Here is a 70,303-nt window from a genome sequence, read left to right on the forward strand (position 1 = left end):
GCTTGTTTGGTGTGGCTCAGGGTGGTGGTAAGGGTGGAGATTTGGGGATACAAGAGGAGGTCCAGAGGTGGCTGGGAGCCAGCCCTTCTGCCCAATGCCCTGGCCTGGTGGGACCATTCCCTCATCTCTGCCTTCCTCAGACGTCTTTGCAAATGGAGGCTTTGACTAATTTTTTCCTCCTAAACTAGATGGACAGCTTATGCCTATTTTCCTAGGACAATTATCAATGGTATATCCCTTTCATTTTCAGAAGTGTCTAGGTTTGGATGATGTTATGGTAGTCTCCACTTATCTGGGGGTAATACATTCCAAGCTCCCCAGAGGATGCCTGAAACTGGAGATTAAGAGACAAATGACAATAACTACTAATAGAATAATTATAACAAAATGCTGTACTAAAAGCTAGGTGAGTGTGGTCTCTCTCCCCAAATGGCTTATTGTACTATACTCTTCTTGTGAGAATGTGAGATGATAAAATGCCTCCATGATGAGATGAGGTGAGGTGAATTGTATATGCATTGTCACATAGTTTTCATTTACTACTTACCTTGTGTCAATAGCTCAGAAGGAGGACCATCTGCTTCTGGACTGTAGGAGCCCGGGGGTAACTAAAACCATGGAAAGCAAAACCCTGTGAATAAGAGGGAACCACTATATATAATTATCTGTCAAACCTTCCTTTTGAAATGTCACCAGCTTATAGTGTCTTTTCTGATCCTCTTGACTTGTTGTGATCTATTCCTTTTCAAAACCCCATCATCTATCTTCTTTTCTTTCATGTTTTCTAGGTTGTAGTCACTTACTGTGGTCTTCACTTCTTCCTTCTAAAGTTTTTGAACATGAACACTGTACTTCAGTAGATGCTACCAGAGTACTTAGGACAGAGCCTTGCACAGAAGTGAATACCCAAACCTAGGTGTTGAATGATAAATGACTGACCGACCAACTAGAAGTTCAGTAGAAGGATCCATTATCAGCTTCAGGAGTTTGAGACCCATGAGTTTTGGATCTCATTTCTTTATAAAACTATGCAAAATGGTTAATTTTTCTCTCAAATCATGAAGTGGAGGAATTATTTAAGAGTTTACAAACTACAAGGAACAAAAGTCTCTGTTTAGCTAGTGAATTTAGAACAGTGTTTTCTAAGATATGTTCTTAGAACACGAGTTGGGCCTGATGTTAGTGTTTGTCATAAAAAGAACTATGTGGTCAATTAAGGAAATGCTATGTTAGAGCTTAATGAGGTTTTTAGTATATATTTTTTGGTTAATAAGGGATTCTCAGAATTTTTAATAAACAAACATGCATGGTAAATCTATAAAGAGGGACTATAGTATCTCACATTTTCCAAATTTAATTGATCATGAATGCCTCTTCTCAATCCTCCCACTCCCTATTCTTATGGAGCCTATCTAAGGGAAATAGTAATTTAAAAAGCAGTTTTACAATTACTTATAAGGATATCTCCACTACATTCATTTCCCAGGTTAATTCTAACCACGAGTTATTAATACACCTCAAAATCTTATGAGGCAATTTTCCCTGGAGTCAGTTTCTTAATTGAGATTTCTTGATGAGCATGACCAGTTGGGACTCCATTCATGCCTTTGAAGCACAAGGACTCTAATACTGTTGGACTGAGCTCAGGCCCCCAGTCTGGACAGTTCAACTTCCATCCTTTGCTTATTACCATTTTTGTTCAGAGCTTCATAAATTTATGCTGAATTCTTGTGCCTTCAACCTCTCTTGCTCCTCTCTGTACCTTCCCTGCATAAGCTCCTATATTCAGCCTCCCCAAACACTGTTTCATCAAACCACACCCTGGTCAGTAGCTCTAAGTGGTTCTCTTTTTCCTGTGCAGTCATTTCCAACTTATTTACCTGGAAGTCTGAGTGCTGTCTGAAGAGCACCACAGAGTAATGATATATTTAATTCCAATAAACAGATTAAGAAAAATATTTGTAGGAGGAAAATTTTCTATTGCATATAAAAGTTACAGACATAAGCACATCTCTCTTAAAAACATGCTGTCAATTTGCATTGCCCTGACAGTTAGTGCTGTTGAACATCTTTTCATGTAGGTGTTGGCCATTTGTATATTTAAAGAAAATGTAATGGGAGAAAAATTTTAATTGAGAAAACCCCACCTAATTCATTCACTTGTTTTTCTATGAATTAGCAAATCATCACTACTCCTTGATTTTTGCTAGATGATACCTATTCTAACTCATGATCTGAGACAGCAGTTTTAATACCACAGAGTCAACTCCAAACTCATAATCTGTATTGTCATATTCTTTTATTTTTAAAAATTTTAGAATTAGAATTCTTTTACTTTTTAAAAAAATTTAAAATTAAAATTCTTTTATTTAACTTTTTAGTTAACATACAGTGTAATATCAGTTTTAGGTGTACAATCACTATATTGTACAGGACAAGTGCCCTCCTTAATCCCCATCACCTATTTCACCCATCCCCCCACCCACCTCCCCTCTGGTAACCATCAGTTTGTTCTCTAGAGTGAAGAGTCTATTGGTTTGCTCTTCACTCTCTTATTTTTTCCTTTTGCTCATTTGTTTCATTTCTTAAATTCCACATATGAGTGAAATCATATGGTATTTGTCTTTCTCTGACTGACTTCTTTTGCTTAGCATTATACTCCTTAGCCCCATCTATGTCATTGCAAATGGCCAGATTTCATTCTTTTTCATGACTGAGTAGTATTCCATTGTGTGTGTGTGTGTGAGTGTGTGTGTGTGTGTGTCACCTCTTCTTTATCCATTCATCAGTTGATAGACACTTGGGCTGTTTCCGTAATTTGGCTATTTTAGATAATGCTGTTATAAACATCAGGGTGCTTGTATCCTTTTGAGTTAATATTTTTTATATTCTTTAGGTAAATATCTAGTGGTGCAATTGCTAGATCATAGGGTAGTTCTATTTTTAACTTTTTGAGGAACTTCCATACTGTTTTCCAGAGTGGCTGCATCAGTTTGCATTCTCACCAACAGGGCAAAAGAGTTCCTTTTTCTCCACATCCCAGCCGACCCCTGTTGTTTCTTGTGTTATTGATTTTAGCTATTCTGACAGGTGTGAGGTGATATCTCATTATAGTTTTGATTTGTATTTCTCTGTTGATCAGCATCTTTTCATGTGTCTGTTGGCCATCTGGATGTCATCTTTGGAAAAATGTTCACGTCTTCAGACTATTTTTTAATTGGGTTATTCATTTTTTTGGGTGTTGACTTTTATAAGTTCTTTATATATTTTGGATACTAACCCTTTATCAGATATGTCATTTGCAAATATCTTCTCCTATTCTGAGGTTGCCTTTTAGTTTTGTTGATTGTTTCTCATTTTGATGAAGTCACAATAGTTTATTTTTATTTTTTTTTCCTTGCCTCAGGAGACATATCTAGAAAGAAGTTGCTACAGCTGATGTCAAAGAAGTTACTGCCTGTATTCTCTTCTAGGATTTAATGGTTTTTTGTCTCACGCTTAGGTCTTTAATCCATTTTGAATTTATTTTTGCGTATGGTGTAAGAAAGTGGTACAGTTTCATTCTTTTGCATGTTGCTTTCCAGTTTTCCTAACACCATTTGCTGAAGAGTCTCTTTCCTGCTTTGTCAAAGATTAATTGACCATATAGTTGTGGTTCATTTCTGGGCTGTCCATTCTTTTCCATTGATCTATGTGTCTATTTTTGTGCCAGTACCATACTGTTTTGATTACTACAGCTTTGTAATATAACTTGAAATCTGTAATTGTGGTGCCTCCAGCTTTGCTTTTCTTTTTCAAGGTTGCTTTGGCTATTTGGGATCTTTTGTGGTTCCATATAAATTTTAGGATTGTGTTCTAGCTCTGTGAAAAATGCTGGTGATATTTTGGTAGGGATTGCTTTAAATGTGAAGATTGCTTTTGGTAGTATAGGCATTTTAACAACAATCCAAGCATAGAATGTCTTTCTATTTCTTTGTGTCATCTTTAATTTTTTTTATCAGTGTTTTATAGTTTTCAGAGTACAGGTCTTTTACCTCTTTGGTTAGGTTTATTCTTAGGTATCTTATTCTTTTCAGTGCAATCATAAATGAGATTGATTCCTTAATTTTTCTTTCTGCTGCTTCAGTATTGGTGTAAAAATGCAACAGATTTCTGTATGTTTATTTTGTATCCTGCCAAGGAAGGAAGGAAATAATAAAGATTAGAGCAGAAATAAAATGATGTTTAAACTACAAAAAACCACAATAGAACAGATCAATGAAACCAGGAGCTGGTTCATTGAAAAAATTAATAAAGTTAATAAACTTCTAGCCAGACTTATCAAAAAGAAAAGAGAAAGACCCAAACAAGTAAAATCACAAGTGAGAGAGGAGAAATAACAACCAACACCACAGAAATACAAACAATTATAAGAGAATATTATGAAAAACTATATGCCAACAAGTTGAACAGCCTGTAAGAAATGGATAAGTTCCTAGAAACGTATAAACTACCAAAACCGAAACAGGAAGAAATAGAAAACTTGAACAGACCGATAACCAGCAAAGAAATTAAATCAGTAACCAAAAAATTCCCAACAAACAAAATCCAGGACCAGATGCCTTCACAAGTGAATTCTACCAAACATGTAAAGACGAGTTAATGCTTATTCTTCTTCAGCTATTCCAAAAAATAGAAAGTGAGGAAAACTTCCAACTTCATTCTATGAGGCCACCATTACCCTGATTCCAAAACCAGATAAAGACTCCACTAAAAAAAGAGAACTACAGGCCTATATCTCTAATGAACACAGACATAAAAATTCTCAATAAAATATTAGCAAACCAAATCCAACAATACATTAAAAAAAGAATCATTCACAATCAAGTGGGATTTATTCCTGAGTTGGTTCAATATTGGCAAATCAATCAACATGATACCTACATTAATATAAAAAAGGCTAAGAACCATATGATCCTCTCAATAGATGCAGAAAAAGCATTTGATGATGTACAACATCCTTTCTTGATGAAAAACTCTCAACAAAATAGGTTTAGAAGCCACATACCTCAACATAATAAAGGCCATCAATGAAAAACCCACAGCTAGCATCATCCTCAAAGGAGAAAAACTGAGAGCTTTCCCCCTAAGGTCAGGAACATAACAGGAGTGTCCACTCTCACCACTGTTATTTAACATAGTACTGGAAGTCCTAGCCTCAGCAATCAGACAATGAAAAGAAATAAAGGCATCCAAATTGGCAAGGAAGAAGTAAAACTTTCACTATTTGCACATGACAGGATAATATATATGGAAAACCCAAAAGATTCCACCAAAAGCCTGTTAGAACTGATGAAAGAATTCCACCATATTCTTCTAAAACATAACCTTCCATGACTCTGTTTTCCCATCCCCTGCACTCTCGCCACTCCAAGGGTGGTAATAGACCAGCAGCCCCAAAATCACTTAAGAGCTTGTTAGAAATACTGATTCTTATTGAAGCTGATTCTCATCTCTCTCCAAACCTAATGAATAAGAATCTGCTCTTGAACGAGGTCCCTCAAGCACACCAAGTTTGAGGAGAGTGGTGAGAGGGCAGCCACTTAAATCTCAATTTTCTCATTTGTAAAGAATAATCTCTCTCAGGGCTGCTGTGGAAATTAAATAAAACAATGTATTTTGGTGACTGTGAAGCGTGCTGCTAATTTGAGTTGTATGATGCTGGTTGAGTTATATGATGTCTCTGCTCACCCATGCCCCTTTCTGCATCTCACCTGTCCCTCTACCTGGAATGCCTTCCCTTTAAGTACCTGAATTATCCCTGTTATGGGCTGAATTCTGTGCCACCAAAATTCATGTGTTAAAGTCCTAACCCCCAGTATCTTAGAATATGACTATTTGGAAATAGGGTCTGTAAAGAGATGACTAGTTAAAATGAAGTCATTGGGATGGGTCCCAACCCAAGACAGCTGGTGTCCTTATAAAAAGAGGAGGTCAGGACACAGACACACACAGAAGGAAGACCACGTGAGGACACAGGGAGAAGACAGCTACCTACGGGACAGAGAGAGAGGTGTCAGAAGAAACCAACCCCACCTGTCAACATTTTGATCTTGGACTCCCAGCCTCCAGAACTGGGAGGAAATAAATGTCCATTGTTTAAGCCTCTCAGTCTATGGTGTTTTTTAGAGCAGCCTTAGCCGACTAATACGCTGCCTTCCTGGTTTCAGGAAGTTTCAAGTGCACTCTCTTCCAGCCCCTTGATTCCACATCCCCCACAATCCCAATCTACACAGCTAGAGTGTAGTTTTAATTAACTTGATACACATACATGTCTTACGTCTGGGTGGAGTTTTAATTAACTTGATACACATACACGTCTTACGTCTTCAAATATGTATTATGATTCTGGAGACTGGGAAAACTCTATGCACTGTCCATTTTACTTGCCTGTGAATAACAATTAATCAATATATACCTTGTTGATTGATTGGTTGAAAGAAAAATCCCAGTCAAGTGTGCTAGCCGACCCAAGAGTAATTCTTCTGCCTCTAGATAAGCAGAGCAGGTTTTGCTTTAAGTCCCCATTAAACATACATCGGTGCTAGTCTCATGACTTAATAGAGGTGTTTGTAAATTCAGTTTGGGAGCAGCCCAAACTGTGGGAATATGTGGATCTTAATGGCTTGCCTTGGAATGAAAAATTCTAACTTCTTATTTTATTTGACCTCCCAGGCCTGCTCCACCCCACAAAATTGTGGGATAAGTGGAAGTGTTATCATTCCTATTCGAAGGGTAAAAAAGCTGAGGTTCAGAAAGGTCAAGAGGCTTAGCCAAGGCCCCTAACTAGTTAGTAGCCAGAATGGCAAGTGGGAGTTTCCTGGTGCTTTGACAACAAACAGGTCCTGTGATGAAGTTCCTAATGAGGGGTCTTCATAGCAGAAAAAAGAAAGGGCTCTCACCCCCCTCCACACCCCATTCTTCCCTCCAAAACAAAACAAAACAAAAAACAGAGTTTGCATGTAAACAAGCCATAAACCACATTTTTAAACTCTCCGCCACAATTTCTTAAATTTAAAACCAAAATTGACAGCAATCTCCATAGAATTTCTCTGGAGAAAAATGACCTACTTCAGCTTATATCCCTCTCTGTATTTGCTCTGAGCCTTGGGAATTACCTTGTCCATGTATTTCCATTCAGAATGAATGCTCTAATATATTTCTTTAATCATCTGTTGCATCAGAGAATATTGTTTCATGCATATTAAAGACTTGAGCATGTAATAGACCAGTGTTCTGACTAATAAAAGCACTCAAAGCATGTCACTAGTCTTATTGCTTTTCTTGGCTTCAGGATAGATGTGTTTTATTTGGCAAGTGATAATAATAATAATACAAATAATAATGATGATAATAGCACTTATATTAAAGGGAATTATTTTATTTTAAAAGGGTGTCATGCTGCTATGAACATTGGGGTGCATATGGCCCTTCTTTTCACTACATCTGTGTCTTTGGGGTAAATACCGAGTAGTGCAATTGCTGGCTCATAAGGTAGCTGTATTTTTAATTTTTTGAGGAACCTCCACACTGTTTTCCGAAGTGGCTGTACCAACTTGTATTCCCACCAGCTTATAACACCCAGTGCTCCATGCATTACGTGCCCTCCTTAATACCCATCACTGTGCTAACCCATCCCCCCCACTGCCTTCCCCTCTAAAACCCTCAGTTTGTTTCTCAGAGTCCATAGTCTCTCATGGTTCGTCTTCCCCTCCAATTTTCCCCCCTTCATTTTTCCCTTCCTTCTCCTAATGTCCTCCATGCTATCCCTTATGTTCCACAAATTAGTGAAACCATATGATAATTGACTTTCTCTGCTTGACTTACTTCACTTAGCATAATCTCCTCCAGTCCCATCCATGTTGATGTGAAAGTTGGGTATTCATCCTTTCTGATGGCTGAGTAATATTCCAAAACAATGAATCATGGAACACTACATCAAAAACTAATGATGTACTGTGTGGTGACTAACATAACATAATAAAAAAAAATAAAAGGGTGCCATAGCATTGTACAGATCATTATTCTTTTGAAGGGGTTGGCCCTCTACCCTCCTTCCACAGTGTTTTATTCCCCATTCAGACAAATTAATCAATGAATACCAGGAAACTCCTCTGTGCCCAGCATCAGGCTGTGCGGAAGTAATACAGACCCAACCGTTACTGAGAATGTCTTCTAGTCTGCTTGGGTCTGTAAGACTTTCACAAAATAACTAAAAGCACAAAACACATACTCTAAGAATAAACAGAGAAGGGAAGGTCTTCTTAGAGGAATGAGACTCACTTGACATGAGCTTCATGCACACGATAATATACAGTCAAAATAATCAAACCAGATTGTGTGAACAGGGGCAATCACAGTCATACTCTCTGATTTTGCTAACATTATTTAATGATGACAAGTGGAAAATTAATGTTATGTCCTTAACGATCTCAACTAATGCTGAGATTTTTCTCAAATAATCTTTCTCAAATAATATTTTGTCCCAATTTCTGATGCATTTAAATTCCTTATATAAAATAACAGGTGCTCAAGTGAATCTGAGCGTCATAACTGGTACCTTTTTTTTTAATATTTTAATCACAATCTATAGACTCAAAAATCTTTACAAGTAGATCTACTAGCACTAAATTAGAACTGTGAAAAGTCACTAGACATTGTCTTCCTTCCTTGATCTCAATCACTCAAGAATATTTGGATGATTTTTAATGATAAGGTAATGGCAAATGGAAATGTAATAAGAGGGACTAAGAGTAGAGTATTTCAATGTAATCCTTTAGCATGGGTCCAAAAATAAATTCACACAATCTTGCTATTCAGTTTACCAGCTTGTAAAATGCCCTTAAAGTTTTCCCACACAAATGCCGCAAGGATGAATGATGCAACTAATGGAAACTTTCTGTATGACTTCAGGATTTATTGCTGAAAATGGAATGTACTGTCATTTAGAGATTTTATATCTTCCAGGACATTATCTCCATGGATCCTCCTACAACTTAGGAGTGGGGTCTGGATATAATGAAAGATGAGACTGGTAACGTCTCTTTAATCTAACAGGCTTATACAACAGACAAAAAGCTCATTTTGGGGGAAACTTAAGGGATCAAGATAAAACGAAAATTAATCTAAGCTGCCTAAAATTTTTATATAATGGAAGAATAGAATTTTTTAAACATGTAATTTGATTTTATGAAAAGTAGATTATAGGTCGTGATATTTGATGACATCCCCAAAGAAACTATTGAAAAAATAATACAAGAGGTGATCCAATGGAAAAGTGTTAGTAAACAGTACATCTGAAATAAATATAAAATTTTAAAAATTCAAAACATGCTCAAATTGTTCTAGCTTATGTAAAAAAGTCTGGCAAAATATTTCATGGTAGAAAGAAGCACAAACAAATATATTACCTTCTAATAAGGTTTAAAAGTGCTGACATTGGAAAATGAAAATAAGCTTTTAAAAATATACATAAATTCTGGAGATATGCTTATGTTATTTTTTTGTTATGCTATCTTTTCTTGCATAGGAGTTCAGAAAATGTTTTACAATTCTCAACACAGCCCACAGCCTGCTCATTGTATCTGTCTGCTCAGGCTGCCATAACAAAATACAACAGACTGGGGGCTTAATCAACAGACATTTATTTTCTCACAGTTCTGGAGGCTGCCATGGTTGTTTCCTGGTGAGTCCTCTCTTCTTGGCTTGCATATGGTCACCTTCTTGCTTGTCCTCACGTGGTTCTTCCTCTGTGCATGTGTGGAAAGAGAGAGATCTCTGAAGTCTCTTCCTCTTTGGATAAGAACACCAGTCTTATTGGATAAGGGCCCCACCCTTATGACCTTATTTAACCTTAATTACTTCCTTACAGGTCTGTCTCCAAATAGTCACATTGGGGTTAAGGCTTCAACATAGGAGCTTTGTAAGGGGCACAATTCAGTCCATAACACTCATCAGTATGAAGTCTGAGAAGAGCTAAACCACAAATTAAATTATTAAAACTCTTACAACAATAGCTTCTTCTACTCTCTTATGTATTTATATATAAATATTTTTGGTTACATGCCAGGTGTCATGTGTAAACTCTAGATGAATTTATAAGAATATCAGCAATACTGACACCTGGGTGGCTCAGGTGGTTAAGCATCTGACTCTTGATCTCAGCTCAGGTCTTGATCCTGGGGTTGTGAGTTCAAGCCCCACATTGGGCTCCACCCTGGGTGTGGAGCCTACTTAAAAAAACAAAACAAAACAAAAAGAATATCAGCAACATTGACATAATTCTTTGAAGATTAAAGTAGCATTCTAATAAAAGCAGTGGATACGAAGTCTAGGCTGGGACACCCAGGTGGTGGAGGAGAGGCTTAATAAAGGAGAGGAATAGGGGCGCCTGGGTGGCTCAGTCGTTAAGCATCTGCCTTTGGCTCAGGTCATGATCCCAGGGTCCTGGGATCGAGCCCCACATCAGGCTCTCTGCTCAGCGGGAAGCCTGCTTCTCCCTCTCCCACTCCCCCTGCTTATGTTCCCTCTCTCGCTGTGTCTCTCTCTGTCAAATAAATAAATAAAATCTTTTAAAAAAATAAAAAAAAATAAAGGAGAGGAATATAGCTAGATAGATGTGGGAATCAACAATAGGGTGAGAGCAGAAGGAACCTTGTTCAGGCTCGTTTCTTCAGGGAGAATAACAGCCTTGGTTTTTAAAAGCTTGCTACTGTTACTTTTCTCTCGTCCAGAGCTTTTAAGTGGACAAACATGGCTTCACAGAAGGTAGCCTCTATTCTGCAGCCTTGCAGCCCTCAATTTCCTCTTCTCTAAAGCAAAGTGTACATCACGATAAAACCCTATTCTACTTCTAACAGTCTGGCTTGGATTTCCCCAAGACTTCTTTCTGGAGAATGTATATAATTTGGTTCCAATCTCTCTAGAATACTTTCTATGTAACATATAGAAATATTCCTTTCCTTTTAGGTGTAAGCAGCTCTGCAATGCCAAGCTTTATGGCCAACTTGATTAAATTCTGAGGTATAACCTGGAAACCACTGTAATCTGAGAAGTAAGGAGGAAGAAGAAAAAAAAATAGTATAAAATCCAAGTAAATGGCCTTATTTCCATGGCGCTGTTATGTAGTTAGCTCATTTATTTAGAAGTAATTTAGTTTTAATTATCCCAGTTCTGTTTCTCTAATGCTCATGTTTAAAAGGATAGATTAAATTTAAGCTTTATGTGTTGAGAATAGAATTTCTTCTTTTTTTGCAAACATTAGAGTTTTATTTGGTAAATGCTGTTCTTAGTTTATTAGACAACTCAAAATATCTACACTTACATGGAACATATCATGTCATCACCAGAGCATGACATGGTAGAAACACTTCATATCACTATAATACCATCATCCATACCTTTTATGATATTCCACATATGGCATCCATATTTGGCAGATGTTAATAAAATTATATACCTTACTCAATCTTTTTCTCAGAGTATCATTTATCATAGCCCCCATCAGTCAATATGAAGAGGTGGTCACATAAGAAATTTAGGTCAATCTCATAACCTGACCTGGGAGCTTTTTGATTAGTTGGATATTGATGTGACTTCTGGGTTATGTAGATATAGAGGGTGGGATCCTCTTTAGGGATATTCTTGATAAAGAGGAAGTAGAGGGCGTCTGGTTAGCTCAGTCGGTTGAATGACTGACTTGATTTTGTCTCAGGTCATGATCTCAGGGTTGCAGATTGAGCCTTCTGTCAGGCTAGGTGGGGATCTTGCTTAAGATTCTCTTTCCTTCTCCCTCTGACCCTCTCCCCTCCTTGTGTGTATGAGCTCTCTCTCTCTCTCTCTCTCTCTCTCAAAAAAAAAAAAAAGGAAGTAGAGAAAGCTGCCCTTCAGGAAAAAAGCAAGAGAGAAGCAAGAAATAGCTATGTGACGAGAAGGGACAGAGGAACTGCTGGGATCCTAATGGCTTTCTTTGTCCTTCTTCCAGTCCCTTCAGTGGAGTCCAGTTTGCAATTCCTGCTCTTGGATTCTTCTAAGAAATACAGCACTGTCCAGATGGTAAATCCACTCCCAACCTCTGGACAAAGCTAATTAAACAACTTTGTAGCATTTGCACTCAATAATTCCTTCATAACCATATTGATTTTGGCAAACCACTCTAGAATTTAACCAAATTTGCATTTTTTTCCAGCAAGCGTCCCCTTATTTGCTTTCTCCCCCAAAGAAATCATCCATAGTTTGCTCAAGTAGTGAGCAATATTGTGCTAATCTGGCCAAGCATGGCCATAGACTGAAACTTAATGAGTTGATGACTCATTAATGACTGAAATTTAATGTACCCATTAGTGATCTGGCACAATTTCCAACAGATACATGCCCTTGGTTAAAAAGGAGTAGTCAGGTTTCTGAAAAGAGTTATCACTGCAAATCCATCACCAGAAATCCAGCTAAAAATGCACAGTGAATGTATGTTAGTAGTGTCAGTGTGGGAAATGAACTGTTACTTGTCATATTTGCTTATTGATTAATTTATATCCACAAACACTTAAGAATAACTCCCAAGCCTCACTGAGATCAGAATTGCCGGGCAAACTTCTTCAACATAAATTCCTGAGACTGTCTCAGAACTATGGAATGACAACCTGTGGGAGATGAGGTTCCCGGAATCTGTATTTTTACAGTTTCATAGGTAATTTTATGTTTATCCAGCTTTGAGGACCACTTTTCTAGAATACATACAATGACCAGGGGAAATATTGTAATTGAAAATAAAATTCCAACAAATATAGAAAAACCAATTGTATTTCTATATATCAGCAATGAGCAACTGGAAAATAAAATTTAAAAAGCACAATTTATGATAGCACTTAAAATACAAAATATTTAGGTATAAATCTAGCAACATGTACAAGGTATACATGCTGAAAGCTGCAAAATACCAATAAAAGAAATCAAAAAAGACCTAAATAAATAGAGATATATACAATATTCATGGATTAGAAAATTTTATATTGCTAGAATGTCAATTCTCCCAAGTTGATCTATAGTTTCAACTCAATCCCAATCAAAATCCTAGCAGAGGATTTTTTTTAAAGATTTATTTATTTATTTGAGAAGGAGAGGGAGGTGCGCACATGAACACAAGTCGGGGGGCGGGGGCTGGGGGAGAGAATCCTCAAGCATAATCCCTGCTGAGTGTGGAGCCCAAGGTCAGGCTCCATCTCACAAGCTGAGTCAAAACCTAGAGTCAGAAGCTTAACTGACTAAGCCATCCAGGCACCCATTTTTTAAAAAAATTGACAAGCCTATATCAAAATTGAAGGACAGAGAAACTAGATTAGACTAGAGAGTTTTGAAAAAGCAGAACAAAGTTGTAGGACTCGTATTGCTTGATTTTAAGACTTATTTTAAAGTTACAATAATCAAGACAATTCAATATTGGAAAAAAAAACAGACACAGAAATTGATGGAATAGAATAGAGTCCAGAATTAGACTCATGCACGCAGATTTTGTACAAAAGTACAAGGACAGGTTAGGGGAGAAGAGAACATCTTTCCAATAAATGGTGCTGGAATAATTGAATATCCACATGCAAAACAGTGAACTCTGACCCCATACCTCATATTTTAAGCACGTACTAACTCAAAAAGAATAACTAGACCTACATGTAAAATCTGAAATTATAAAACTTCTAGAAGAAAGCATAGAAGAAAATTTTGTGATCTGAGGTAAGGCAAAAATTTAGTGGAAATGGTCAAAAGCATAATCTACAAAAGAAAACAATGGGGAAAAGAACATCATCAAAACTAAAAGCTTCTGCTCTTTGAAGAATATTGTTGAGAAAATGAAGACAAGCCACAAACTGGGAGAAAATATTTGCAAAATATGTATCTGATAAAGAATGTGTATCTAGAATATAAAAGGAGTCCTAAAAGTCAATAATAAAAAAGACAGCCAATAAAAAATAGGCAAAAGATTTGAACAGATACTTTACCAAAATAGATATATAAATGACGAGCACATGAAAGATACTCAACATCATAATCATTACGGAAATGCAGCTTGAAATCACAATGAGATACATTTATACACCTATTAGGATGGCTGAAATATAAAACCTTATAATACTCAGTGTTGGTGAGGATGCAGAGCATCTGTAACTGTCATACATTGCTGATAGGAACACCATTTTGGAAAATAGTTTGGAAGCTTAGAGTTAAACATACACTTACCAGATAGCATAAAGATCCTATTCCTAGGTATTCATTACTCTAATGAAATTTCTGTTTACATAAAAACCCATACATAAATGTTTGTAGTGGCTTTATTCACAATCACCAAAATTGGAAATAACCCAAATGACCATCAAAAACTCCAAGCCTTCCCCATCTCCCTCTGCAGCTTAACCCTAATTAAAATCCGAGTTTCAGCTGCACTGAATTACCTGCAGCTCTCTGAGCTCCCTTTGTTGTTAATCATCTTCAATTATTCGCATACACTGATTCTCCGCCCAACCTCTCAGTCCTGGGTTGGTGAGTCTTTCTTTGCCTTTACTCTTTTTGTCATTATGGATTCGTTCAGCAAATGTTGTATATATATATTTTTTCTTTTTAAAATTTTTTTATTGTTATGTTAATCACCATACATTACATCATTAGTTTTTGATGTAGTGTTCCACGATTCATTGTTTGTGCACAACACCCAGTGCTCCATGCAGAACGTGCCCTCCTTAATACCCATCACCAGGCTAACCCATCCTCCCACCCCCCTCCCCTCTAGAACCCTCAGTTTGTTTTTCAGAGTCTCTCATGGTTTGTCCCCCCTCCTCTCCCCCCCCTTCATTTTTCCCCTCCTGCTATGTTCTTCTTTTTTTTTTTTTAAAGATTTTATTTATTTATTTGACAGAGAGAGACAAGGCGAGAGACGGAACACAAGAAGGGGGAGTGGGAGAGGGAGAAGCAGGCTTCCCGCTGAGCAGAGAGCCCGATGTGGGGCTTGATCCCAGGACCCTGGGATTATGACCTGAGCCGAAGGCAGACGCTTAGCGACTGAACCAGCCAGGCGCCCCTTCTTTTTTTTTTTTTTTTAACATATATTGTATTATTTGTTTCACTGTGAATTGTGCAAGACTGTTGAATCACAGATCTGTACCTCTGAAATATATATATATTTTTAACATATAAAATTGTTTTTTTATTTCCACCTTCTCCTCCCTCAATTTTTCACAACGAGCAAGCAAATATTTTTTAATTAAAATGTCTGACCTTTACTAAAATACCTTAATGAAAAAAAAATACCATAATGAATAGGTAATGGTTTTCTTTTTATTTTTCTGATATGGTTCAGGTGAATATAGGCATTGTAAAAAATCAAACAAGTTGTTATTCTTTAAATCTATTCATATTTTCAACCTTTTAATTTTATGAGTAACTCACACCATCTCAAAGCAAAAAGATTGGGGGGGCTGTGGAATTACTCCCAGATCTCCAGTAAGAGATTAGGGCGTTCCTTGTCTACAATGGTTGGCTTCTTCAGTCCCTTCTTTCTTTTGTTCAAAAAAATAATTAATAGGCTTTATTTTTAGTATAGTTTTAGATTTACAGAATAATTGAGCAGGTAATATGCAGTGTCCCATATATGCACCTCATTCCTCCTCCCGTGCCCCCACCCCCACCAACCCACACATGGTTTTCCTATTATTAACAACTTTCCGTGGTGTTATATTTGTTAAAATTATGCTTCTTTTTTTTTTTATTTTACTTTTTTTTATTCTTATGTTAATCCCCATACATTACATCATTAGTTTTAGATGAAGTGTTCCATGATTCATTGTTTGTGCATAACACCCAGTGCTCCATGCAGAATGTGCCCTCCTCAATACCCACCACCAGGCTAACCCATCCTCCCACCCCCCTCCCCTCTAGAACCCTCAGTTTGTTTTTCAGAGTCCATCGTCTCTCATGGTTCGTCTACCCCTCCGATTTCCCCCGCTTCATTCTTCCCCTCCCGCTACCTTCTTCTTCTTTTTTTTTTTCTTAACATATATTGCATTATTTGTTTCAGAGGTACAGATCTGAGATTCAACAGTCTTGACAATTCACAGCACTTACCAGAGCACATACCCTCCCCAGTGTCTATCACCCAGTCACCCCCTCCCTTCCACCCCACCCCCCACTCCAGCAACCCTCAGTTTGTTTCCTGAGATTAAGAATTCCTATATTTGTTAAAATTAATGTATCAATATCTAATTGATACACTACTATTAACTATAGCCCATAGTTTACATTAAGGCTCGCTCTTTGTGACGTCTAGTTCTATGGGTTTTGACAAATTTGTAATGACATGTATTCTATGTAGAGTTTCACACAGAATAGCTTCATTTGTGCTTTATTCATCTTTCCCTTCCCTCCCCCTCTTCTCAACCAGTGATCTTTTTACTGCCACCGTAGCTGTCCTCCAATATTATGTTTTGAGCCAAAGATTGGGTCACCTTTTAAGCAGATCTGTTTTCTTAAAATGAGGAAAAAATGTTTTTATGAAATTTAAATTATTTTGTAAAAACAGTAAATAGTCACAGATTGAATTTTTTTAGTTGCTGGCAGAGACTTTTCAAGGACCAACCGGGTTGCATTTTCTATTCCCATGAATCTTCAGTCAATACATTGTTGGTCTACAAAAGCTGTAAGAAGAAGAAAGACACTTGGGGAGAAATGAGGGTCCGGATAGACCCAGAAATGACCGTGAAGGACACAGATTTATCTGTTACCAAATTGCAACCACAGTAGTGCCGACAGCTTGGTAAGAGTTTATCAATTTCTCACATATGATAAGAATCTAATATACAATCTAGGCACTTGCCACGGTCAGTATTATTATTTTCTGTATTTTTTCATCAGAAAAATCTCAGTTGGGAGAGTTCATTGCACTGCTCAATTTCAAATAGACACAACCTATTTCTAGATGCTGCCACTCCCATTTAAATTTGATAGCATAGATACTGAAGAATGGAGTGCATACTTACCACTCTTTGTTTTGGAGTAAATGATCTCAACACCAGTTTAATAGGAAGGCTAAAAGCTCGGTGCATGAATCTGAGTGTTACCACATGTAATTCATAGGCTAGGAGCCATGACCTTTGCTTAACCACGTTTTTTTTTGTTTTTTGTTTTTTGTTTTTTAGAGAGGGAGAGAGAGAGATGGGGGGAGTGACAAAGGGAGAGGGAGAGAGAGAATCTCAAGTAAACTCCCCACTGAGCACGGAGCCTGATGCCGGGCTCCATCCCATGACTCTGAGATCATGACCTGAGCCGAAAGCAAGAGTCAGACGCTTAACTGACTGAGGCACCTAGGTGCCCCTGCTGGACCACATTTTAATCATTTGATGGAAAATAACTTTAAGGGAACATAGAATGATCAAAAGTCTTCATGGGATATAGTCAAAGTTAAAAGAGAAATTCTTTTTTAACTGTGAAAGAAAGATAGTTTGGGAAGCCTTGCTTTTAGGGAAAGTGAAAAGGGGAAACTGTGTTAGAAACAGAGTGAATGGCATGACCAGTGGTGGAGAAGAACATGCTCTTACTAACAGCTTAACAGAAACTAATCCTTTTATAGTGCTTTATAGTTTTCTAAGTGCCTTTTCTCACATCTGTTTTGATACAAGTTATCCTTGCCAGATGTGTTATTAACACAGCAGTGTTTTAAGATATTGAAAATCCACTTCTGAGAGCAACAGATTAGAGTGATCAGAAATGATCCCATAGTGAGAATATAATGGCTTTCTTCTTCCTCTTGGCTTTAGTGAAATGCTTGAAAGCCTACTCTTTGAGCTGCAAGTATGATTTGCTATTCCAAAATGATTTTAGTCTCAGCAGAGATGGGAGTTTGCACATGCATTTTCTATAGCTGGGGCTTACTCACATTATGGGAGAAATAAAGTATATGATTCATAATAAGAAATTGCTGCCTTTGAAATCACTTCCTACCATAATACTGGCCACTTCATTACAGTGGTAATTAGAAAGAAAAAAACCCAGAAATGGCCATTTGAGGGGGAAATTAGTGCTTAATTTCCAAGACCGTTTTATTCTAATGAATGCAACCCTGGCAGGATTTTATACTTAAATTGCAAACTGAAGAATGATAAGACTGGTGTTTTAGATGTGTCTTCCAAATGGAAAACTCTTAATGCAGTGTGTGATGAAAAAGCATCTTAATGACTGAATACTTCCCTTCAAGTCCAATATACTGCCTTTGAAGGCTGGTTTAAAAAATAAATACGTATTTAAAGGTAGGCGTGTCTGTGTAAGTTACACCCATTTAATCAGCTGCTGTCCTTAAGCAAGGAACAGCTCTTTTCATGTCCACCATGCTAAAGCTACTCCGATAAAGAGAAGACACCATTAAAAGAAAATCTTATGTTTTATTTAAAAAGCCTGACACAGTCTCAAATGAAGGAATGGATTTTTCACTGAAAGAGGAAAATGAAACTTAAGCAAAGAAATAAGCATGGGTTGGTCTAGGATGCTCCATTTTTTAGAGAGCTGTTGAGTCATCTTCGAAAGAATATGTTTTTTGTTTTCCCCCCATTTCCTCTTTTAGAAAACTGTTTCATTGTGGAATGTAAGACTCATACAGAAAATCATACCAAATAAAAATATACAGCTCAATGCTTTATCTGAAATCACCACACAGGGCAACAGAACGTTGCCAAACACCATACGTGCCCCCTTCTGCCACCCCCTCCTCCTGTCCTTACCCCCCAAATGCAAGTCTTTTATTACTTCTTTGCTTTCCTAGATAATTTTACCACCAAAACATGCATCTCTAAACATTAGTTTTGTCTTGCCTTTTTTGGGGACCATTGTATAAATGGACTCATACAGTTTATATTCTTTTTTTTTTTTTTTAAAGATTTTATTTATTTGACAGAGAGAGACACAGCGAGAGAAGGAACCCAAGCAAGGGGAGTGGGAGAGGGAGAAGCAGGCTTCCTGCCGAGCAGGGAGCCCGATGAGGGACTCGATCCCAGGACCCTGGGATCATGACCTGAGCTGAAGGCAGACGCTTAACGGCTGAGCCACACAGGAGCCCCACAGTTTATATTCTCTTGTACTATGTTTTTTCATGCAACATTATGAATTTAAAATTTATTCTTATCCTTTATTTTCATTCCATTTATATGTATATACTACTTTTGTTTTTCTTCCCATTCTACTGTAGGTGGCTGCTCTATGTGGGTGGTTTTCAGTTTCTGATTTTACGAATGATATTGCTCTGAATATTCTTTTGTCTTTTGATACACGTGTGCACACGTTTCTGTTGTATGTGCATATGAGTGGAATTTCTGGGTCACTGGGTAGGCATATATTCAAATTTGGCAGATAATACCAAGTAACTTTTTGAACTGGCTGTATCAATTTACATTTCTACCAACAGTATATGAGAATTCCTCTTCCTCTGCATGGTTGTCAATATGAAGTAGTTGTGATTTCTTTAATTTTTGCCTTCCTGGTAAATTTGTAGATTTTCACTTCAGGTTAAATTTATATTTCCCTGGTGACAACTGAGGTTGAGCCCTTTTCCTATGTTGAATGGCCATTTGGCTATCCTCTTTATTTATTTATTTTTTTGAAGATTTTATTTATTAATTTGACAGAGAGAGACATAGCAAGAGAAGGAACACAAGCGGGGGAGTGGGATAGGGAAAAGCAGGCTTCCAGCTGAGCAGGGAGCCTGATGCGGGGCTCGATCCTGGGACTCCAGGATCATGACCTGAGCCGAAGGCAGACGCCCAACGACTGAGCCACCGAGGTGCCACCAGGCTATCCTCTTTAGTAAAATGACTCAAGTCTTTTCCCAACTTTTGTGTTGGGCTGTCCTTTTTTTTTTTTCCCTAAGTTTTAATTTAAATTCCAGTTAGCTTAACATGGCTGTCCTTTGTTCTTATTATAGAAATTCTATTCAGGGGCGCCTAGGTGGCTCAGTCCGTTAAGCATCTGACTCTTGATTTTGGCTCGGATCATGATCTCAGGGTTGTGAGATAGAGCCCCACATAGGGCTCCCTGCTCAGTGGGGAGCCTGCTTCTCTCTCTCTCCCTCTTCCACTTCCCTCCCCCCTCCATGCTCTTTCTCAAATAAATAAATAAATCTTAAAAAAACTCTATTCATAGTCTAGATACAAGTTATTTTGGGTTATTTATGTGTGTGGTAAATTTATTCTCCCACTCCATGGCTTGTATTTTTCCTCTCTTAGTGGTATCTTTTGATAAGAACTTTCTATTTTTAAAATTTTATTTTGAATTAATTCCAGATTTACCAGAAGAGTTAGAGTAAAGGCAAATCTCATAGGTGCTTCATCCAGCTTCTTCTAGTATAAACATATTTATCAAACAAAACACTTAAACTCAGAAATTAGCACTGGTATGACATTATTGACTAAACTACAGAGTTCATTTAGATTTCATGAGTTTTTCCACTATTGGCCTTTTTCTGTTCAGGAATCCAAGCCAGGATACCATGATGCATGTCCTGTCTCCTTGCCTTCCCCCAGTCTGTGGCAATTTCTCTCTTTCATTGTTCCTCATGACTTTTGCACTTCTAAAGAGGACTGGTCAGTTATTTTGTAGCGTGAACTCCAAAAATTATCCTAGAATTCTTCCTTTCCTTTCCAATCCCATATTAATCACCTCCTAAATATTTCTGATATTGGTTCCATTCTCTCCAGCACCAATTTCCCAGTGCTTATTTAGTCCTCATAATTTCTTACTTGGACTTGCCTAAATACTACCTCTTAGAAAGTCTTTCTGAATATTTCACATGTATTTACAGCATAGAAATTATTGTCACATTATAGAAATTATTATACCATAACTCTAGGCCTGCCTCTCTCCTGTGGGATAACTGAGTGGAGGAGCTATGGCATTTATATATATCCTAATATATATTCTAGGAGTCTTTCAAATTGCTCAATACACATTTTTTGAATGGATGAAGCAATGTGACATTTGAGTCAATAGATCTCATAAAAAAAAAAAGGAAAAAAGCTTACTCTTTTCTCATTGCTTATTACAATTGCTGATAATTCATACTTTTCAGTGGAGGGAACATGTGGGTCCATGGATTGTTATTTATTAACCTTTCTTAAAAGTCAGTTAGTTCAGATGGCACTATTAATATGAGTCAAAGTCACTTTAAAATAGAACATGAACCATTTATGACCATCTCTGCTCTCCAAGAGAAGTCTGTTCATGTGGTCCTAATGAAGCCTTCTGACATTATAGCCACCTCATTTGAATATTCATGTCTACTTGGAAGATAATAGTCAAATCATAATACTATTGACGTTGTATGCTTAGAAAAGCTTAGATAATGTAATTTGAATTTTGAATATTATAATTTTAAATGATATACTACTTATTAACAAAACTATCATAAGGAAGAAATTTCAATTCTGTGGTGAACGGGTTTTGAATTATCCCTTTTTCAGTGTGGCAGATAAAATACGGTAGAATCAAGCAATTGATGTTAAATCTCATAACATTCCTGACAATAATTCAGGAATATTAATTCCGAATTCTAGGTTCTTCCCTTTCTTATGGTGATGACATTGTCTCAAGTTAACATAGAAGAGTCACATAAAATCATTAAGCATAACTTCTGATCTGGTTCTTACATATCATATTTTAAAATTCCCACTGTTGATGACTTTTAATCCCTACTAAACCAAGCTTTAGGTTTAGTCCCTTCGGGATCTCCTACTGGGGGGAGACAAATGGACCTTGGAGTTCACAGCTTAGCAAGTCAGTTTCCATTTCAATTTTCCTCTGATCCTGGCAACTACATTCTCTATTTCTTTCCCTTGTGATTCAGCTTCTGTCATGTGTTCTATCCCAGTGATGTCTTCTCAACCCTGACCATACTTTCTTTGGCTCTGTGCTCAGTATTTCTACTGAAACTCACATTCTGACTAGTCCTTTGAGTCTGTCCCCCACCTCCTCTTGTCCCTAAAACTTCTCCCTGTGGTTGAGTCCCATTACCTGCTAGTAGCCTACTTTAAGTGCCTACCTGTAACATCAGCCATTCTCACTGATGGGTAGGTGGATTTACCTAACCAGGGACACCAGGAAGAAAATCCCTTTTTCCACCACTGTCTGGGCATCCCTTTGAAGTCTGGTTGGGGTAGCCAGTCTCCTGAGATGGGTTAATACGTAAACCAGCAGAACTGTCCATAAAATCCCTCCTTGGAAAAAGTCTTGCTCAGTGAAAGTGGGCCAGAGAAAGAAGGCAGCATTAAGTCCTTTGGGAGGACAGAAACAAAATGGAGAGGATACCAAGCCTCATCTGGTGGTGCGGTGGCTAGAAAGAGTGGAGGCTCAGGAGTGGGTTATCAGACAAGCATGAGGATCCAGAGTGAAAGACACTTGGATTTGGGTCTATTCTGTCTCTTACTACATGTGGACTTTAGGTACCTTTATCTTGAGGAGGCCTATTTCCATGTCTGCACAACACAAATGATCTCTGCCTTTCCTGTTTCCCAGGATTTTGTACAAGTGATGATTCCTTCACTGTGCATTAGACAACAGCACAATTGGAGAATTTTATAAGGAATATGAATCAGTATCATCTCAAATAATTAAGGCTTTAGGTGTAGTAAAGTTTTCCAATTTCAAAGTTATCCATATGTATTAAAACTATCTTACCTAGTTAACCATAATATAAAATTTAAGATTATTGTTAATGACTGATTTCTATTTTATATTTCCACTACTTAGTTTTCCTTGCAAAATATTTGAAATCTTTAAATTGTTAAACATCACAAATCTTACTGTTTAAATTTGAACTTCTACCAATTTAAATTGGTAAATGAACCAGTATTTCTAAAATAAATTGAGTCAAAATAGCTGCCAACAAACTATTATTTATATGGGCTGCAATGGCAAATCAGAGAATCAGTAAGACAAGTAAGAATGAGAGAACTTTCTTTTTTTATTGTTATGTTAATCCCCATACATTACATCATTAGTTTTAGATGTAGTGTTCCATGATTCATTGTTTGTGCATAACACCCAGTGCTCCATTCAGAATGTGCCCTCCTCAATACCCAGCACCAGGCTAACCCATCCTCCCACCCCCCTCCCCTCTAGAACCCTCAGTTTGTTTTTCAGAGTCCATCGTCTCTCATGGTTCATCTCCCCCTCTGATTCCCCCCCTTCATTCTTCCCCTCCTGCTACCTTCTTCTTCTTCTTCTTTTTTTTTTTTCTTAACATATATTGCATTATTTGTTTCAGAGGTACAGATCTGTGATTCAACAGTCTTGCACAATTCACAGCGCTCACCATAGCACATACCCTCCCCAGTGTCTATCACCCAGTCACCCCATCCCTCCCACCCCACCCCCCACTCCAGCTACCCTCACTTTGTTTTTCAGAGTCCATCGGAGAGAACTTTCTTTGTAATTAGTTTTGGCTCCTATCAAGATGGTGAACTAGCATAGGCTGCCGGGTTCTTCTAAAACAACACTGGAGAAATTATAGAAGAGAGAGAAAGGCAGATAGATAAACATATGGATTCTAGGAAAAAACACACACAAAAAAGTGAGATGTCCTGGGGTCACTAAGACTGTCTTAAATCTTTCAATATGAAGAAGTAGAAAAGGGGTGGGGGTATGTGCAGCACGGTGTGGGAGGCAGGGTGGGGTGCAGTGGGGGGGTAGTGTGGGGGAGCACAGTATGGTGGGGAGTGTGGTGTAGCAGACAGTGAGAAGGCCGGGGTGGGGGGCCGGAACAGGAAGCTGTAGGCTAATGCCTATACAAAGGTGTGTAATAACTGTAAAAGAGACATCAGAAGCAATGATTCGAACAGAGAACAAAGGAATTTAAAATAACCATGATAAATTTAATAAGGGAAAATACTGCTAACATCAAGCAAAAACAAGAAATCATTAGAAAAATCCAAGTGGAAATATTAGGTATGAAAATGTAATAGTTGGAATATATATTAAAAAAAAAACTGCACTATACTGCATGGGGCAAATCGTAGGCTGAATAGATGAAAAACAAGTAGAAAGACCAGACTGAAAAAGTTTCCGAGCCGGCAAGAAGGAATATAGTAAAGAGATGGAAACCATGAAAGAACAGCTCAGGGATTTATGAAGCAAAAATAGAATCGACATCACTTAAAAGAGTCCTAGAGGGAAGGAAAAAATAAACTATTTGATCTTCTTAGAAACTTTGTAAATAGACAGGCCCTCAGAATTAAGGGGAAAAAAACAAAACAAAACAAAAACCCAGTTTCATTCTTCTGCATGTGGCTGTCCAATTTTCCCAATACCATTTGTTGAAGAGACTGTCTTCTTTCCACTGGACATTCTTCCCTGCTTTGTCGAAGAGTCAAACTCTCACTCTTTGCAGATGATATGATACTCTATGTGGGAAACCCAAAAGACTCCACCCCAAAACTGCTAGAACTCATACAGGAATTCAGTAAAGTGGCAGGATATAAAATCAATGCACAGAAATCAGTGGCATTCCTATACACCAACAAGACAGAAGAAAGAGAAATTAAGGAGTCGATCCCATTTACAATTGCACTCAAAACCGTAAGATACCTAGGAATATATGTGCTGCCGAAGCGAGCACGTAAGATACCTAGGAATAAATCTAACCAAAGAGGGAAAGGATCTGTACTCAGAAAACTATAAAATACTCATGAAAGAAATTGAGGAAGACACAAAGAAATGGAAAAACGTTCCATGCTCATGGATTGGAAGAACAAATATTGTGAAGATGTCAATGCTACCTAGAGCAATCTACGCATTTAATGCAATCCCCATCAAAACACCATTCACTTTTTTCAAAGAAATGGAACAAATAATCCTAAAATTTGTATGGAACCAGAAAAGACCCCGAATAGCCAGAGGAATGTTGAATCATAGACCTGTACCTCTGAAACAAACAATACATTATATGTTAAAAAAAAAAAAAAAAGATAGTAGGAAGGGAAAAATGAAGGGGAGGAAATCAGAGGCGGAGACGAACCATGAGAGACTATGGACTCTGAGAAACAAACTGAGGGTTCTAGAGGGGTTGGGGGTGGGGGGATGGGTTAGCCTGGTGATGGGTATTAAAGAGGGCATGTATTGAATGGAACACTGGGTGTTATACACAAACAACGAATCATGGAACACTACATCAAAAACTAATGATGTAATGTATGGTGATTAACATAACATAATAAAATGAAATTAAAAAAACAAAAACAAAAACAAACGAAAACCCAAAAAACTGCCCATGCCTCCATTTTATGAGAATGGCAAATTGCTAAGAATGGAGTGAATAATTAAATATATGCCAGGAAGATTAACTTTGAGAATTCATGAGCTAGCAGGGACACTAAAGAATGAGTTTCTTTATTCAGCATATGACTGTCAGCTTGTGTATGGCACCACTTGAACTAGTCCCATAACTGTGGAGTAGCTCCATGAGCCACCCCGTGTCCACAGCGACACCGCATTCCTCTGGTGCAAGCGTCTCCTGAATCCTGAAACAATTCCTAGTGGTTTAAAGATAGGCTTGAGGGGGGCGCCTGGGTGGCTCAGTCACTTAAGTGCCTTCCTTCAGCTCAGGTCAAGATCCCAGGGTCCTGGGACAGAGCCCCGCATCAGGTTCCCTGCTCAGCGAGGAGTCTGCTTCTCTCTCTGCCTCTACCCCTTCCTCTGCTCGTGCTCTCTCTCTCTTTCAAATAAATAAATAAAATCTTAAAAAAAAAATAAAGATAGGCTTGAACTGGCTGTGGATGTTTGTAGGCATTTTACAGTAAATTACCCCCAGCCCCACCCCATCCTATTAGATTAAACCTTAAGAGCAGACGTTTATCAATTTCTTTGATTTCATGAGAGGCGTTCAAATATCAAAACAGTCCTGATGATGTGGAAAACAAAGGCAAAAGAAAAATTTCCTTACTACTTGAAGCCCATTTACAAGTCCTTGAAACAGGCAGAGCGACATTCCTCTAGGACCTCAGCTGCCTCAATGTTAATATTTTGCTAAGGGCAAAAGGCAATCTTAGCCTGACTCCCATGATCCTGTAAGTCTACTTTAACATATAAAAATTCCTTTGGAAACTTCCTTTATCTCTATCCCCCAAGAAATATGTTGGCCATCACCCCAAGCATATGACTCACCAATATACATCTGAAGGTCTCATGACTAAGGTTTTATCAGACAGTAATAAAGGATAGCTAGCCCCCTCAAGGTCCCAGAAACCTTGCTTCCAAAATTCCTTAGAGACTTAAGCTCTCCCTAACCCCCTCCCAACTTGAAAGTATATAATGGGCCCCTCCTCATGACCCCATGCAGCTCTTTCTGCCCACGGGTCCTGTCCCTGTGTTTCAATAAAACCACCTTTTTGCACCAAAGACATCTCAAGAATTCTTTCTTGGCCATCAGCTTCGACACTAACATCTTTCCTACATCACTAAGATTGGCACACATATTGCAGACTAACATTGTATCAATTAAAATGTGGTTAGAAACTAGAAAAAAGATGATTACCTGCCTTTATGAGTCATCTCTGGGTATATATATACACAAAAAAATCCTACGCAATTAAGATATATAAATGGGTTTTTCTCAGAACATACAAAAAAATTAATTCCCAAATGTCTTTATGCTCTTGAGTCAGAAATAAAGCACAATATACACTTGAACTGATCTGCTTTTTATTCCTTTCATTGTGACTGGCATTAGGGGAAAGAAAAAATGGGAGATGAGTCCTGCAAGGAAATCTATAATAATCAGACTCCAAGGTCTCATTTCTATCATTATCTATTGTGAATAATTATCCACATTTTACTTATTTCATCTATTTAAATCTTATCAATTGTGTTAAACTGATTAAAATGGACTAATTATGTTTTAGAAATTTGGGGGGTATCATAGGATTAAGATATTTAATAAAACACATTTTTGTGATTAAAGTCTCAGAAGAATCCCTTAAGTGTTAAGTCCTACTTCCTGAACCCCTCGTAATATATAGTTCATTCTGAAGCAGGAGTAAATCACTGAAGTGAACATTTTCTTCATAATGTCACTACAAAATAGCATAAAAAGTATTCTAACTACATGCCATGAAATTAAAACAACAGACCATGACTGGTAGGAAATTGTGGGTTTATCTAGTTTCGTGAAGATTTAAAAAAAAAGTAACATTTATGGAGAAAGTAATGAATATTAAATCGTTCATACACCTACAACGATTAAAGAACTCTTTTCACTTATGCTAGCAACTCTGCAACATGGTGAGATTTTTTGATCGGTTTGAACGAAGAAACTCAGATGTTAATTAGTGTCAGGTCATACAGAATGGGAAGTTTGAAAAGCAAATAAAATAAAATTTAAAAAAAAAATAGAAAGAAAAGCAGATGGAAGGGAAACAGGTGGAAGTTATTCAAATAGTTTAAGATGTCCTGACACTGAAAACAGGACACGGATCTGGTACTCCAAGACTGATACTCAAGTGTGGTCCACAGACCAGCAGCAGGGGCATTTCCTTAGAGCAAAGTCTCAGCTCCAACACAATCTTATTAAATTAAAATCTTTTTAAAGAAGATCCTCGGGTGATTCATGTGCATATTTAAGTTTTGGAAACACTACCACTATGGGGAATTATTTTGAAAACTTAAGGCTATTAAGATACCCCGTGACTGGAAGGAAACAATATAGTTCTATGTATTTTTGTATAGTAATCACAATAAATCTTCTTCAGAATGGGTGTTCCTTAAAGAGTGAGGGTTGTATTTTTTTTTTTTTTCTTTTGCATCCTCAGCATCTAGTATAATGCCTGGCTCATAGGTGGGGAGTGAGAATGGATGAATAAATTATGTTAAAGTAAAAATAGAGCAGTCAAGTCAGTGATACCACACTATTTGTTAAAAACATTAAGATGGTTGGCTTAATGGGCAAGTACAAGGACATTTAATAGGGACGCATGAAAAGCAGGGTTAAGTGAAAATAGGAAAAAAAGTTTCACTCAAACACATAATGGAAAAAAAAAAAAGACTGTCATGTGCTTAAATTAGGAAGAAAGCACACAAAGGTATTGGGCATCATATGCATAACTTGATAATTTGATAACTTTATTTATTTATTTTTTTAAAGATTTTATTTATTTATTTGAGAGAGAGAGAATGAGAGAGAGCAAGCACATGAGAGGGGGGAGGGTCCGAGGGAGAAGCAGACTCCCTGCCGAGCAGGGAGCCCGATGCGGGACTCGATCTCGGGACTCCAGGATCATGACCTGAGCCGAAGGCAGTCGCTTAACCAACTGAGCCACCCAGGCGCCCGATAATTTGATAACTTTAAAGGGCAAATGTGATACTGGAATGAAAAAATATTTTCATTATGGTAAGCCCTATTATTGGCCCATTATCCTGGTCAAATTTTGCTAGAATTCTATGCTCTTTGACCAAGGAAGAATCTAGAATGTAAAGTGGATTTAAGATAAAAATCAGTTGAGAAAATTAAGAGACTGAGAGGATATCCCAGAAAATACTCATAGTTATTTTAAAACATATGTTCAGCATAAAGCCAGCAGTGCAATTCTGACAACCCAGACTCGGTCCAGTTTTGCAGGCAGAGTCTCCGAGAGACTGTCCCCTCACTTCCAACACCGGCTGCAAGCTCTGAGGATCCCAGGCCACTTGTACTTGTTACCAATGGGGTACAAATTGGGCAGTCCCCTCAAGTTCAGGTTCTAGGGTGCCAGAAGAATTCACAGAACTCAGGGAAGTGCTGTACTTCCCACTCCTTTTGTTATAAAGTTTTGGAATCAGGACCAGACACAGGAAGAACCCCATGGGGCAGGGTCTGGGTGGGTTACTAACACTAAGCTTCCACGTCCTCAGGACACATCACCCTCCAGGCACATCAGTGTGCATCTCCAACCCGAGAAGCTCTCCTGAGCCTTCCTGTGTCGTTTTTATTAAGCCTCACTATAGAGCCATGATTGCTGAATCACTGACTACACAAATCCGTTTCTCCTCTGGAGGTTGGACTGATATCCTGAGGCTCAAAACCCCAACTCCATAGTTGTGTCACAGGGTTAGTCATTCCAGCATGGCCAGCCCCTATTTTGGCACAATCTAGGACCCACCATGAATATCAAAGACATGCCCATCACTTGGGAAATCCCAAAGATGAAAAGCTCCTTCTCAGGAACCAAGGAAAAAGGCCAGCTAAATTCTTTATTATACAAGTTGGCCTTCCTGAGGATTCTGGCTAGGCTGGCTTACTTCCAGATCAAATCTAATACAGTGATCCACAGGAGATGGCCAGATTCTTCTGCTATTATTTTGTTGTTGCACTGATTATACCAAAAAAAAGGGACAGAAGACGGAATTCAGAACATATATTATCCAGTGTAGTTTCTGGCCTAATGGTATTCTTTGATCACTAGTCTTGTATGACAGATATTTACTGAGTGCCTACTCTGTGATAGGCACCTAATATGAACACCGCCGAAGAAACCAATTTTATCTACATACGGCTTAAACAAATACATGTATCTGCATTTAACTAATGTTCCAGTCAAATGATCCTTGCCTATTCATTAAAGTATGTCTCACAAACTCTTTACTAAAAATATTTCATCATTTATTATGTTACTTTGGGTTATCTCTGTGCTCATAGTGGGGTATGGTAGACAGAAAATACACTTTGGGGTATGATGGAACTGGGTTTGAAATCCAGTTAATCGTGAGCTAGTAAGTACTTACTCTGGTCCTCAACCTCTGTATCTGCAAAACCGTGAACATAATCACATCAACTTAGAGAGGCAAAAGAGTTGGTTAAGAGCCTGACTCTGGGACTAGGCTGCTTGACAGACAGCTCTGGTTCTTTCTAGCCATGTAAGGTTAGCAATGTCACCTAATCTCACTGGCCACAGCTTCCTCATCTGTAAAATGAGGACAATCCTTGCCCTCAAAGAGATGTTGTGAGGATTAAATAATTAAATACTTCACTTATAATAGTGCCTGGCACCTAATAAGCACTTAAACTGTAGTGATTTTTAGTGATTACTATTTTTAATTCCCTTATTAATTTTATTTATTACTTATGTTTCTGTTGTTGCGATCATGATCGTATTTATGAATGCTATTATAAAATGTGACACAAAGCACACAATCAAATGTTGATTTCCTTTACTATAGAAACTACTGGGTTTCACACTATTCAATTAGAAGAGTACTCCATGGACACAAATAAGTGAGATGAGGTTTGCCCTCATTTGATGGCAGGTTAAAAAAAAAAAAAAAAGGAAATGGGAGTATAAAGGGTTAGGCGGGCAAACCAATTTTTAAGCAATGCAAAACTGTTTAAAAGTGGGGGGTGGGAAGAATTCTTAATAGGCAAAGGCAAAAAATTAGAAAAGTGTGGGCATAAAAGGATGCCTTGCAAAGTTAAAATTATAATCTTTTATCAAGAACTTGGGAAAATTGTTTTTAAAGCACAAATCCTTGCTGTCTTAAGAGTTTAAGAAGGCATAATGAAGTACCAACTAAGATCCCTTTCATTTTAAAATACGAAAACTTAAAAATGATCACCACTTGGGGAAAAATACCCCCACAGTATTTTAATACATGACAAATGAAAATCAGTCAGAATTCCTTACGCTAGGCCCTTAAATTATTATAGGCTCTGTTGTACCCACATATGCACCTACTAGTTAAGGTCACCATCAGAATACAATGGAATTTTAAGAATGAGATTAAATATTCCAAGTATATTAAATAACTCACAAAATATAAGTGGTATCACCAACAATGCAGAAACTAAGCTGTTTTAACCAGCATTACTTACACTGAAAATGAAGATAGAATTTTTTTAATACACTGGAAGCAATTCCAAAACTCCCTGCTAAAAACGTAAGGGCTAAAAGTTTTATGAGTTTCGAATCAAAACTGTGCAAACAACATAGGTATAAATCCACTTGTGTTTCTTATATTTACCCTATTTAGTCTTCAAGCTGTCAAATTAAATTTGTTTTATGAGAAAAACTATGACAATTTTATTATTTTATTATAATTTAAGACATGAATTATTTTCTCTTTATTTAAAAAATCCACATCATTAAATCTTGTAGCACTTCTTTGATGGATAGTAGCAAGTTTTTCTTGTGATACATACTTAGAGGATGCAGGGTGATGACTCCTTCTGTTATACTGTCTATAGTCCACAGAAAACTTAAGGCATGTTTTCTCTAAAGAATACTTTTAAATGATCAGAGAAAAGCCTAAGGTTTGAAGTTTATGTAAAGCCTTACTGCAACCTTCACTTCCCTCTTCGTAACAAAATTCCAACAACGCATTTATTAAAAAAATCGCAGAATAATTTTTATTTATAATGAAGTTATTCTTTCTAGACTTTAAATCCTATGTTCACTCTTATAACAGAGAATCATTTAAATAACACCACCAAAATGAATGAAGACCAAACAATCGATTAATTGATATTATTATATCAATTTCTTTGAAAAGTCATCATGATATCCAGTTAGTTTTGCAACACGGTCCATTTTCCAGTGAAATTCTCAACAGACTGCTAAGAATTAGTCCTTCACTGACAGTGTGTTCTAAGGTGTGGCAGATGTGGCTCTCTTAATTGCTTCAGAAGTTAAACAAGTGATCTGCGGAAGAGGCTGACTTCATAGGTGACCCATCCACAAATGGATAACATGCCTTTCAGCTCCTTTGGTTTTTATAATAATCCCTTTGGAAAATTAATTATTTGATGATTGTTCCCTTAGAATTCTACTTTAAGCAGGAGGAATCACTGCCTATACAGTTTGTGCCAACGTCCTTGACTTTCTCATTTCCACTGTTTTGTTTATCAGATCATATAGTGATGGTAGCCTTATTTTATCCATATTTTTGCTGTAAACATTGAGAAATATACCAAGGACAACTAACAAACCAGACCACACGTACCTAAGAAGAGAAAGAAGGAAAAAAATATTAATATCAAGGTAACAATTTATTGTTAACCACAGGACTTGGTGATAAGTTCACAATAATTCTGCAATAAAATAAAATGTTGCTATTGGAGGCCTACAATAGCATTAAAATAAAAAACAGTATTTTTAGATCAGATTAGATAGAATTCCATCTCATTTATATTAAGTATATTCAGAGAGACTTTATAAAATACTAAATGTAGTTCATTTGAACTTTGAAGATAACAGCAAATTCAAGTCCACGTCCTAATCAACAGTCTAAGAATGTACTTAAAGCACTGAGTACATTCTGCCAATGGCCATCTTGGGAATTCAGTTTGGCAGTCCAACTGTTTATCCCAGTTGGGTAGCACATAATGAGATAAAAAGGGGCACATCCTGAGAAAGCTGGGGAACTGGCATAGATTGCTGTAGTATATACCTAGCATATGGGGAAAGAGAAACTAATTTATAGAAAACAATACACTGACTGAAATTTATCTTGTGGTTATCTTTAAGCTTACACATTCATTATTTCTAAGTTTGAATCTTCTCAATAACTAAGCAGCATAAATTTAAATGATACTGATTTCAAATGCATACTAGACGGTCGAGAAAACAGTAACTGCTTTACAAGAAGCCATATACTAAATAAACTTACAGAATAATTCTCTACCTCAAATCCTTTGTGGGAGAGGGGGACAAATAACTTTAAAAACCATATATATGGTTTCATATGTATGTGTGTATGTTTCAAGGCAAGGTGGAATCCTTTAATCTCAAGACATCACTCATGTTCATTTATATTGGAAATGGGATCATAATTGCATTGGGACTCTGGTTAGGCAATTTAAGTGTACAATATGATTTCTTCAAAATAAATAGCAGAAGACATATCAATAAACTAGGGCTCTAGATGAAACTGATTTTTTATAAATAAATTAAGGCTGCTTAGGAGGAAATGTGAAACCAGGCATCTCCAAGTAGAGAAACCTGTTGAATTAAAAAGTACTTACTGAAACGTGAATGGTTTAGCAAAGAACATAAATGAAAGTACAATGGTCATGGCTTTTCTTCCTGTTGTCACTGTACGGAGAAAAAAGGTTGGTTTATAATGTGCCTACTATCTTGGTAATATCTTGGAAATCACTTTCAACAAATATTTACAGAGCCTACTATGTGCCAAGATCTACGTGACATGCCAAGAAAACGACGGAAAGCAAAAACCAAACAGAAAGTCACTGTTGCCGCTGCTATGGCATTTACAGTCTAGGAGGGGTACAGATATTAAACCATATTATAGTTAAATGTTAAAGTACAACTGTAATAAGTACTTGATAAAGGCTATGACACTAGGGAGGCAGGTCATCCTTAGAAACAGTCTGGCAGGAAAAATAGGCTTTCCCAAAGAAGGTAGGATTAGGTAGAGCAGGTGTTAGTCTTTAAAAGAAGTAAGCTAAAGCACACACTAATATCCTATCGTGGTCATCTCTGAGTAAGACCATGAATAATCTTTACAGTCTTCTTTACATGTCTGTATTAACTTTTACCTGTCTTTCAAGTACGACCTTCAAGTCTGCTGTCAGGTTTGAAACCCTCCTCCGTCCCACCCACGTAGAGGTAGGACCTTGGCATATGTCTCCATCATAGCCTTCCGTCCAACTTTGCATTATCAGTTGCTATCCTCCTCTAGATGGTGAGCTTTACTTAGTTTCTTGTCTTATTCATCCTATATCCCCGGACTCGACAGCTCCTGGCACTTACTATCCAAGGTATAAATAAATGAACTCCAAATGAAGAATCTGTTTTGGAAATGTGTCAGAGCCTGATTCCCCAAATCTATTTTTCCTTCTGTGTTAGTAAACGGACCCCTATTTTAACCCCTACTTCCTTCTGTGTTAGTAAACGGACCCCTATTATGGGCATACCTTCCAGCCTTTCCTACGGTTAGGTGTTGTCATGTGATGAGGTTTGGGTCAAAGAAAAGTGAGCAGAAGTGCTGTTTCTAGGAAGTGTACTTTCTAGGAAGATTCCATAAAGAGAAAGATGTGTCCTTCATCTTCTCCCATCCCACGGCCTGGAATGAGGAAGAAGATGGCAGAGAAGACAGAAGGAGCCTGGTTTCCTAATGAGTGTGATGCCACCACTCCAGCTCAGGAGGCAGTGTAACATGTGGGTTAAGAGCACAGGTCGGGATCCAGACTCCCTCACTTGGAATCCTGATTCTGCAACTTACTAGGCGGTTGACCACGGGGCAAGTCACTTCACGTCCCTGTGCCTCAGTTTACCCTTCGTAAAATGGAACAATAACAGTGCCTACTTTTTTATGGGATTATTGCAATATCAAAATGAATAATGTATGTAAAATGGCTCCTGGTACATAATAACGGATATGCATGCTGGCTATTTTATTACTGCTGCATTTCTTTTACACGATACAGAAATAAACCTGTCTGCACCTTTAAGACAAGGACAGCATCTCACATTTTTTATACCAACCACAGGGTTTAATCAATACATATTGATTAATATCAAACCTTTTTAAACAGTTATTATCTTATGAGCAAAACTGGAACCTGAGCTAAATATATGAATTTGCAATCTTTCTTGGTAGCATGAGATGACTTGACAGATTATGGCTATGGCTTGATCTACAATTACATGCCCTCTGTTTACCATTAGCAATGTAAACTTTAAAAAGGGAAGTTATAAATAAGTAAAAAGGGGAGTCCTATGTGAGAAATAAAGAGAAACGTTACAAAGCAAATAAACTTTTACAAAGAGAGAGGTATTTATTCCTTTGCTTAACTGACTCTGTAGTATTAGAGTAAGTATTCCCCTAAAACTATGAAATACTAAAATCAGGTAATTGACTAATGCGTGTTTGCATTATGATGTAAATCCTATGTATCTCTGATAGAAATGGTCAAGTCCAACCCAGTCTCTTCACAAGAGAGAAATGAAGCCCAGGGAAGAGGGGAGAGTTACTCTCCAGGTGATGTGTCATTACACATCAGAGCTGCGACTGGGCTCTCCTTCTCCGACATCTCAATCCAGTGCCCTTCATGACAATGCCACACTGTTTCCAATCCTGGGCTTCACTCAGGGCTCTCTCCATATGGAAGAGGCTGAGAGCATTTGTCATCTGGACCATTCACTGGGCAAATGATACAAGGTTAGCACATGGAGTCATCTGTCCTCCTCACTGGGCCTCACCTGTTGCCCCTCATCTGTTTTCCTGACTCCCTCAAAGCAAAACCAATACAACTTCCATTCCTCTAAAGTGCCAAGCAAAGTTCCTGCATAAAGCAGGTACATGATAATTATTAGGGAAAAGAAAGGATAATCTGGTTAATGCCCTAGAAAGTGTACAAATGAAAGGTCCAAAAAGCTTTGTTTAAAATATACATGCCATACTTTAAGTGCATCAAAATGGGAGTTTTTGGTTATAAATTAAAAGTACATATAAAAGCAGGATTTTTCTCTAAGGGTATTTAGCGCATCATACTTTCTAATAAAAAGTCCTTTTAATGTATTTAAAAGTTACTATTTAGATAAATGTATATATCTGATTTTAAGATTAACCCTTCAAATAAAAAATTATGAGCAAACATCTTTTTCTTTAGAATTTTAAAGAAATACCATAAGCCAAAAAATAAATTGATGAACTATAACAATTTTCTTTTTAATGCAGAGTAGATGCTGCCTGTATCTTTTGAAAAGCAGCATCAGAGAAAATTTAAATGCTTACTTCATAATCTAAGCAGGTATATCATTCCTACCTGTTACAGCAAGAAGTGCACCAAAAATTTTAATCAGAGCCAGAACAAAGGAGATTCCAAAATACCCAGTGAGGGAAAAAAGGAAAGCATAACCGTAAGTCTGAATTGGATTCTGCAACATATAAAAAAGCCTGTTAGGAAAATGCAAAACAAACCCTGAGGTATTACAAATGAAATAAAACTACAGATTTTAATCAACTTCCTGAGCAATAATAAGCCATTCAACAACGCAGTCAAGCAAAGATTCTTATTTAGTTCTGATTTAATGGAAAAACAATGATGAAATTAAAAATCCCCAACTTTTACATTATGAATCGCTTAAAAATTAACTTATAGGGTAGAGCAAGGATACAATAAATTTAAATATAAATCATTTCATTTCTGAAATAATTTCTGATCTGCATATATTATACTAAAGGAGTTATCAAATTACATAAAAAACAATCTTTTTGAACAAGAAATACAGAGGGAACTATTTAATGGAAGATGTTTATTTTTAAAAATGTGATTAGTGTTTACCTTTGAACAAAATGTTACTGCAGGGCCTAATCCACTAGTGCATGTCAATCCCAATAAAATGTACACAAAACCGATTGAATACGAATATAAAACCTATGGTAGATAAAAATAAAGTGGAAAAAAATGCTATCAAACCAAAAGCAGAAAATGAAGGATTTTCAATATATGGCTCAATTAATCTACTCAATTAAATCTGAAGAACCACCATTTTTAAGTGACATCATTGTTTCAATATGGCCTAGCTTTCTGGAGATGATGATTGATCCTCTTTATAAGTTTATGGCTTATTTTACGTACATCATAACATAGCAGGACTGATCCTTCCATGTATACAGTTACATAATATTCATTTTTTTGCCTGGCTTGATTACTGATTCAAACCACATTTGAATTTTGGGGTTCCAAAAACACACATAAACAAAACAAAAAAACCCTTTAAAGCCACTTATTAAACATCAGAACATCAAATGTTAAGTTTGTAAAGATATTAACAGATAATGAAAATAAGCAGGGACATATCTATTGGCATATCTATTGCTTGATTTCCCAGTTTTCCTACCAATCTTTCTATCCCAGTTCCTTATATTCCTCATAAGCACAATCAGCAGGGGCATCATCACACTTGTGCACCTGTGATGTGTCGGGTACTAATAATGCTAATCATGTGCTAATAATGCTCTACATAAATTATTCCACTTCTCACAACCAGCCTATGAGTTAGACACTCTTAATGATCACTCCTCTATCTGCAGATAAAGAAACTAAAACTTAGAGATAGTAAGTCATTTTGCCCCAGTAAGAGAACTCATAAAGCTAGGATATAAAAGAGGCGATCTTAGCCCAGAGTCTGTCTAAGCTCTTAACCACTGTATTATAGTAACTTTCTAGCAACTTATAGTTCCTTAATTATCTGATCTTTACCTTATCTAGGAAGAGTGGTGATGATGATCAAGAAAACTTCTGACCAAGATTAAAGACTCCTTAAAGATGCCCACTCTGCTGACAAAATAATAGGAAAGACCATTCCTATATACCCTTAATGTGGTATGCTCTCTCTGTCTAGCGAGGGGTTAGCTATGAAATTAATGTAAACATACACATGATAACTTTCCTATATAAAAATACCAACCAGGTAGAAGATATAAGGAAAGAAAGGACATTATTTGCAGTAACAACAGCAAAAAGATGAAACCCCTAACAATAACTTCAATAAGAAATATGTTGGATTTATATGAAAAAAACTTAAAAAAATCTAAGGGACATTTAAAAAAAAGCCACTTGTATAAAAGGAAAATCATGGACTTGGACTGAAAGACTCAAGTATATAGATGCCATTCTCTCTAAATTAACTTATAATTCAATTCCATACCAATCACAATTAACAATGGAATTTTCTAGTTTATTTGGAGATATGAACATCCAAGAATAACTAATGGTAGTAATATTCTGAAAAACAAAAGGAATATTGCTGGCTAGTTCTAACATATGGTAAATGTATGATAAAGCTGCTGTCATATGGTTTTGGTGCAGAAGTAAATTCAAAAGAACACAATTCTGAATTCTACATTAGAATATTATATGATAAAGAAGGCACTTAAGCTGGAAAAGTGGATTTTTCAACAAATGATACTGGGACAAGTGGATAGATAAGAAAATTTTTTAAAGTTTTGGTTGGATCAAAGATTTAATTAGGGTTGTCTGGGTGGCTCAGTCGATTAAATGTCTGCCTCTTGATTTTGGCTCAGGTCATGATCTCAGGGCTGTGAGACTGAGCCCCATGTCGGGCTCTGTGCTGGGAGTGGAGCCTGCTTAAAATTCTCTCTCCCTCTCTCCCTTTGCCACCCTCCATCTTGCTCTTAAAAAAAAAAAAAAAAGATTTAATTAAAAAGGCAATCATAAAACGCAGCATGGGTAAAATTCTTAAAAGTTGGGAAAGCCCTTTTCAATCATAATAGGTAGCCAGAACCCATGAAGGAAAAGATAAACTACATCAAAATTACAAACTTCTAAATGGAAAATAATACCAAATACAAAAGGGAAGAAAAGGGATGTAACACAGGATCTTTTTAATATGTAAAAAAAAACCCCTATAAATAAGGAAAAAAATTTATTTTTTTTAATAAGGAAAAAATTTATCAAATATTATACAATAAGCTCTTAAGAGGGGTAGTGGTATCTTTTTTAGTTCCCATAATGTTTGAATGTATTACTTTTACGAAAATGATGATGACAAACTAGTTTAAAAATGCCATGCGAGTCTTTAATACCGTAACTATTTCATTAAGTTAGCACCTCACCACTTTTGAGCCTGTTTGCTGTGAAGAAGCACTGGAGTCCTTACCATTTCCGAATTAGAAGCATTATGCAGTTTCATAGCTTTCTCTTGAACATTTCCAATGACAGCATCTGCACACAGTGCCAGGGAAATAAGGATCACACCTTCAAGAAAGCATAAGAGAAACACAACCTCCTTATTTAAATAGGTGAACGATAATCAAGATTTATCAGAGATTTTATTGGGTTAAAAAACAAAAGCAGATCTTAAATCACATTGTTTCAATAAAAATTGATGATTTTTATCGACTACCAGCTGTAATGGGCACATATGTGATGACGTTAAAAACACAAGTAACCGACACTAATCAACTACATTCAAGCTTATTGTGTTTCCCTATTAGATCAACTAATAGTTCTGCTTTTAAATTAGATGAAATGTTAGAAAGGAACACTGTATTAAGCAAATATAGAAGAAATTCTTAGGAGCTCTGTCAGGACTGGCGGTTAGTCGGTTAACTGAAAAAAACAGACAAGGAGGGAAATCATAAAAGATGTTACCTACATTATTTAAACATTTCATTTAGAACACATAAACATGCATGCAATTGCCACGGTATTTTCTCTGAGTATGTGTCCTGACTAAAATTCTGCACTTTCTCTTCTGTATAAACCATACTTGTAACACACATTGTTAATGCTTTCCCAGTTGTTTTGTTAAAAAGCACGTGGGAAACGCAGGAACTTCTCAAATAGTTGGGGTGCAGAATCCTTTCACACTTGTATGATATCCTGCTCTTTTTACAGTTGTTTCCTTCATACTTAATTCAACGGTGATTTTATTGACTAGTCAACCAAATTGTTTCAATTAACTTAACAGAAACAATTCTGTCTCCAAATTATTTTTGAACAATTTAAGTAATATTATTACATGGTTATAGTAACGGGTACAATTGGCATAAACAAACCTGGAAATCAACACTCAGGCAAATGAGCATGTCTACCTGAGAAGCAGGCTGTTCACTGCCAGTGTTTGGGACACTGGTCACTAGTCATGGTGCTTTACAGAAAGAACAAAAGGCAAACTTGGTTACGTCTGTGAGTCTGCTGGGATTTAAGGAAGTTTCCCTTTTGCATTGTTTTTTTTTAACAATGTATAAGCAATCGCAGGGAGCAGAAAAATATATGTACATGTGTGTGCACTTGAGAACTTTCAAGTTTTCATGCTTATTCTTCAATTTGCCTTCTGATCATCTAACTTTGTGGTATTACCTAATCATACATTTTTATCCACCAAACTTGATTTTGAATGCTTTTACTTATTTCAAATGCCAAATCTGTCCTTAAAACAAAAAGACAAGCTGCTCTTGAAGACCCTGAACACAATATCCTAGCTCCTAACAGGCTATTCGAAGACATTCCAGAAATGTCCTGAACAATGGCAACGGCATGAAAATACCTGAATTGCACCCTGAGGGCAATATTTAAAGGCAGACATTTATTTGAATAAGTAAATTCTGATATATTCGCTTTATACGTTCAAAGTTTTCTTTATGTCTACCTTAAGTAACTATCTTAACAGTGAATCTAATCTCCTTTAGATCATAAACTGTCACAGATCAGGGACTGTGATAACTATTCATCAGTTATTCTTAATGATGAAGTATTATTAGGTTCTAATTCTCTTACCAAATATTTCCATGGGAGTCAGACTGGGTTGACACTACATCACCACGAGAAGTTGCAGGACTACTGATACCACCTCATTCCATCATTATCGTCCCCCCGCCCCAGCACGCGCATGCGCTTTCATATCCATTATTCCATCACCTCAGTCAACCCTCCCACTGCCCTTGTGTGAGGCAAGCTACATCATTATCTCTGTTTTAAAAGGGAAGCATAAAGGGGTCTGACAATTTATCCATGGTTATAATTTTAAGTGATCTGAACAGAACTGGAAGCCATCTCTTTGACTGCAAATCCTGTGCCTTCTCTACAACTGCTTTTTCATAAGTAAAAGAGTCAATTATCTCAGTTTTCATATATAGTTTTCCTTTTAGTGTTGCTGACAGGAAGTGTTCCTGAAAAATCTAAGCCATGTCGGACACATCTATAACTATAAGCTTTCTCAGAGTAAAACTCATTGAAGTAATGATCACTTGTACTCTGAACAATCAAAATTGAAAGAGATGCAATAGGTTCCACCAGAATCTTTTGGTTGTTAAAGGGCTTGCTCCAAGAGGCTGTACTGGTTACATTCAAATCCATTAACTTAGCCTGGTTAACAAAGCTAGTAAAGAAGGTTGACCCATTGCCAGTAAGAAAAATTTTGATTCTTAGAAAGAACAAAGCTGATGTAAATGATTTTCTTCTTTATGCAACACTTTTTTTCTCATGAATAATTAAAATTTTTTCCCATTTTTTCACACTTCCTCTGAACACCTTTTTATTTATTTTCCCCTGCTGAGCATTTACTGGTATAAATGCAACCATACAAAAGCATAAGTTATGAAAAACAGTCACGGTGCGACCTCCACAGCCCAGACCCTTAAAACCCCCTCTGAGAGAGGAAAGGGAGGAAGGGAGAGTCCCAAAACTGCCTAAGAATGCTACAGCCCCTGGGCCCGTGCAGGGCTGGTCCGGCTGGGGTGGGAGAAATCGCGTGCCATCAGTAGTCAGTGGAAAGCTCACACAGCTGGCCCGTGGAGTCCAGGTCAATGGTGAAGTCCAGGTCATGATTATTCTTGGCACTGGGCCGCATGCCAATGGTGCCAAAGATCTCCTCACCGGTCTTCACTGTCAGGTAGTCTTCCATGTAGAACACTGCCTGCTTGCAGCATACATATGGGGACTCGGGGCTGGTGAAGCCCATCTTGCAGCGGCGAGGGAACTTGATGTTGATGTAAGCCACCGGGCATTCCACTTCACTTGCAGGCAGAAGGGAGAGTTGAAAGTCAGGTCTTCTATCTTGACAGTGTAGATGTCCACCTCCTTTATGAGGCAGGCCTTGGTGACCAGCTGCGTGGGGTCCACCACATCTACCAGGGGCTCCTTGATGGCCACACCTTTGATGCAAGACATGTCAAAGCCATATACATTCTCCCACCAGTGGCTCTTGTCTTTGTATTGCCGGTCTTCAATGGCTGTCATGTGTAGCGTGGCTCAGTCTGGAAAGATTAGGCCATCAGGTGCCAGCCACTTGTCTGGGGCATAGGGCACCACGTTGAGCACTGATCCATAAAAGAGGCAATGGGCCGTTCACTCACTGATAATGACGTCCACCTTCTCCACCGAAGTGCTATTTCCTCCACCTTCCCCTTGATGACAGTCACAATGTGGTCTAACTTGTTGGCTTTGACAATCTTCACCATATAATCAGAGATACTGGAACACTCAATCCCAAAGACCTTGTGGGCTCCAGCCTTGGGAGCAAACTTAGAGGATCCCTGTGCCTGAGCCTACACCCAGCACCACTTTGTCCTTAAAGAGGTGCCAGTTGTGAAACAGAGTTTTGGTACATGAGGGTGTGCACCTCATCTTTCAATATCTCTTCCTGAATGCCGAAGTGAGCACAGGAATCAAAGTAGTAATCTCTGGAAGTCATGTCCTCAGCATTGGGCTTCTCGCTGCTTCCTGCCTGTTACAGGAGACCTCCATGATGCAGTTTGCGGCCTTGGGTGCCACCATCTTCATCCGTACCTACTCCTCCTCTCGCCACAAAGAGGCCCCTCCCAATACCTAGGTATTTTAAATACTGTTTCTGTCAGGCTAGGAGATGGGATGATAATAAGCTTATGAATAAAACTCAGTAGTATAAGAATGGTAATACTGTATATATAATAATTTCTCTTCAAGGTCTTTAGAATAAAAACAATATTCTAACACCTTTATGCTATTTAGTTTTAAATATACTATAATACCTATTTTGCCTGTGAAAAATCTAAATTTTATTTATAAAATTCCACCTGGCACACTATGAGGTGACTTCATGGTGGAAAGTTCAAGCACTTTAAGGTTCTAACCATACTTAGAGCACACAGTTCAATATTAACATACAGCATACCTTTCCCTCTTTAGCTAAAACAATGACAAGTAAATGTACAATTTCAATTAAAAAAAAAAAGAATAAAAACAGTTACTAATGTGATTCTTCTATAACTCATGTGTAAACTTCCAACTCAGCCCATGAGAAATTGCTCTATCATGTACTCGATCACAGAAGATTTTGACTGGCCAAACAGCCTCTTGTTAGGTCAAAATACAAGAGCACTAAAAATAACTGTTACACTTCCAGGACTGTAATATTTTTACTGTATCTTACATGGAAAGTCTGAAAGCTTTATGTTAGATATGAAAATCACAGATGTCACACCATCATTTGAAATCCTTATGAAATTGTAAAAGTTCTTACTCTTAAACCAAAATGCCTGCAAAATCCAGGAGTACAAATAATTTCCTTACCTGTCAGGTTGAAATTTGGTGCAATCGTGCTGTCAGCTAGGGTGAACCATATCAGACCAAGGCTCATACACACTGCAGCTGACACATCTGCAATGTTATAACGCTTCCCTGTGTAAAATAAATGTAAGCCAACCTCATTATGCAAATGCCCACTTGGCACAGTTTTAGATCTATGTGTCTAACCAAGTAGAGCAGGATCTGCTTTTTATATCCAAAGTCAAAAATATATGAAGAATGTTTAGATCAACGCCTGAGATAGTCACAGAAGGGCTTCTGAGAATTAAATGACCAATGAGCACCAACATGTCCTCATAAGTCAGATATGAGATCCTACTTTATATGTTATGGTATTGAGTAAATATGAACATTTAAAGTTTGTGGACATGAGTGCCTCCTTTACTTCATATATAATAGAAGGTATGAATTTTCTTATAGCTTATACATTTAAAAGTAACCAGAGCAATTATTCAGGTTATATAACCGTTTAAGTTTACAATGACCATAATCAGATAAGTTCTAGGTTGGTGAGAATTAACCTGTTATGGTATATCCACATTATTTAAATTTTATTTAAAAATTATGTAGTATAACTTTTTCATAAGGATCACTAAGGAAATATTATACATGCATGTGGTTTTTAATAAGGATTGGTGTCAATGCTTTTTCTTGCAAGAACAGCCACCCTGATATTATATGTGATATAGCCAACAGACACGTTCATTACAGAGGGCCTCTGTGGGAAGGCATCCAATGTAAAAAAAATGAAGTTAGGCTGTTTAAGAACTTTAGTGATACAGGGGCCCTTAATTATCAAAACAAGTATTTCTCATGACAGTGACATGAACAACAAAAACTTGTTCTACTTGCTATTAGTTTCCTCTTTACTCCTATTTCCACATAGCTTGTAACTTAGTTGGGGCTCTAGGAAGCCAATAAGCCCGCAGAGTTGGTAAAAAAAGCAGTTCTGCTCAGGTTAAGCTTACTTCGTTGAGCGAATTGTCCATTTGTATAATGGAGGTAGAGGGGGGTGCCCTGAGGAGCAGAAGAGTGAAAGAATTGAAAAAAGGGAGTTTCCAGGTATTTCTGAGTTATGCCTTCAATACTTGAATGCAGTATTTCTGGAAATGTGATAGATTCCAGATTAAAAGAAAAAAAAATAATAAAACAAAATACTATTTTTATTTTTCTTGAGTCTGAATTACTGATTTCGAATACTAGGAGATATCACAGAAGTATCAGTGTTTTTATAATACCTTATTTTTTTTTAAAGATTTATTTATTTTTTGACAGAGAGAGAGGGAACACAAGCCGGAGGAGTGGGAGAGGGAGAAGCAGGCTTCCCGCAGAGCAGGGAGCCCATGCGGGGCTCGATCCCAGGACCCCAGGACCCCAGGACCACGACCCAAGCCGAAGGCAGATGCCTAACGACTGAGCCACCCAGGCGCCCCTATAATACCTTATTTTATAAGATGTCACTCAGAATTGTTCCAATATCGAGAATGTTTATTGAAAATATTAATTGGAGTTTAATGTTTTTCCTAATGCTAGATGCCATAACATATCCTATTAGTTTCAAACAGTATGAAAATATATCATTACTATACCTTGAATAAAAACTCCTCCTAGCATAACAGGAATCAATTTGCAGCACTTGAAGATGACTTGGGTAGGATAATTCAGGTAGCCCAAGGAAGTATTTGATAACCCCATAGTACCCACAGTTAGAAAAGCTATTATCATGTAGGTTTTTCCTGGTATTCTGTAAAAGACAATTTTTAAAATCTTCATTTCGGGACCCAATTCATACTACTGTAAGATAATGTGTTTACAATGTGTAAATGTCTAATTTCTGTTGAATATTTCTAGCAATATTGGTGAAATAGCAGTATTTTTAAAAGTTATCACACTTTACTTGTATAAAACAATGTTGGTAAAAACAACAATTTACCCTTATTTAATCAATCACAAGTAAGAACTCGAACTGTGTGAAAAAAATGGTGTACCAGAGTTACACAGATTCGCCCTGATGGTATTAAAAAAAAAATGTTGGTAAGAGGTTTTTTTAACAGCCGTTCCATATCTATATATATATAGATATCTATATATCTATATATCCATATCTATATCTATATCTATATATATAAACTATCTTGACTAAATTTAGAAAAAAAGAGCTGAGTTTTAAACAATATTGACCTCCACAACGGTAAACAGCCCCTAACTAATTTTCAACTTCTAAATTGTTGTTGTTTCCTAATGTTCCCATCTAGCATTAGGAAAAATATATTCAGCCCTTCTGCTAAAATAACCTGAGCAGAATATCTCCAGATATTCTGGAGTGGTGGCTTAAAACTCTAAACATGATTTTTATTACCACAATGTCCACTCTAACTCTGTATTCCATAAGATGTTACAATAATCAACTTCAAGATGAACAATCTGATTCTCTCCTCGGGATCCCAAATCACTGCTTTGGGTTCTGTCTGAATTTCCTAAGGGGGTTTTTAATTTGGCAGCTTCAGAATTTTGTGCTATTATTGCGAGCATATGCTCACTTTGACTAGATATTTAATGGTCTAAAATAATCTTGTACACTGGGGTGACTAACACATGAAGTACTATTCACATAATCAGATTATGCTGCATACTTAGAAGTAGCTTCCATTTTGGGATTTATGTTCCATTTAAATCAAGACAACAAAATTCCTCCACATTTTTTATTTGGCTAGATATAAGGCAAAATAATTTACTGGAAAAGTCAATTAAAATCTATCTTTTCCACTTATATTTCAATTTCGAGGCCTTTCCTACTTAACTACTAATACAGTTGTCAACATTTAAAGTCCATGTGGAAATAACTCGGCATGCACGTATGCATCAGTGTACACAGACACTGATTTGTATGCTGTCTGTGGGGTTTAATCCTCAGTGAGGTATCATCAGGGAAGGACAGCACTACTCCTCCAAGTAACGACAGAAGTCACAGTGGTCAAATTTCCTCAGACATAAATTGCAAATAGTGGCCCGAAAATAATTTTTTTTCTGCCTCGAGTCAGAAAAAATCACAAGGATGGTGATTACAGAAGTAACATAACATAGGTAGAAAAGCAGCCTAAAACTCAGGAGGCCTGTATTCAGAGGGTCACAACTCTGAGAGCTACTTGCCGTACAGACTCACGAAAACCCCAGCCCTCCTCGAGGTGTGTTTGCCCACTGGTGAGACCAGGAGGTTAGATTCATCATCTTCCTCCTGGGTGCCGCTGTGGCTGTTTTATTTAATATCCCAATTTCTCATGCCTTTAGGCGGTGGTGGGGGGGTGGGGGGTGGACTGTGACTTTCATTGGCTCCTTCGAAACCAATTTGACAGATCTCCTTTATTAAAACCTCATGCAAAGTAATAATAAAGTTACAAGATAACTTTGATGAAAAATAACAAGTAGTGTATTTAGGGTGTTACAGCTTACAATAGCCTCCCCGCACATTACCACATTTGATCCTCAAATGTCAGAGAACTTAAGCAACTCCCTTGAGGTCTTAAGAGAGCTAATTAGAGGCCATGCCAAGACTCAAATACATGTTTTCTGACTCCTCTACTCTTTCAAGTATGCAGTATTCATATAAATATAGGAAGAAAGAAGAAAAAGAAAAAAAAAAACAACTAAGCAAAGAGTTTGGCTACCTAAAGGTCTGAAGAGCAGCACCACTTAAATAAATTCAGAAATATGTGATTGAGCATATTTTCACTGTAACATACCTTTAAAAGCTTCTTCTAAAAATGTTTTTAATGTGCCTTGGAAGCGAAAAGGTTTTAATTCATAATTATATTTATTATACGTCTGTAAATTCTTCTATATGCCTTCATTTATGTTTAAATCAAACACAAATTATTTTATCTTTAAAACTGTTATAGTCATTTGGGTTAAGGGTTGGGATAAACATGGCTGGAGGCTCACTCCCTATTTCATTTGGGTAGATGAGAGAGAGGTATATCTTTTTTTTCTAAATAGGCTCCATGCCCATTGTGGAACCCAATGCAGAGCTTGAACTCAGAACCCTGAGATCAAGACCTGAGCCGAGATCAAGAGTCGGACGCTTAACTGACTCAGGCACCAAGGCACCCCGGAGGTGTATCTTTTTTAAAGGAGGTGTATCTTTGTGTCACTTTCCATTTTATAAAGATAGCATTAGATTCTTTTACTTTGGAAATAGACATCCAGCAGTTTGCAACTGGTAATGAATCATTATGCTTTCTTACACATTAGTCTTGACAGATATATTTACTTTCTATTTTATCACCTCTATGGCTGAGTACTGCACCTATATGAAAATAATACAGACACTAACTCAGATTCAAACACATTTTTACTATCACTGCTATAATAATTTATTGGCAATAAAGAGAGGTTGAGAAGCAAAATTAGAACTATGAAGGAATACTGGTATGATAGACTTAAATACTTAAAATTTTATAGTTACCTTCAGACAAATATCAAAAACATTTTTTGTAAGAAAAATGGTAGCTGTGAATATTTATTTTTACTGAAAGACTAACCATTTCTATCATTGAAGACAGGCTCTCAGTATTATAGTTCCTTGCTGCATTTAAACTGCCCAGTGTATACATGAAATATTCACATCTTAGAGTCTGATATGACAGGATAACCACACTTACATTTACCAAGAAGTTACAATTTCCTAACCTTCTCCTGTTTATAATCAGGTTTTTACTGCATATTGTTCTGTATACCATTAAAAATATTTCGCGATATTTCTCAAATCTAGATGGTCAATGCAAAATGTTATTGTCAAACAAACTCCTCTGATTCTGATGAAAAGGCATGCTACGAAATTTCTGAGGTTTAAACATGCAGTCTCAGCAACTGCACATTATAAAGAAGACAATGTTAAATAGAATGTATCCCACAAAACATTAACTGTGCATTTTAAAAACCACTGTAAAAGTGGCATTGACTATTCACCACTTTGCTCTTTCTTAGCACTGTAAATCTTCCAGTAATCGTACCCATTTCAGTTCAATTTATAAAAACACGTATGTACATCTGAATACTTTCTCCTGTTTCAAGATACATTTACTGTAAGTTGAGCCCAAACTACATTTTTCTGATAACATTACACTAAAAGAGAGACCACTTTCTTCAGTGTACAACTGAACTAAATTTAATATTTTTTTGTAAGTTGGTTATACTGATAAAAAATCTGGGGTATTAGATATGTTTTAGTAATTGCAAATGTATATATTTCATGTATGATATACTCCATATTCCCAAAGAACAAAACAAATTTAACTACTACTAATGAACTTAACTGTCAAAAAAATAAAAACAAACCACATACCTTCTCCTTTTGTCCTGAATAAGCTGAAGTTCTATTAGGCCAAATATGGAGTAAAATGCAAACTGTACTAAAGTAAGGTACCAGCCATAGGACTTAAAACCCTCCATTGAAAATATTAATTCCTGTCAAAAGATACATGAATACTGTTAAGTTCTGGGGCAGACCAATTTCCTCACAATAAATTCCTATAAACACAACATTTTAAAAAGAACCCAAGCCTCACCCCCAGCAACAAAAAATAAAAAGCAAAATAAACACCCAAATCACAAGGCTTCTCAGAGGTAAAATTAGAGAAGTTCAGAAGGCCATTCCAAAGGACTCTAGATATTCAGGTGAGAAAAGCAAAGGGAGGGAGGGATAACTATGAAGCAATGTTATCCTAGGCTTTTCTTTTTAAAAAAAAAAGATTGCCAAAATTAAGAATTGCCCCAACAATGGGCAAGATAGTTGGGTCAAGGACTCATTTACTGTATAACAAATATATTTCATTAGAAGTCTATTATCTCAGGCTTGTTTTTCTATAGGAATTTTATCAGTTCAAACCAGTAATGTGATTTTTTGGAATATTTGTGCCACAGATTATATAAAATTTCTCCTTGTAAAGGAAATGGTTACTTTGTCGAAACATGTTATCTTATGAAGTAATATCTACGTTAATTGTTAATAAGCCATTAACAAGTCAGTAAGAGGTATTCCAATACCTGGCTTAATCGATTAATCACTCCCCTCCCCCAACCATAGACTCTGAACTAGATTTTGTACATTTTTAGGATACTGTGTAATTCCCCAAATTTAGGTTTCATATTCAAGTAAGTCTGAAAGATATTTAGTATTTTTCTGGCATATGAATTATAAAATATGAAAATAGCTTTATTAAGTATGTTAGCATTCAGATAGATTTCACTATACTGTATCTATACAGCTAACTTCATTATAAAACCCCAAGCATTTTCTTTGGACTATTTTAATATGCTATTATATGTAAGAGTTAGTAGCAATGTCAGTTTTCATAAAGTAAAAGTAATTATTAATCTTAAAAGCTTTGCATGTTATAAATTAAAATCTCTGATGATTAATCAAACAGAAAAAGAATAATAAAATTTGTAAATTTCTAATTCATTTTCCTTTTTTGCAATGGCTAACTCTGCTCCCAAATTATTTAACAATGGTGTTTTGAAAAAGAAAAAAAAAAATGTTTCTCAACAAGAAACTGAAACCTGTATTTGATAAAATTTACTGTTTTTCATCATTCTTCATTGTGATATCTTGAGTTTTTGTATCATCCTCTGGTGGGGAAATTAGTTTTTATAAATATTAAGATTTTTAATTCATATTTTTGTTTTACACTAATACTGCTCATAGCATTTTTACAAGCTAAGGAATAGCCAATTCTACCATTTTCTTCATTTATACTTCCTTTTATCTTCCATCTCTATAGGACAATGGGAAAGAGTACAATAATTTTTAAGATCATTCTAACTGATTAATACTAAACAACAGCAGACATATTAACTGTTTCAACAAAACACATCCATTTCCATTTCTTGAATTATAAAAGGTTTTCTCACATTAGAAAGCTGCATAAAAAGGAAAGTTGGTAATGGCTGAAAATACTAATGAACCAACAATTAAGAATAGTAGTCCCCATTCAAACATTGTTTACACTAGCCTGGCTCTTCACCCATCAAGCCCATGTCCCCAAAGGTCAGGAATTTGCTGCTAGTCAAAGGTAATACAACAATCCCATAACATAATACAAACCGAAGACAATTCGTGGCAATGTCAGAAATGTTTTGCACCGGCAAAAATCACAGAAAAATAAGGTTCTGACAAAATTAGATTTGAAGAGGAAGCCAAAAAGAATGAGAACACAACAGGTGCTTCATAAAAAGAACAATTCAGATAGTACACGATTAAAGAGAAACTCCTGGAAACACTATAAAGCATCCTCATATACTTTGCAAAAATGACCTTTTATTATTGAGCTCCAAGAATCAACAATGGACTAGATTATGGCTTTTGTGTTATCATTCAATTTTATTGGAGAATTACGTTCCAAAATACCACTGAATACTTGAATCACTCTCTTTTAGAAACACATGGGTGCAATTACTTTAACGTATTTCAAATTTTTTCATAATTTTAATTTTTTAAGTTTGTCTCTGCTCCCTTCCCCCCATCTGAAATATTTAACTGTGAAATTTTGATCCCTGCTAAAAGTAGCAGACTATCTTTTAAGAATCCTTTTCTATATTAAAAAACTCAAAAATGTGGGGCGCCTGGGTGGCTCAGTTGGTTAAGCGACTGCCTTTGGCTCAGGTCATGATCCTGGAGTCCCTGGATCGAGTCCTGCATCGGGCTCCCTGCTCGGCAGGGAGTCTGCTTCTCCCTCTGACCCTCCCGACCCTCCCCCCTCTCATGTGCTCTCTCTGTCTCTCTCTCTCAAATAAATAAATAAAAATCTTTAAAAAAAAACAAACTCAAAAACGTGAATAAAGTGGCATCCTATAAAGAAAAATATCTTGGACAAAACTATTAGTAATGCCCATATTGACCGCAACTGTTATAATTAGCATCTTGTAAATAAGTAACTATTTTTTACCTGTAAATATCCATAAATTAGGTAAAATACAAAAACTCCAGCAACACATATGAAAAACTGAGTAAGTTTGTTAAATCTGCTGAGATTTATGCCAAGTACTACGATGTCATCTATTGACTTGATGTGTGGTGACATTGTCTGTGTTTTGGGAGGGACAGTGATAGAAATATATTTCCTGGAGTGGTTGAACTTGAGATCCATTGTTCTTGTTTTGCTGCATTCAGTGCTTCTATAATTATCTTTGTTGGTTTCCTCTCCTTTGTTCAGTGTTTCTTTTGCTTGCTGAGGCAAGTCCTAAAGAAGGAAATAAGCAATTAAAGCAAAAACATTTGGATCATAAGATACTATGCTCCAAATATTTCACATCACGCTTTAAAAATTACACAGGTAAATCTCATTCTCTCTGGGTATTAATATATTAATTCCTCTATACAAGCTTCCAAGCAACCAAAAACAATGTCTACTCTCCAATTTATCTTCTCCTGATAAAGACCATACATCGCTAAATATATGCTATTCTCATTTCCACAGCAAAAATCAAAAGCTAACTTGGTGTTTCTTTTTTTTTTTAACTTAGTGTTTATTTCATCAAAGAAGTAAATATGCTTTTATTATGGTTTTATATGTATTAAGGAAATAATTTGTAAAGCCCATGATAGTTTATGAGTGACATCTTAACATTAAAGTTAGTCTTTGCAGAAAAGAGCTGATGCTCCTTTAAGTACTAAGTCAACTGTAAAATGTATTTGTTAATGATGTTTTAAAAGTAAACTCAAACAACTTTACGTTATTTTAAAAAGCTAGATTTATCAGAGACAACAGAAAGGATAATATGCCTTAGCAAGAGCATTTCTTAGGTTAGGTTAAAAGAAAATGTTTTCTTCCTTTGGAGAAAATCATTTTAATTTAAAAAGTCTTTGGGGAGTTGTTGTTCAATGAATATTAAGTTACAGTTATATAAGATGAGTAAGTTCTAGAGACCTGCTATAGGACATAGTGCCTACAGTTAACAACACAGGGGTGTGCACTTAAAAATCTGTTAAGAGGGTAGATACCGTGGTAAACATTCTTCACCACACATACACACACACAAAGGGGCAAACATGGAAGCTTCTGGAGGTGACAAATGTGTATTACCTTGATCGTTATGGTGATGGTATTACAGGTATATGCACGTGTCCAGACTAATTAAATTGTGTATGTTAAACGTGCAGTTTTTTGTGTGTGTAACAATTATACCTCAATATAGCTGTTTTATAAAAAAGAAGTAAAGACGCTTCTGGGACTATAGAAAGTTGGAAAACATAATTTTTTGTTAGTCTGTGAAAAAAAAAATCATGAGGGCTCCAGAGATGACTGTCAATTTCCCTTTGGATTTATATAAACCAAAGAATGAGTTCCATGTAGAGGTTGAAGAGAGAATGAAGAATTATGACAATTAAAGAACAACCTGATGATGAAAAAATTATCTTCCTAGAAAAAACTCACTGTCTGTCACAATCCAATGAGAACTAAAATTTAGAATAGTTGAGGAAAGAGGATAGATAAGGATAACTTTGACAGATTTGGAAATCTCTTTAAAAGAAACTGTCACGATGGTTTAAAATGGCAAGAATTAGAGTCACTTCTTCATGATCACTTCTCCTTTGCTAATTACAGAGATAGGTCATCTTCAGTAATTTAAATTGGGATCAAGGTTTGGAATATAACTTGTAACTAACAATACTCAGGCATCAAATAACATTTATTTTACAGGGCACCTGCCAAATTTCTAAATAGAAAAAGCATAATTTTAAAAAGTTTTACTGTATTTTTCCTTTACCTGTTTCTTCTTCTTTATATATTGTTCTTCCTTCCCACACTGTTTCAATCAGTCATCTCTGAGTTAAGACTTTTTAAGTCATCTTGCAGGATACCCTTGAGATTTGACTTTCTTTACAAACCATGCTTTAAATGATCTTGAATGTAGAAGAAACAAAAACCTGAGTAACTACTTTCCATGTGTGTAGGCATGGATACAAAGTACCATTCAAATATATCTGGCCCCACCTAAGCTTCTCCTCCCTCCACCTCTTTCAATCAAGCCCTGAACTGCCCACAAGGAACTATTATTTCATTCCTGAAATATACTATGTTCTTTCAGCCCGATGTCTTTTTTCTCTAGGTCAGCATTTGAAATAAGCTTTAGTGTTCCTTCCTTTGGAATACCCTCCCTAATTCCCTCAGTTGGGAGAGAAGAGAAATGGAAAGGCAAGACTCAAATCTTGTCTCTGCATTCTTGATATCTGGTATACTCTGCACCCAAACACTCAGATGAACCAAATAAATGGGCCCTTCCCCTGGATGCCCTCAAAACCCCACCTTGCAATCACTTACTGTCTACCTGAACACAATTTTTCAAATGCACTGTGGTGTTGGCAAACTTTGTGAGCAAAACTAAAAATTGTATAGAAAACAGAGGTTAGGGGAAATGTGCAAATAATGTTTATATATTTACACAGAGAGAATAAATAAAACTTCTAGAGGACCTCTCTCCTGCTTTTATTAGTATCAAAAATTTCTCCCCCACCCATCTTCTGCTGGAGGTGTTTGTAACTTAGCAAAATGGCTGGCATACTGTACTGACTCAATAAAATTATAGCTACCATTATGAGAAGCCTTTCCCCAGGCTTTGGATTTTGACAGATCTGAGTTCAAGATCCAGCTTTGATACTGATTAGCTGAAAAGCCTTGAGCAAATTACTTAACCCTTCTGAACTTTAGGTTGTACATCTTTAAAAGGGGGGTAAAAAAATGTGCCTGTGATAGAATTTTTGTTACGACTAAATGAAATAAATTTAAAAGTGCCTAGCATATAGTAAGACAGATCACAAATGTTAGCTGTCATTCAACTCTTTAGAACTATTGCTAGTATGATATGGTCTGCTGACACAGATTCCTCACCCTTTTGATGTGCAGCTAGAAATATGAATCTGGATTTCCAACCCAGACTTCTCTTCTGGAATCCAGATCTCTATTTCCAAATGCTTTTTTGAAAGCATTTCTACTCATGAGTTCCACTGGCACCTCATTTTAAGTGTCCAGAGTAGAACTCATTATGTTCCCCTCCAAACAAACCTGCTCTTCCTATATTCCCAATCTCACTTACTGGTATGAAGCCAAAAATCTGGTATTTATTAGACTCTTTCCTTTTCCTCACATTCTATATTTTGCCAAGGTTCCTGTTGAATCTACATCCATAAATGCACCAAGAATCTGTTTCTGACTCTACCATTAGCAGCTGTTTTCTCTTGCCTAGATTACTAGATTAGCCTGTTTATAATCTCTTCTTCCCTTTCTGATCCCTCTTTCACACTACTCAGTATGAATGCTCATAATGCTGCACCTCTGATTAAGGTCCTATAAATTACAAGCTGGTTGATTCTCTGGACTCTTATAGCACTTTATAAATACTTTTACAGATACCTAAATCATAACGGCCTTTTTGTTTTTGTGTCTGCTTCTCTCACAAACTTATGATACCCTTTAAGGGAAGAGACAATACCATCTGCATTATATTTTCGCACATAGCAGAAGTGTAACATATGAAATGAAGGACTCCATTGCACTTTAGTAAGCACCATTTAGTCAATAGAATCCTGCTCCTTTCCGACAATTTGCTGCTTTTAACACACCTATTGGCAATCTTAGGAGCCGCAGATCTGTGCCAGACAAGTAGAGTTAAATCCCTCCAGCACTGTCACTTCTTGGACATCTGTGCCAAAATACTGACATCTCCACTGAAATTTCCCACAAAGCATCTGAAATGAACATGGAAATAAATTCACTTCCTTTGCTTACTTGAGGTACCAGCACCAGAAAATCTGCCCTGCAAGGCCTTGCATTTAGAAAGCACTTTTCTTAATCAGAACATCACTGGTCAGATCATGTGACTGATGAAGATACTGTAAACTCTGATACCCAGTAACTGTGATCCTTAATGTTTGCCATACGCCTTCCATTTCAGACATTAATGATGGATATTAATCATCATCTAAAGAAACTAGGCCAATGTCCTTCTGGTGCAGGAAAAATAAAATCAAGCATAAAAACTGTTTTAAAATTAAATGATCAACATTTTGCTTTGCTTTAGAAATTCACAGTAACCCTTGAAACTAAGAACAAAAAACCCACAGGTGTGAATCACTGCCTAAGGCCTCTTCCTGAAGTCAACACAGATATGTTATGTTACTTGGGGGTACAAAAAACTGTTAAAACGGAATAAAAAGGTAGCATTTCTAGAGCATACTGATATTTAAAAATTATAAATAACTGGTGATAACACTGATTTACAATGACCTACTTAAGTCAAAATTATTTCAGTTAATGTCTTAATCTAGTTTTTTCCAACCCTTAGAAGAAACGTCTCCCATAAAAAAGGGTAGAATATGAGGAAATTATGTCATTACAGTGTAAGTAACCAGAACAAACTTGATTCTGTATTTTGTCACACTCAATGTTACAAATAAAATAATCTTGCCACTATATATAAATTAAGTGGACTCTAAATAGTAATTGAGTGACCTATGGGTTATGATTATAAAACGAAAAAAAATACTGTCTCATTTCTTTGTACACACTTCAGATTACACTAAGTTCAAGAAACAGTGCGCTAATTTTTGATGCTTACTCTACTTTTTCCAAGGGATAAATCTAAACTTAGGATTTGACATATATTTAGAAATGAAGTACAAATAACACTTATCTAAATTATTTTCAAATGCTGCTGTATCTCTCTCTTCCACGTCCCAAACTATCCCAACTTGGGAAAGCGTTAATCCAAAAACCAATTCTCAACATCTGAGGTCCTATCATAGAAGAAACGCATATACCCAACACTAAAAAACTCTCCGTTAGCACACCAAAGCATTCCACCTTCTTTCAGTAATTCTTTAAAAGAAAAATAAGGTGGAGAAAATTAAGCTGCAAAGACTGGAGAACCTGCATAACTTCTAGTGGAAGTTTATCACATAAATTTAATAACCTGGCAAGAACAATCACCTTGCACTACAAATTAAATGGACAGCAGAGTACCCTAAGTACCCTATCTAACACAGAACCCGGAAATAGCTCTTAACTAAGACGCAGCCCTGGGAACCCAGGGGACTGACAGTTCTCCGGAGGCCCCTTACCATAAGCCTAAAAGGCCCTCCTGGAAGTGGCCTCATGTCTCAGAGTCCACAGACGGGGACGTGAGGGAGTTCTAGCCAGCCGCAGGGCGGACAGGGGGCGAGGAGGAGCAGATACTCCTCCCTAGAAACCGTGCCGGCAGGTTTCCGTTCTTTAAAAAAGGAAGTCACCCGGGCCCTCCATCCCGACCGAAAATAAACTGTGTCAAGATTCTCTGGGGAGAGGGAGGTCTGGGTCCCAAACACGGCGAAGGGCCGGGGAGACACGTCCACTTCAGAGCCGGTATGTCACCTAAAAGGGTGAGCCCAGCCCGAGTGGCGCCAGCCAGACAGAGCGTCTCCCCCTCCCCAGGTCCGTCGCCATCACCTCCTTCTTCTCCTCTCCGTCTACTCCTGCACTTTCCACAGCCGTCGCCGCCTCCTCGCAAGGTGCTCGCATCGCCGGCGCCCGCGCGCCACTTCCGCCTACGTGTCTCCGCGCGCGGGCGCAGTTGCGCGGTCCCGCCCCCTCGCCGGCCCGGGGCCATCAGGCAGCGAGGGCGCGGTTACCTCTCGCGCATGCTTTCTCCTCTCCCGAATGCTGGACGAGCGCAAAGTGAGCTTGGCCGTGCGAGGGCTGCGCTTCTGCACCCACTAAAAATGGCGTAGGAGTGTCGAGCCCCGACCGGGTGGAGAGTTTTCACCCACCGATCCATGTTCGCTTGTTGCTGGTCTCCGGGCCTCTGCAGCCTCGAGGGTTGCTGCGGCTTGGTACTCCCCGGGCCCCTGCACCCCTTGGGCCCCCACGCAGGAGACCACTTACACTGCAATGGCCCTGCGCTGAAATTTGAGAAGGAAGCCTAGTGGAGAATGTTGAACCTGGATTTAGAAACCCTGGGGTTCCCTGTTCCCTCTTCTTGATCCAAGTGAGTTGGCAAAGTCACCCTTCCTGTCTCCAGTTTTATGCTTTTGCCTGACTTGTGCCCGCTTTCTGGTGGAGGTGGACTGAAGGCGCGCTTGGGTTGCTTCTGACGTTATAATCCACCTGTAGCTCAGCAACCCCAGGCCTTGCAACGTGACACGAATGTTGCCCGCATTGTTTTGACACTGCTACTTACTGCTCAGAATGTAAATCCCATAGCTCTACCAGCTATCAAAACTAAACATTTATCCTGCATTTAGGGCTACATCTACACTCACTGAGATGTATTGACATAAACACCAAGACGGGATAGCTGCGGTATTTTTAGGTAACTATAAAATGACATGTAAGGCAAAGATTTCTGTAAGGAAGCCGGGACATTTTTCAGTGCACGATTTAGATACCCAGAAAGGGATGAACTGGATTAATATAGATGTTAGAATCCAGTAAGTTATGTATAGCTTTTAAAATTTCACAGGCATTGTGCAGAAAGGGCAGCACTTGTATTTTGTATTGGGTGTGAGGGTTTATATAAAAGAGTAGCAGTTAACGCCTACTAAAAGTGGTGTGTCTGGCTAGGCTTTTTTATTTAATCCTTACCAACCTTGTACAAGGTCAGTGTTACCAGCATTTTAATTAAGACTTAGAGAATTTTAATTTCCTAAAGAAACAGTAAATGACGAAGCCTTTAATGATGCCATGCTGTTACCTGAATAATGTGGATTTAAAAGCATTAGGCAACATTAATTGAGCGCCTATCATATGGGCATACGCATGGGTCGTATACATAATCCATAAATTACAAGTATGGGCTCCCTGCCCTCAAGGAGTTAGGGATACACAAGTGAAGGTAAATGTCAATATAAAACAAATTACTGTACAAGAGGTGTCATAAGGAACCATCTACTCTTGCCTGGACAGTTACGGTAGGCTTTTTTTTTTTAATTACGGAGCTATATTCCATAATGTAAATGTGCCACAGTTTGGCTTCTGACACGTCTTTCTATCTCCCCTTTATTTCTCTGCTTCCAATTTCTATTCAGCAGCCAGAATGATCCTTTTAGAGCTTGTGACAGAATATACCATTCCTCTGCTCAGAATGCTTTAATGGCTTACTGTTTTACTCTGATTAAAGTTCAAAACCCTTGCCATGGCTTCTAAGTAAGAACTTGATCTGAAAGGCTACAGCTTTTTTTTTTTTTTTTAAGATTTTATTTATTTATTTGACAGAGACACAGTGAGAGAAGGAACACAAGCAGGGGGAGTGGGAGAGGGAGAAGCAGGCTTCCCATGGAGCAGGGAGCCCAGTGCAGGGCTTGATCCCAAGACCCTGGGATCATGACCTGAGCCGAAGGCAGATGCTTAACGAATGAGCCACCCAGGCGCCCCAAAGGCTACAGCTTTCTACCGCTGCTCTTCAGAGCCCATCTACCCGTCTCCAAGAACACCAGGTGCTAGTGCTCTGGACTTAGCGTTCCATCTGCACAGACCATTACTCTCTCAGATATCCACAGGATGTGCTTCTTCACTTACTTCAGGTCACTGCTCAAATGTAACCTGGTCAGGCAGTTTTTTCCTGACTATACTATCTAGGAATGCCAACCCCTCTACACCCAGACACCGTCCTTACCCTGCATTTCTTGTCTTCATAACAGTTATGATAGATGCCCCTATATTTGTTATTTGTGCCTCCCCACCTATTTTTCCCTACTTGAACGTTTGTTTTATGAGGCCAGAGATTTTTATCTCATTCACAGCTGTAGTGCTATCATCTAGAACAGAGTGCTTGGTACACAGTCTGCACTCAGTAAATATTTGGTAAATGAATGACTAAGATGAACTGCCAAATGAGTGTTAGGACAGTAGCATGGGAATCCAGAAAAAGTAAAATATTGGCTGGCATGGCTTATGAAAGCTTCCTCTAAAAGGCAGAACCTAGATTATGATGAGGATTCCATTGGTTTTGGAATGGGGGAAAGAGGGGAGGAAGGGCAGTCCAAGCAGAGTCATCCAAAATAAATGGAGACATTAGACAAGGCAATAATTAGCTACAATAATGCTAATATGCTGATCTCTAAAAACCAAACTACAGGAAAACTGCTAATAGCTCATCTGTGAAAATTCAGCCTTGCCTCATGGAGGGCTAATTTACCATGTCCCCCTTTCCTAGCAAATCCCATTCTTCCTATTGTATCTTTCAGCTATTGTATTGTATCTTTGTATCTTTCAGCTATTACTAATTCTAGACTGACTGGCAAATATATTTATTTATTTTTATTTTTTTTAAAGATTTTATTTATTTATTTGACAGAGAAAGACACAGCGAGAGAGGGAACACAAACGGGGAGTGGGAGAGGGAGAAGCAGACTCCCTGCCGAGCAGGGAGCCCGATGCGGGACTCGATCCCGGGACTCCAGGATCATGACCTGAGCCGAAAGCAGTCGCTTAACCAACTGAGCCACCCAGGCGCCCTGACTGGCAAATATATTTAGAGACTAGTTGGAATTTGTTTTAAACTATGAAAAAGAAAATACTGAAAATAACATAGAATTTAATGTTTAAATAAAGCATGAAGTTACACACATAAAGATTTCTCATGTGTCTGAAACACAAATAAAATAATAAAACATTAAAAAATCAGCTATAAATGGGAAAGGATCTTTAGGAATTCAGAGTAACTTTTATATTAATTCAAATAAGCAATACTTTAACCTAATATTATAAGTTTTTTTTTAATGTAAAGGTCAATATTATAGGCTAAATTGTTTTCACCCAAAATTCATATGTTGACATCTTAGCAACTAGTACCTCAAGGGTATGATTGTACTTGGAGACAGGATCTTTTAAGAGGCAACTAAGGTAGAATGAGGTGATGACGGTGGGCCCTAATCCAATCTGATGAGCATCCTCAAAAAACAAAAACCAAAAAACAAAAAAAAGAGGGAATTGGGAAATGTCTGCATCCAAGGGGCTATGGAAGTGGCTGGAAACGTCTGAGCTTTTTTTCCAGGACAAGCTGGGGTTTGCACATCATCTACCTGGATGTCTCTCTAGGGAATTACTTAAACACACTCAAACAAAGAACAGTAATCATTTAACAGAAAGCAGAAAAGAGGAGAAAAAGGTGAGGTGTAGCAGTTGTCAAAAAAAAAAAAAAAAAAAGAAGAAGAAAGAAAGAAAAGAAAAAAAAGAGGGAATTTGGAGACAGACATGTATAGGACGAAGGCCACGTGGAGACAATCAGGGAGAGGGGCCTCAGAAGACACCAGCCCTACCAACACCTTGATCTCAGACTTCTAGTCTCCAGAACTGTGAGAAAATAAATTTCTGTGGCTTAAGCCACCAGGCTGTGGGATTTTGTTATGACAACCCTAGCAAAGTAATACAATCAGTGCCATATTTTTACGTGTCAAATGTGAGGTTTATGACGGACTGAGTAGTACTTATTACAGAGTAGGTGTTTATAGATGCTGACTCCATTACATCATGGTGAGACCCCAGTGGGAAACTAAAGATGTACAGCTATGAACTGATTATCAACTCCTAAGAAATTCATAGTCCTGTTGCATCAAAAGCCTACAGGGTCCTGACTCATATTCTGAGCGTTGCCTCCGATTTCAAACTTGGTTGTGGGGACAGTTTCATGCAAACTTGTCACTTTTCCCTGACAGCTTCCTTTCTCTACCATTCTATGCTTTCTACCCCGAGACTCCTCTGACTTTACTGACTCTGATGTCAACAGTAGCTCACACCTTGCACACCTTTGAAGTGTTGGTGAGTTAACACTCCGGGGTCAGCCTTTAACCAACAGGTGACAGTATCCAATGGACAAAGCCTCTTGCCTCTTACCTTGTAGTGAGGCAGTTCTGTAGGGCCATTCTGTGTGCTTCTCAAGAGGACCTGGGGAAATTGAGTTGTCTGCTGCAGCAATTTCAAAACCGCATTCTTGTATCATCTTGTATAACTTTCTCTTCATCCCCTCACCACTTCTCAGTAGGATCACCTTCCAAATGACCTGGCCACACACAAGTACCTGTCTTAGGTTATGCTTTTGAGGGAAATCAGCCTAAGAAATTGGTGTAGGAAGGAAGCATCAAATGCAGCCTCTCAAGTGTCTGGGTCATTCACTAGTCAGATGGCAAGAGGAATACCTCCTGGTGCTCTGGGATATCACAATCACTAAAGCTCTTATTACGTGCTGGATAGAAGATGAAGATGAAACTCGTCTGCATGGTAGCTCTAGCACTTGAATGGGAAGAGACAAGGGCACTTAGAAGGATGGCAGAATTTGCTGTTTTTGTTTTGTTTTGTTTTTTAACTTTCATGGTCAGCCAGCTATTGACTCAGGGCTCATCATGAGAGGTAGGAAACCTTCACATCAGCATCTAAAGAGATCCTCATCTCTTGCAGCCACGGGACAGAGTGCTAAAACTCCCATTCAAGATTTAGTTATAAGGGTGTCGAGCTGATTGGTAATTGAATGTGTATCCTTGGCAGATCTCTGATGCTAGAGTCAGGGCCCTGATAGGGGAGGAGAAGGACGTAGGAAGGGGGAAATTGTATGGATGATCTGAGGAACCTTCCACCTCAAAATTCCCTTGAGCCCTTTGGGCTGGTAGAAATACCCCATCCCCCCTTGTGCAGGGAGACCCACTCCTACTCCCACTGAAGACAATGAAAAGACCTCATTAGAGACAGGTGCCTGACAAGGTCATGCTTGTCCTCAAGATCTGCTCCAACCTCCCCTCATTGCCTCCAGACTAAAAATTAGGATGAGCTCTTGGTATGGCCTAAGTGGGGAAGTATGGTCCCTTCTCTGGGAGGAAATAGTTGTGCCATCCAAAGAATCACTAGATCTAGCTGAAAGAACTGGCAGCGACTGGGAGGACACATGTCAGAATCCGGGAGTGGGTATTGCAGGTATTGGACTCGGGGGGGGGGGCAAAATATTAGGCTGGATAATGGAGGATTTGATGACAGGAGCCATGTCCATGACTCAACTTAGTAGCTAGGCAAGGTCACCTAGAGGCAGTCCCAATGCCCTGCCCAGATGGTTTGTTGAAACTCAAATGCAGTGAAAGCCCACAGTAAATGAAATAGGCTTGGCAAAATGGCCTTGACAGAATATCGAGGAAGGAATCAGGGAGATGAGTATTTTTGGAATGAATTTATTATGTGAGAACAGAGAACCCAACACCTGACTGTTTTTTTCCCGGGAAGGCTGGGTGGGCACTTCCTTCCAAAAAGCAATAAGGAATACACCAGTGAGAAGGGCATTGGTATCTTTGAGAAGCTTGGTTTCCTCTGTAAGCCAAGGCTGAAGTAGGAGATACTTCCATGGAACTAGGACCCTAGTAAACAGTGGGGACAACAGGGGTGATAGAATTCCAGAAGAGCAGAAACCCTGTGGCAGCATTTGGTTAACAGAAGCAAGGTGGATGTAATTACTAAAACTAGTAGCAAAGTCAGAGTGGCAACCAGGTTGCCTTGGCCTGCAGGCTCATGATCAAAGTGTTCCTAACAATGAGGCAGATGTATACCCTAAGCATATTGTTTGCCTTGAACAGCCATAAAAACCTCAATGAGATACCACCTCACACCAGTCAGAATGGCTAAAATTAACAAGTCAGGAAACGACAGATGTTGGCGGGGATGCAGAGAAAGGGGAACCCTCCTACACTGTTGGTGGGAATGCAAGCTGGTGTAGCCACTCTGGAAAACAGTGTGGACGTTCCTCAAAAAGTTGAAAATAGAGCTACCATATGATCCAGCAATTGCACTACTGGGTATTTACCCCAAAGATACAAAAGTAGGGATCCGAAGGGGTACGTGCACCCCGATGTTTATAGCAGCAATGTCCACAATAGCCAAACTGTGGAAAGAGCCAAGATGTCCATCGACAGATGAATGGATAAAGAAGAAGTGGTATATATATACAATGGAATATTATGCAGCCATCAAAAGGAAGGAGATCTTGCCATTTGCAATGACGTGGATGGAACTGGAGGGTATTATGCTGAGCGAAATAAGTCAAACAGAGAAAGACATGTATCATATGACCTCACTGATATGAGGAATTCTTAATCTCAGGAAACAAACTGAGGGTTGCTGGAGTGGGGGGTGGGGGGGAGGGATGGGGTGACTGGGTGATACACACTGGGGAGGATATGTGCTCTGGTAAGTGCTGTGAATTGTGCAAGACTGTTGAATCTCAGATCTGTACCTCTGAAACAAATAATGCAATATATGTTAAGAAAAAAAAAAGAAGAAGACAGCAGGAGGGGAAGAATGAAGTGGGGGAAATCGGAGGGGTAGACGAACCATGAGAGACGATGGACTCTGAAAAACAAACTGAGGGTTCTAGAGGGGAGGGGGGGTGGGAGGATGGGTTAGCCTGGTGGTGGGTATTGAGGAGGGCACATTCTGCATGGAGCACTGGGTGTTATGCACAAACAATGAATCATGGAACACTTCATCTAAAACTAATGATGTAATGTATGGGGATTAACATAAAAATAAAAAATAAATAAAAAAATAATAAAAAATAAAATTGTAATCATGGAAAAAAAAAACCAAAAAACAAAAAACAAACAGAAGAAGTAGTGAGCAAAAGGCTGACATTAACTGCCTTAATACAAGTAACCTCACGCCCAGACCCATCAGCTGAGGGGGAAGCCGGGTCCCTTGAGGAAGAACCCTGCAATGCCACTACAAATTACCTACAATAAATGTTCCCAAAACATTCCCCAAGGGACCGAAACCCATTTACCCAAGGAGGAGCGCGTTGTGGAAAGTGAATTACACAGGGATGAAATTGACACCAAAATCTGTGTCATCGTGTGTCCAGTGCGTCTATGGACTCCCCCAGGTGTAATTGGTACTGACATGCTTAGCAGCTGATAGATCCCTCTCTGACCTATCGTCACGAGTTCTTGTGCTAGGAAGGGCCAGGTGAAAGCTCCCGAAATCATCTCACCTTCCTGGACCAGAATAAAAAATCAGAAGCTTATTGTACCCAAGAGGATTGCAGAGATTGTGCCAGCAAACACTTAAAAAATGTACAGATGATGACCTCCATCATAACCTATTTAATTCATCTTTCTGGTCTTTGAAAAAATTAGGAGTATTATGGTATATTTTGGTAGATTTTGTAAATTTGAACAAGTGGTAGCTCTAATTTTTATTAGATAAAACAGCCTCTCATACTTGTCATAAGGTTATTGAGCTGGCAAATGTCCCATCCATAAAGCAAAACAAAAGCCCTTTGCTCCCTTGTGAAAATGACTTCAGTACACGTTCACTGTCTTTCTCTAGGGCTAGGATAACCTTCCCACTCTCTGTCAACATTGAATGCTGCAGGAACCTTGATTGTCATGAAGTCCTCTATGTCATTGACATCATGCTCATTGGACCAAGAGAACAGGAGGCAAGTGCTGGATATTCCAGGAAGATATTCTAGGAAGAGTGCCACAGAGTGGGAGATAAAAACTATGAGGGTTCAGAATCTGCCTCGTTTAGGGGCATCTAATGATTTATGAGTCAGCGGCATCCTCTCTTAATTTGGTTTCACTTGACCTGAGACCTTGAGACAAGAACTTGTGTGCAGGTAATTTGTTTGGAAAGTCATTTCAGGAAGCAGAAGGTAAACAAGAAGGAGAAGAGGAGGGAGAATGAGCAAAGGCAATACCAGTGTTCATGTAGCGGTGGTTGCTCTGGAAAGCCTGCAGGACTGGAGTTTGGATCATTTATCCACAGCTCTTGTCCCTCCAACTTTCAGAACATACATGAGCATTGTCTAAAAGACACCTTAGTATCTAGAAGATCCTGGGGCAGGAAGCAGAGAGACCCACAGTGTCTGCTTGAGCTGAAACACTGCAAGTACAAAGTGAATCTGAGCTCCCACAAAAATGTTCCCCAGAGCTGTGGATTAAATCGGAGATTTCCTGAAGGAAAGTCATGTGGGACACAGAAGCGTTGGCTACATCCTTTCAAGTGAAAGAAAATCTATTGCAGTCCTTATTGAAGAGAGAGAGAAAGAGGGAGGCAGCACTTGATGGCCCTTTGATTTTGGAGACCACATATACCACATTTAGGATTACTGTTTCAGTCCATTCATGAGGTGACTCAAAAAACTTCCAGCTCTGAGTGTGGCCCAGATCTCTGTACCAGATCCAGGCTGTACTGGAGTATCAACCACTCTGCCACTTGAGATGTGTGACCCAGTAGATTCACTGGGGCTGGAGGCATCGACTGTAGCGAACAGGGTTAGGTGGAACCTCTGGAAAACACAAAAGAAGAATCACAGTGCAGACTGGCAGATCAGTAGGGCAGAACATGCTTTTTGTAGCAGAGAACTGCTTGATTTTGACAAGCTCCTGTGATGCTCCCCAGGGCCCAGTAGAGGCTGGGTTGTAACCATGGGACATGAAGTGGCCATGAAAGGGCTGATGCCCATCATGACCTGGCTGTTGTCAAATTCAGACCTGTCCCCGTAAGGTTGGACAGGTACGGCCGAAGTCTTCTGTAAGAGGAAAATGGTACATTAAGGTTTAGGCCTGAGCAAGTCCAGAGGGCAAAGTAAGTTAGATAAGCAAGATAGTAAGTTAGAGAGTAAGTTAGATATCACCTACCTCTGTCACACCAATACCTCTCCCTCAGCTTACACCTATGGTTAAGACTTAGGTTATGGCAGGCTCAGCAACAACACTGACCTTTTTCAAGGATTGGTTGGTTGTATAGCTTGGTGGGAGCTGAAAATGCATTATTGCTCAACAGCAGTCCTCAACAGGAATGACTCTAAGAAGACATTTGGGTGTCGGGGCACCTGGGTGGCTCAGTCGGTTAAGCCTTTGGTTCAGGTCATGGTCGGGGGGTCCTGGGATTGAGCCCCACATCTGGCTCCTTGCTCAGTGGGGAGCCTGCTTCTCCCTTTCCTTTTGCCCCTCTCCCCACTTGTGCTCTCTCTCTCTCTCTCTGAAATAAATAAATTAAATCTTAAAAAAAAAAAAGACACTTGGGTGAAATGTCCCCATTGGACAGAGCTGTGAGCACTTGATTGTCCACCTAGTAGGGAGGGGGAAATGGCTTCTTCCCTCTTAATTAGTGTCTACTTCTGGTCAGGGGTCAAGAAGGTACAAAACTGACAGACTAGAGACAAGTAGCTCTGGAAGAGGCATGCAGATAGAACTAAGGGTGTGTACACAAAATTCATGAATCTCTGTGTCTTATTTTTATGCCTCCTATAGAATCTTTATCACAGAGGAGGCATGCAGTAAGGAAGTGGACAGGATGACTTGTCCAACATGTGTTAGTGAGCTTGCATTCTCAGCTGCTTCAGTGTCTGCCTGATACGCTCATAGACAGAATGGCCATGATGTTAGGAGGGGTTGCAAGCCTGGCTCGGCAGCTAAAGCTCCTGCTTCCTAAAGCTGGTGTAAGTCTTGGAATGTCCAGCCTGTCAGCAGCAAAGATTGATGGTAAATCCTGAAAGGAGAGCAGCCAGCTACTTGACTGATTACATAAAAGCCTTTCTTTCCTGGAGAGAGCAGTGATTTGTCCTTATGGAATTGATAACTCCCTTGTTATGAATTTGTCCTGTTCACAGGACACGGGTTTCTGCCAGTCCTACAATCTGATGGATTTATAAAATACCTGATTTTCTGACATATTGCCTCTGACTAAGGGACCCACTTTATGGTAAAGGGCGTGTCACAAATGATACATGATCATGGGTTCTACTGGTCCTACTCTGTGTTGCGTCTCCTGAAAGCAATTGGCCTAATAGGACATTGCTATGCTCTAATGAACATCCAATCTCCTTCTCAGGAACAACACCCTGATAGAGTTGGAAGGCCATCACCCAGGATGCTTATATGCCTAAAACCAACAGCTGATAGATATGATCTTGTGACCCACAGAGCTAGAATATATGAGTCTGGGAACCAAGAAATGGAAATAATATTGGCCTTTCTCCCAATGCCTCCCAGTGACTTAACTGGAGAATCTGTGCTTCCCATTCCTATGATAATTAGAGATTCTGATCTCCATGGAAGAACCAGGGACCATAATAGGAGCCACTGAAACTAGAGTTATGACTACACCTTGATTATTTGGGTACTTCATACTAGTGGGCAAGCAGGTAGGGGAAGGACCTGAATCCTTATCAGGACCTGTTTGTTATGAATGCTACTCTATTTATTGGGGACAAGGAGGATCTATGTCTACAAAGCTAAGGCATTCACTGGGGTGTCTCTTCGTGTTTCCATGGCCAGTAAAATTGCTGAAGGCAATGGCAGCAACAATGGCCTGATAAGGGCAAAGCAACTATGGCTCAAATGTCTCAGTCACCCCACGAGGCAAGCAATCAGCTGTGGTACTGGGTAAGGGTGAAATCTAGGATGGATGTTGGAAGAGGAAGAAGATGGTTATCAAATATAGCCTGAGCACGTGTTTAAATAGCAGGCTCTCTAGTTGATTCTGCTAACCCTTGAGAATTAAATCTTTGTATATGCATGCATGCATCTGTGCACCCATGCATGCACACGCACACGTGTGCACACGCATGTGCACACACACACACACACACACAACTGTCCCTTAAAAAGTTTGGAGAAGTTAATATCCCCAGGAAACAGTCCCCTAGTGGAGGATGGGCACCTATAGATAAATGCTCCTGCATTCTATCACTCAGGACAATTCTTTATGGGAGCGTTCTTTATGCTTCTCAGGTTCTCGAATGTCCCTACGAATCATCTTGCATAGTGCTAAGACTTAGGTTCTAGGATCAGACTAAATTTATATCCTTGCATTAGTATTTGCTCGTTGGGTGTCTTTGAGCAAATTACTTAAATCTTCTAAGTTCCCGTCTTCCAATGTGTAAAATGGGGATGATAACAGTACTTAATCTGGTTAGTTGTAATACTAAGTGAAAAAGGGTTAAGTGTGGTTAAATGGTTAGCACAATGGGTATTATCTGGTAAGCCCTCATTAAATGTTAGCTATTACTATTATTACTATTTTTATTTTTAGGGGGGAGGGGCAGAGGGAAAGGGAGAGAGAGTCTTTTTTTTATTTTATTTTATTTTATTTTTATTTTTTTATTCTTATGTTAATCCCCATACATTATATCATTAGTTTTAGATGTAGTGTTCCATGATTCATCGTTTGTGCATAACACCCAGTGCTCCATGCAGAATGTGCCCTCCTCAATACCCACCACAAGGCTAACCCATCCTCCCACCCCCCTCCCCTCTAGAACCCTCAGTTTGTTTTTCAGAGTCCATCGTCTCTCATGGTTCGTCTACTCCTCCGATTTCCCCTGCTTCATTCTTCCCCTCCTGCTACCTTCTTCTTCTTTTTTTTTTCTTAACATATATTGCATTATTTGTTTCAGAGGTACAGATCTGAGATTCAATAGCCTTGCACAATTCACAGTGCTTACCATAGCACATACCCTCCCCAGTGTCTATCACCCAGCCACCCCATCCCTCCCACCCCACCCCCCACTCCAGCAACCCTCAGTTTGTTTCCTGAGATTAAAAATTCCTCATATCAGTGAGGTCATATGATACATGTCTTTCTCTGTTTGACTTATTTCACTCAACATAATGCCCTCCAGTTCCATCCACATCGTTGCAAATGGCAAGATCTCATTTCTTTTTTTTTTTTTAAAGATTATTTATTTATTTATTTGACAGAGAGAGATAGAGAGAGCAGGAACACAAGCAGGGGGAGTTGGAGAGGGAGAAGCAGGCTTCCCGCCGAGCAGGGAGCCCGATGTGGGACTCGATCCCAGGACCCTGGGATCATGACCTGAGCCGAAGGCAGACGCTTAACGACTGAGCCACCCAGGCGCCCCAAGATCTCATTTCTTTTGATGGCTGCATAATATTCCATTGTATATATATACCACATCTTCTTTATCCATTCACCTATCGATGGACATCTTGGCTCTTTCCACAGTTTAGCTATTGTGGACATTGCTGCTATAAACATTGGGGTGCACGTACCCTTTCGGATCCCTACTTTTGTATCCTTGGGGTAAATACTCAGTAGTGTAATTGCTGGATCATATGGTAGCTCTATTTTCAACTTTTTGAGGAACCTCCATACTGTTTTCCAGAGTGGCTGCAACAGCTTGCATTCCCACCAACAGTGTAGGAGGGTTCCCCTTTCTCTGCATCCCCGCCAACATCTGTCGTTTCCTGACTTGTTAATTTTAGCCATTCTGACTGGTGTGAGGTGGTATCTCGTTGAGGTTTTGATTTGGATTTCCCTGATGCCGAGCGATGTTGAGCACTTTTTCATGTGTCTGTTGGCCATTTGGATGTCTTCTTTGGAAAAACGTCTGTTCATGTCTTCTGCCCATTTCTTGATTGGATTCTTTGTTCTTTGGGTGTTGAGTTTGATGAGTTCCTTATAGATTTTGGATACTAGCCCTTTCTCTGATATGTAATTTGCAAATATCTTCTCCCATTCTGTCGGTTGTCTTTTGGTTTTGTTGACTGTTTCCTTTGCTGTGCAAAAGCTTTTTATCTTGATGAAGTCCCAATGGTTCATTTTTGCCCTTGCTTCCCTTGCCTTTGGTGATGTTTCTAGGAAGAAGTTGCTGTGGCTGAGGTCAAAGAGGTTGCTGCCTGTGTTCTCCTTTAGGATTTGGATGGACTCCTGTCTCACATTGAGGTCTTTCAACCATTTTGAGTCTATTTTTGTGTGTGGTGTAAGGAAATGGTCCGGTTTCATTCTTCTGCATGTGGCCATCCAATTTTCCTAACACCATTTGTTGAAGAGACTGTCTTTTTTCCATTGGACATTCTTTCCTGCTTTGTCAAAGATGAGTTGACCATAGAGTTGAGCGTCCATTTCTGGGCTCTATTCTGTTCCATTGATCTATGTGTCTGTTTTTCTGCCAGTACCATGCTGTCTTGATGATGACAGCTTTGTAATAGAGCTGGAAGTCCGGAATTGTGATGCCACCAGCTTTGCTTTTCTTTTTCAACATTCCTCTGGCTATGCGGGGTCTTTTCTGGTTCCATACAAATTTTAGGATTATTTGTTCCATTTCTTTGAAAAAAGTGGATGGTCTTTTGATGGGGATTGCATTGAATGTGTAGATTGCTCTAGGTAGCATTGACATCTTCACAATATTTGTTCTTCCAATCCATGAGCAAGGAACGTTTTTCCATTTCTTTGTGTCTTCCTCAATTTCTTTCATGAG

At 38.2% G+C, this 70,303-nt stretch overlaps 1 protein-coding gene and 1 pseudogene across 4 annotated transcripts; both read right to left on the reverse strand.

Moving 5' to 3' along the window:
- Positions 1-31,356: 31,356 nt before the first annotated feature.
- Positions 31,357-56,627, reverse strand: SLC35B3 (solute carrier family 35 member B3). 4 transcript variants are annotated; one of them, XM_021697200.2, is made up of 11 exons: positions 56,554-56,624; positions 52,841-52,976; positions 51,019-51,312; positions 48,417-48,538; positions 44,665-44,819; positions 43,061-43,168; positions 38,667-38,764; positions 36,326-36,418; positions 35,807-35,918; positions 33,041-33,110; positions 31,357-32,019 (listed from the first exon to the last, which is right to left on the reverse strand). In XM_021697200.2, exons 3-11 carry the CDS (start codon positions 51,217-51,219, stop codon positions 31,869-31,871), a joined length of 1,110 nt encoding a protein of 369 aa, XP_021552875.1. In that variant the 5' UTR covers positions 51,220-51,312; positions 52,841-52,976; positions 56,554-56,624; the 3' UTR covers positions 31,357-31,868. The 4 variants fall into 4 exon arrangements, with proteins under 4 accessions (XP_021552875.1, XP_021552877.1, XP_021552876.1 ...); XM_021697202.1 differs by lacking the exon at positions 56,554-56,624 and adding an exon at positions 56,190-56,278; XM_021697201.1 differs by lacking the exon at positions 56,554-56,624 and adding an exon at positions 54,693-54,790.
- Positions 41,268-42,286, reverse strand: LOC110586889 (annotated as a pseudogene).
- Positions 56,628-70,303: the final 13,676 nt, after the last annotated feature.

Source organism: Neomonachus schauinslandi, chromosome 8, assembly GCF_002201575.2.
Source record: "Neomonachus schauinslandi chromosome 8, ASM220157v2, whole genome shotgun sequence".
Classification (NCBI taxonomy): domain Eukaryota; kingdom Metazoa; phylum Chordata; class Mammalia; order Carnivora; family Phocidae; genus Neomonachus; species Neomonachus schauinslandi.

Coding starts and splice junctions, on each gene's coding strand:
- SLC35B3 (XM_021697199.1), bottom strand. CDS start 56,625: ATGCGAGCACCTTGCGAGGAGGCGGCGACGGCTGTGGAAAGTGCAGGA. Junction 36,419..38,666: donor ATGCTTCTAATTCGGAAATG/GTAAGGACTCCA, acceptor TATCTACCATAG/GTTTTATATTCGTATTCAAT. Junction 35,919..36,325: donor CAGTAACATTTTGTTCAAAG/GTAAACACTAAT, acceptor TATATGTTGCAG/AATCCAATTCAGACTTACGG.